This window comes from Amphiura filiformis, chromosome 3 (genome assembly GCF_039555335.1).
Source record: "Amphiura filiformis chromosome 3, Afil_fr2py, whole genome shotgun sequence".
NCBI classification, from domain to species: Eukaryota; Metazoa; Echinodermata; class Ophiuroidea; order Amphilepidida; family Amphiuridae; genus Amphiura; species Amphiura filiformis.
Genome location: NC_092630.1, coordinates 39,505,985 through 39,566,932, shown reverse-complemented (window position 1 = coordinate 39,566,932; position 60,948 = coordinate 39,505,985). Strand labels below are relative to the sequence as shown.

General features: G+C 36.6%; 2 protein-coding genes across 3 annotated transcripts; one reads left to right on the top strand and one right to left on the bottom strand.

The window, feature by feature from the left end:
* Window positions 1-583: 583 nt before the first annotated feature.
* Window positions 584-20,489, bottom strand: LOC140148491 (uncharacterized). Its single transcript, XM_072170474.1, has 9 exons — window positions 20,410-20,489; window positions 14,181-14,266; window positions 12,280-12,823; window positions 11,270-11,698; window positions 9,896-10,149; window positions 8,440-8,638; window positions 7,525-7,824; window positions 4,137-4,479; window positions 584-2,417 (listed from the first exon to the last, which is right to left on the bottom strand). The coding sequence occupies exons 2-7, from the start codon at window positions 14,196-14,198 to the stop codon at window positions 7,601-7,603; spliced, it is 1,668 nt and encodes a 555-aa protein (XP_072026575.1). The 5' UTR covers window positions 14,199-14,266; window positions 20,410-20,489; the 3' UTR covers window positions 584-2,417; window positions 4,137-4,479; window positions 7,525-7,600.
* Window positions 20,490-20,545: 56 nt separating this feature from the next.
* LOC140148490 (uncharacterized) lies at window positions 20,546-35,378 on the top strand. 2 transcript variants are annotated; one of them, XM_072170471.1, is made up of 7 exons: window positions 20,546-20,632; window positions 26,652-26,813; window positions 27,284-27,385; window positions 28,543-28,746; window positions 30,346-30,707; window positions 31,776-31,866; window positions 32,869-35,378. In XM_072170471.1, the coding sequence occupies exons 1-7, from the start codon at window positions 20,630-20,632 to the stop codon at window positions 35,254-35,256; spliced, it is 3,312 nt and encodes a 1,103-aa protein (XP_072026572.1). In that variant the 5' UTR covers window positions 20,546-20,629; the 3' UTR covers window positions 35,257-35,378. The 2 variants fall into 2 exon arrangements, with proteins under 2 accessions (XP_072026572.1, XP_072026573.1); XM_072170472.1 differs by having other exon boundaries at window positions 20,569-20,672.
* Window positions 35,379-60,948: the final 25,570 nt, after the last annotated feature.

Sequence of the window (60,948 nt, the reverse complement as noted above, 5' to 3'; positions counted from 1 at the left end):
AAAGGATTAGGATTTAGCTATGTTTCATTTAGCAAAACGGGATTTTTTAAAATCCCATAAGTACTAATTTTTTTTAACAATCTGAGGTTCCTGAGAAACATTTATGACATGATCAATGGGAATGAGTTACACATCAACCCAGGTTCTAGGACATTCATTGAGAGCTTAAACTGAAAACCCCATGATGATATGACTTTTCTCGGTTGTGATGTTATGTCAATTTATCAATTGCTGAAAACAACATAAAATAAAAGAATTTTAACACTTCCTTTGCCAGTATCTCAAAATCAATTTTCTCGACATCCAACTCCTTTCCCTTGATTGTGTCACATTTATGTTCTTGCCTGTATCCATGTTATATCTTGAGAAATTGGTAACTAAACCTCTTCCAGCTAAAAATAATTGTTTGAAGCAACATCGGCTGAATGGAGCACAAAAAGGTCAACTGCACAGGCTGCCTGGTGCACATAAGGGTTAACAACAAAAGGTGCTCCAGGCAGCACATGCAGTTAGCTGGTTTGTGCTCCAAGTAGTTGAATTATAATAGTCTCACAAGCAAGAAAGAACAAATAGACAACTTGCCTTACTTTCTTTGTGTTATTCATTTAATTTTGATTAAATTACAAAAATGATGTAGCAAAAAGCCAGATAACTATAAATTCAAAAGTGTGCAACTGTTGCAACTTATAAGGTGCGATTGGAAAATGTTGGAAATTGTTCTTGTGAAAATAGTTGCGCTAGCTTGATTTTACCATGGACAAGGAACTACCAGCTTAATTGCCTCAGTTTAGCTGTACATTACTTAGGGCGCTGATCCTGGTTGCAATGGTTAGGGGCTGTGCCCTGGGGGGAGGGTTCATGGGGCGCCTTTTAAATAAAATGCTATAAAAAGGCTTTAATAGGAAAACAGTACAGAAACGGCTTAATATGCCAATTTCCCTGCTCGCTGCACTCACAACATATGTGACATGATCAAGGGGAATGAGTCGGATGTTGCTAATATTGTTTTTGAGATGTTGGCAAAAACAGTGTTCAAATTCTTTTGTTTTATATTGTTTTCATAAATTGCTCATAACTCGGTAAACAGATGTCCGATTTTGATGGGGTTTGCATCAAAATGTAGCATTTGTAAACTGCCAGAAAATGATGTACAAAACTTCTAATGGAAAATTGCCGACATGTGACTCATTCCCCTTGATCATGTCACATATATTTAGACCATTTAAGGTTTGCAAATTGGGATCCCATAAATTAAGTATGTGTAAAGTGTAAAGGTAAGTTAATCAGAATTAATGCTAAATTTATACTTTTCAATATCCATACAGGCAAAGATTTATATGTTATCACAATTATAAATGGTCAATTGATTGATTTCATAAATAATAAGGATCGACCAAGCATAGATGGTTGATTAAAAGTTGAGTTACTCCTTCATGTAATTATACACGAAATTAGGGTTAGGGTTAGTTTAGGGTTAGGATTAGGGTTAGCTTACACGAAATAATTACATGAAGGATCGACCAAAAGTTGGAACTAATTTGTTTCTATTGCCTAATTTTGCAACCAGGAATTATTATTATTACACCTCAGAAATATTCATGAAAAAATCGTGCCACTTTATTTATTGGTCAATCGCAAGCAATACAACCTACCATTAAGATTCGCCTAATGGTTCCGTCCTCTCTTGATACAGCTGGAATTTTAGGCACAAACTAAAAGTGTCTTCCTGTAAAAATCCCACCAGCAAAGAAGTGCAAAGACCCTTCATTAATTCTTGTTTGGATTGTCAGAGGAAGAGCTCTCTATTTGTACGTGAAATTTACCCAAAGGCAAAGTAGCCCATGTGCGCCATTAATCTGTGTTTTACCGTCCAATAGTTTTCCCTATCTACATGACAACCTCATCCCCATAGCAAAAGTTTATATTGGGAAAATAGGGCAACTATTTTCCATCGCAACTAATGGTGCCTTAAACTCTTTTGTGTGTCAGCTTTATTTGTTTCAATATTTGAGAGCAAGTACTGCTAGGTCATGCATCCCTCCAACCCGCATTAAAAGAACCTTTCTGACAGCTAAGTACTCACATTTCTTTATCTCTTATATAACAATGTTCCTTCAAGATACAAACAAAGGTCATAGATCACACTATGCTTTTGTGCGCACACAAGTCTTGTGGAATAAGGTCAATAATTCCAGTTACCATATGTTGCACATTCATTTGGAGTACTTTTAAAACCTTCTTACACAGGTATTAGTTCATTGGATAGTTGCAGTAGTCTGTAATGAGTCTATTGGCTCAATTATTAAACTGCCATCTTCTGTCTGAAGAACTCTACTGCCTTCTGACGTCTGTAAAACAAACTCTGCAACTGACAACACATCTTGACCAAGCTCTTCTTGTGACCTAATTGGTACATGCTGTTGTGAGAAAAACAAAAGAAATATGAACTTAGCAATGTTGTAAATGTTTCATCACAGGCAATATTTGCTTCATACCCTTTTGTTGAATGTAGGGCATACACTGTAAAAACAGAAGCAGGGTCCTGACCGACTCATCGAATCGCATAAAATACCAGCACTTTCTATGAACACACGGCATAGCATCGTGTGACCCTGGCATGACTTTCTTATTTTCATGCAATAAACAGCAGGGCTGTCAACTTTTTGGTACAGCTTGGTGTGAGACACAGTCGAACCGAGGCGTACCGGGACAGAATTATTATTTGCCGACTACAATGTTCATTTTGAACAGTTCGCCACAGCGCTCGAGAATCTAAAAAGTGAGGGGGGAGGGACAACAAATTGTTTTTATGATGCGTGAGATTTTACTCATTTGACATCTTTATGCATGAGATTTACTACCTAGGCGTGTGATTATACTACCGTGGCGTGATACTGTGAGAAAGTGAGCCAATGCATAAGACTTGCGCCCAATGCGTGAGAGTTGACAGCTCTGTTTGCAAGTACAAATGAACAAAAATGCTGTCTTTTCCCTGCACGTACGGAACATGTGTACTGTGTCTGAAAACAGAAAGAAACCACAGAATCGGAGGTACAACACGGAAAATTAAATTTTTGTGTGTAACGTGACAAAAATTGTTAAAAGATAAGAGAAACAGATGTTAAAAACAATCTTGAGTTGTGTATGTCAATTTTTATGATACAGAAATACTGTTTAAATTGCGAATTAAAGGTATATTACCAAGGCATGAACCCCCTATCCATCCTAACATCGTAACAATCTGCCTATTGTCGTGAGAATATTCCAATCAGAGCATATTGATACCAATATTGAACACTTTATTGTGACATTAATAATTGTTTATACATTTTAAGCTTTATTCATAAAGCATGGATTTACAAATTTTACAACACGGATTACAACACGGAAAATGCATTTTAGAAAACGGTAAACTTCGGACTCTAGTCTAACCAAGGTACAGCTTGTAACATATTATGCGGCATAAGCATTTTTGGGATGGTAAAAGCTATCAAACGGCAGTGGTTGATGGTAATCCATCATGAACTGTCTAAACTATATGTGACCATCCATCTCAAACCGCTCGTAAAGCCGGCAAATTGCATTTCGAGTTACAGTGCAAAATATGCTTAGAGGTTGTACTCATATGTCACTAATATTTGTCCGACATGTTTCTCATTTTAGTCCAGTCAAACACCAATCTTTAATCCTATTGTTGGAGAGGATAATAAGCTTATACTTTTGTATAGCATTAGTAAAATGCTTAAGTCTTTGTTTGCTTTAATTGGCTACATCCTGTTCACGTGGTGGGTTAACCAACAATTAACAATGAGAGGGCATTCCTGAACCTTGTTCAGTTGGGGGTGATTTGAAGTGACCGCCAATTATGACCATTTGATATTTTTAAATATCAAATGGTCATAATTGGCCAGCAATGTGGACAAATACCAGCAATGTGGACAAAAAGAAATAATGTCGTGCCAAAATAATGTACCCTTTTACTGAAGGAGCAAAGTTTAACAACGTTTGAAGTCAAATGATATATCATTGTAAAGCTTATGATATATATTTTCTAAACACGGAAGAAAACAAATTTGACCAGGGGCCGACTTTACGAGCGTTTCGACCTGGACGGTCACATATAATAATTAACATACCTGTACAACAACATTTGGTGGTAGCTGAATAATGTTTCCATACTGCTCCAGGCCAGTTGTAAACTCATGAACTTCTCCTGCGTCAATTTGGATTTGCGTAACAGGTTGCTCACTTTCCAGCTGCTGCTGCCGTTCTGCTTGTTTTTGGGCAAGGCTGATTTCAAGTTGGTGCTGTATCGCAGCTAGTTCTTCTGCAGTTAAAACACGCTCCAGCTGATGTGGTTGGTATTTACTGATAGTTCGGATTAGTTCATGTCTTTTTTGTTGTGCAGATCTACTGTTGGTGCGTCCACCACAAGGTCCCTTCTTGTGTGCTTTATTCAGATGCCACCTCAAATTGGACCTGTTAATTAATACAAAAGTGTGACATGTGGTTTATTAGGCCTTTTATTTTATTTGACATTTATTAGGCCTTAAATAGCCTCCTCATTTGGCATCCTTGTTTGGATAACTTTATCCTTTAGCCTAATTTGCATGTCAATGTACTTCTGCTTTGTGTTCCTTCAACCCTGGACAGTAACCATCTCACCTCAGAGGAGTCAAGAAGTGAATAATTTTGTAATCGAAAGTATCTGGCCAGGGGTTTTGTTGTCGCATGTATAAAATAAAGAACACAAACCGATGTTAACATAGAATGCTGGGTGCTGTTTTCATCCGTTTCAAAAAAAAAGGAAAATAATGTTAAATTTCTTTAACAATTTTTTACAAAAAAATAAAAATAAACTTCACAGCAGCACCAGAAAGTGTCGATGTCTGCCAATGGAAGGGCATAGGGTATTTCTCTCAAGGTTTTCAACCTTTGCCCACCCATCAATCAGCTCATGTATAAATTTTTATTTGTTGCAGAAAACTTTGATCAAGTTCATCTAGAATGTTAGTTGCAAGTGAGATTTCTGTACAATTCCAAGAAAAAGGTTTATCTTGCTCATTTCACCACTATACTAGTTACTTCTTTTAGAAGCCATATGGATCTGCAGAAAGGGAAACAAAACAACATTCTAAACAAAGACGAGGATGCCTAAACTTGACAAAATATTTGACCAACTCGGCCTGCCCTCTCTACAGCAGTTCCACATAAAAGATGTGATGGATTGTCAGTCTGAAGAAGTCTAGTGTAGCAGTAAAACATCACTAAAATGAGAGTAAAGATCAAAATTTTTCTTGAAATTATCCAAAAAGAAAGAAAAATCTAAGTTGTTGCACAAGTAAATGATATTTCTCCTTTTCATACTTCCCTTGGGATGGATTTTTTGCCCCCTCCCCAACCATCAAAGCTCAAGAGCTTCACTCCCTGGACCCCTTATTGCTAATAAGGTCCCTGGACTCATTTTTAATGAGTGCAATGTGCATTGCCAAAAGTTTACTTTTCTCAATGATTTGCTTATATCCCACTTGCTCTCTAATTTATCCGGTTAGTTACCACTGCAGGAGAGGTGTGAAGTACAGCTTGTAATTCACATGCTGGATGCTCCAGTCCAGACAGGGTTCGGTTTTTGCCGTTACCTGTGGCAAAAACTGGTAAAAACCTGTTTTTGCCTGGTTTAAACTGGCAAAAAAACTGGCAAAAACTCACATATAGTCACTCAAATATTACAAAGTAACACAGAAAGCTCATTTAGCACACAACTTATAATGAATCATTCAACATATTTGTTGTCTCATTAAGGGCTGGGGTATGAACGTTTGGACAGTATTTATTTTGGGACATTAGAGCACATCAGACATATCGAATTGCATTCTGAATACGAAGAATATCATTCTGATATCAAATAATTTTGATTTTTGAAATTAGCAATTTAATACACATTTTATGGCAAATCATTAAAATTTATATTTTGATATTTAACAGTACTTGAAGTAAACTTTATAAATCTGATGATTTATACTTAAAGTGTATGTAGGTGGGATGAAAAGCCGACGATCAATTGAAAATTTTGACCTTTACGTATTGAAGATATGGATTTTTTCCCAAAACACCAAAAAAAATTAGGTCTTTTTGGGAAAAAAATCCATATCTTCAATATGAAAGGTCAAAATTTTCAATTGACCGTCGACTTTTCCTCCCTGCTACATACACTTTAAGAATATATCATTAGATTTATATAATTTACCGAGGACTGTTATATATCAAAAATTTGAAAAATATCAAATTTTATAATTTGTCATAAAATTTGTATTATATTGTGATTTTCAAAAATGAAAATTATTTGATATCAGAAAGACATGCTTCAGTATTCAGAATGCAATTCGATAGGTCTGAGGTGCTCTCATGTCCCACAAAAAATACTGTCGAAAAGCAATAAGCGCTCATTTTAGATCCCTTAAGTCCTTAAAATGAAAAAGTTTTGAATTTGATATATGCCACATTTCGGTTAAATGCACTCATGCCTTTAATTTCTTAAAATGTTACTTATAATTACAAAATCTGACCTTGTTACACTCAGGAAATTGTTTTTGTAACTTAATAATTTTTTTTGAGATGAAAAAAATGAACTATGAATCACTTTTTTAGTTTTTGCCATTTTTGCTGGCAGAAATGGTTTTTGCCATGTGGTTAAAACCGTGGTTAAAACCGTGTTTTTCCCACCTGCAGCAAAAACCTGCGAACCCCCACGTCCAGACACACCAATGACAACACAGGCATACAGCCAGCACAATAAATAAGGCTGCAGTTCATGAATCATGGCCTTACAGCCAAAATTAATTTAAAAAATAAAGATAAACCATAATGATTGCAAGGATGTTTTAATTTGAGCCCTCGTTCTTTGAAAATGGTTCAAAATTGTGACGAAAACACCAAAATTGACTCACAATCTGACTGTTGCATTTTCAAGTCCACATCAATTCAATGGTAAGCAATGTGTAAGGTGTTATTACTGATTTCCATATTGCTTACTTGTTTGTGAAGCAAATCAATAGGCCCTGCTAGGTTTAACATTTGTGTCCACTGAAGCGAAAATTGCAATTTTTGAATCTGTCCCACCTATCGGTTTTTGTTTCATAACTTGGTGATATCTGCATCATTCGCCATCACTGATATCTCCAATTAAAGAAAACATCCTTGCAGTCATTAGGCCAAAAAAAAGTTTGTTTGTCCATAGAGGCTTCTGAAACAGTTGGGTCGGTAGGTCGGATTTTCACTTGAAACTGACAATTTAAAGACTGGTAAATAAATCAAAACACACAGCACTTAACTGGTTTAACTCTTAAGATGGTTCTGCATGTTATACTGTTCATTTTCATTACATTTTCTTTCTTTAAATTTATACTAACCACTGTTTTACTAGCACATTACAAATAAAAAAAAAAAAAAAAAAAAAAAAAAAGAACACGGTCGGGACCAGGATACCTTGATTTTTGAAATTGACCCTCAGCTCCCTCTACTTACGGATATTTATATTTGGTGCCACAATACTGACAAGAAAAACGTTTCTCTCCCGTATGCATCACTCTATGCTCTTGCATTAGTATCCTGCTCCCAAATCTCTTGCCACAAAGATCACACAGTATGGCGCCTCTACTTCATGCAGCTTTTTATGACATGCAAGCGCAGATCTGAAGCTGAAGGTTTTCCCGCATGTGTCACACATGTAAGGACGATCACCTGTATGGATGTTCTGGTGCTCTGCTAACTCTGGTTTGCGAGCGTAAGCACGTAGACATATTTCACATCTGTATGGCTTCAGGGCTGCAAAACAAATTTTATTACAAACAAATATAAGGAACCATGAGAAAAATAGGACATAAAGCCAGGGCATTTTTCTACATACTCTGAAAATTTCAGAAAAATAGCATCGATCATTAATAAAAAAAATTGCATTTTTGTTACTAAAATGGAGGTTAAAGCACCCTCAATGGGCCCTATAATCAGCCAATTCTTTTTTCCCAATATTTTGCATATGATGAAGATTTAACATCTGGAATGTAGTGCAAGTGGTGTTGTTGCTGCCCTTCTATATCTGCCCCAGGCCAAGGTGAATTGTACATGGCGTGTGCTGTCAGGATGGCTGTGTTTATTATTGATGGGATTGCAAACATACCACACTGGCCATTTCATATAGCTGCACCTTCTGGCACCTAGGGAGTGGGTAGGGCCTATATAAAAAACTTGTATATGAATTACACAGAGGTAAACCAGGAACAGTCCAAATGTCCTCCAACAAATTTTATTATAGTCTTGTCTGATATCATCTCAAAAATCTACTAGCCCACCAGGCCAACGTTGTTGAATATTTACTGACCCAATACAAAATCCACTGGAGCAGGACCACTGCTTAAATCTGACCCTGCTACTATTACTCACTTGTCTTTTTGCTGTCACTGTGCATACGCATCATATGTCTTCTTAGATTACCTCTACCAGGGAATTGTGCATCACACTGAGTACATGGCACTGATGGCTGTTGAGTATGGGTCATCTTGTGTTTATGTAGTTCCCACTGACGTTTAAATGAGCGCCCACATATGGTACATGTGTACGGACGTACTGTTGTATGTGTAAACTGTTCATGGGATAAAACACAGTACAGAAAATTTAGAATTATTTTAACAAATAAAAACACAATGTTAAAACTTGACAATTAATCACATTAAATTTCAACAAGTAGATCAGTAAATTACTGCAATTTTCTTCCTCATTGACACTTATTCTGGCAAAAAAACCACTAATATGAGACTTCGATAGACTTATCCTTCGCTAAGGCTCTCATTTTCGGGAAATTTGGCTCCCGGGTACCGAACTTTTTCTCGGCGGGTACCGGGTACCAAATTGCACCCGGTACCGAAATTGCAAAAAAAAAAAAAAATTTTAAATTTTTTTTCAAAGTTTTTTCGGTTTTATAGTGTCTCTGGACCTAGACCTAAATGCTAGGATCATGATTGACCTAAAAAAAAAATTGAATTTTGCACATTGTTTTGTGTTTTTAATCTGAAAATTGATACATAGATTTCATGTCATACTCTATTAATGATATCAAAATGCATTGAATTTGCAAAATTCAATTTTTTTTAGGTCAACCATGATCCTAGCATTTAGGTCTAGGTCCAGAGACACTACAAAACCGGGAAAAACTTTGAAAAAATAAATAAATAAATAAATTAAAAAAAATAGGATTATTGGGCGGGACTCTAATTCCCGGGACTCACTCAGAGCCTTATCCTTCGCTAAGTTATAAGGCAGCATTTATAATTTTCAATTTTCTTTTCATGATATCGCAGGGATATCTATTTCAGAAAATACAGCACTAATTTTTTGGATTAAACAGATGAAACATATTTAAATCCTAACAATTTAGTTCTAACTGGCAATAAATGCAAATTTGATTAATTTCGCAATTTGAGGGAAAATGAGTCCAAAACATGCAATATTGGGCATGTTTTCTTACAATTGCAGTAACAAAATTCAAAGACTTGGAACAAGTCTAAGTACTCAAAATCTTGAGTATTAGTTTGCTCATAATTTTAATATGGTATGTTAATTTTAATAATTGATTAAAAAAGAGATTGGAAAATGTGTGTTTTCCAAAGCTTTGAATGTACAACATGAAATTGGCCTTTGTACAAATCTCTGGGCTTGATTGTCACAGCTTACGAAAAATGCCCTAATAATGCATGTTTCTGGCCCTTACTAAATATGGAAATGTTAAATGACACTATTATTGGGAGTAATGTAGAGATTACACCATGCTATTTCCACTCCTTCTTTGCAAGAGAAACAAGGAGAGGGATTTATAAGACGAAAATATCAAATTGGTTCTGACCCTGTGATTTATTAGTGCTTTTCGAGAGTTAAATTGTTTCTGACATCGTTGACAAGCGTATTTCTGTTCACCATCTCTGCACTTCACTAACAAGTTTTTCCTCTTCACATCACTATTGTGTGTTCGTCTTTTGTGTTGCTCCAGGCCTTGTGTAGTTTTAAATGATCGATCACACTGTCTGCACTTGAAATCACCCTCAGGCTCAGGTGGAGTAGATTCCTTAGGTACAATCTGGTCAACCTTATCCGCTATTTCTGAAACACAAACATGTAATATTTTAAGTTTTTAATTTTTCCTACTTACATACTTTTGTATGACAATCAGACACAACTCCTTTCAGCTGCACCAACCCAGATAAGTAATTATCACAATACAATCTGTCAGTCTCTTTACTCGTAATTACATGTAGAACGGGTGGCCGAGCGGAACGGGCTAGGACTCATAATCAGAAGGTTGCGGGTTCGAGCCCCGGCGACGCCATCGTGTTGTGCCCTTGAGTAAGGCACTCTATCTCGATTACTCCTCTCCACCCAGGTGTGAAATGGGGAGCTGTTATGAATACTGTCCATTGAGCGCCGCCCAAAGGTATGAGCATGCCTTGGGCATTGTATGGCAGCTGACATATTCTAATGACGGCGGAATAAATGTAAAGCGCTTTGGTACATGTTCACATGTGAAAGGCGCTGTATAAATACCAACATTTATTTATTATTATTATTTATTTCCCCTACAAAACTGTTTCCATAGGAAAATTAAGTAACAAGTCAACTGATTTAAACATATGATTGTTTGGTCAATCAATGTTAGGGATATTACATAACACATTAGCTGCTGAATGCTGAGGAGAGATGTTGCACAAGGGTCACAACCAACAGAAAGAACTGAAAGAAGGAAAATTATTTCAATAAAAGTGTTAAGTGGCATAATAATTGGTAAAAACATGTTTTTATTATCTCTTTATCAACTGAAAATGGGGGACATGTTACAATATCAGACCTGTCAACCTACCAAAGCAAGCCAAGTACTGACAAATTCAAAGACTTGAGGTGTGCAATCATTTCAGAATCCAGGGAAAGTTTTGCAGGTCTAAATTTATCATGATAGACTAAAGAGAATGCTACAGCAAAATTTTAAAGTGAAATTAGCATCATTTTCCGCTGTTCTTACATTTAAATTTACCATCACTGAAATGTTCAGAAAGCAGGACTGTCCCTCTTTTTCACTTTGGAAAACCCCAAATGAGGGACAGTCCCTCAAAATGAGGTACAGTTGGCAGGTCTGCAATATAGTTTATACTACAGGAAAATATCAAAGCTAAAATCTCTTTCTTATTCAACTGTCATACTCTGCTCTTAACAAAAATATTACCCTTACCACTGTGATAGAATTTGATGTGCTGGCGTAGGTCCATAGCCCTTTTAAAATTATTTGTACAAAAACCACACTGATGAGGCCGCTCCTCTTTATGAGTCTGCATGTGGCGGTCAAGTTGGTGTGGCTGCTCAAATTCCATCTTGCAAACGTCACAAGAAACTGCTCCTGTATGTCCACGGTGTGTTTTCTTATGGCATGATAAACCCGTGTGATGACGAAAGCCTTTATTGCAAACATCGCAAACAAATGGTCTTTTTCCAGTGTGTGTATTCATGTGGTAATCTAATTGTTGTTGACGCACCGTTACATAGTCGCAATCAAGACAATGCAATTTCTTGCCAGTGTGATATCGCATGTGGTCTCTTAGATGCCTTTTCGATTGGAATGTTTTGTCACACAAGGTGCATGGAATATTCTTATCTTGTTGCCCTAAGAAAGCAAAATAGAAAGTATGAAAAATAATTATAGAACTTGCAATTTATTTCAACTGCAAATACCAATGCACACACACCCCATCTTGTATGAGACCTAAGTATGGAGTTTTCAAGTGAGAAGTTTATTTACGCACATTCTAACTGTGGACTTTAACACAAGCAAATACATAATTGACTTACTGTGGAGGTCTTTGTATCACAAAATGAGGGGTGCTATACCCACCTCTATGGCTAAAAGCCACTGTTTTTGAAGCTAACACAATCGTGGAGCTCCACAGTGTGGTCAGGCTCGACAGTTGGCATGTGTGTAAATATTTAAAACTCCAGTTTGAATGCGGATACGAATGCCCTCACACGTACGCAAACACAGACAACACACTCCTCAAGTTTTATTTGCCTTACCATGGACGCATGCTCGAGTCTTATTGCTACAGATAATTGCTCAAAATGCCTAATTGGATGTGATTCATTGATCCATTTTATGACCCACTGATATGCATGTGTGATAACCACAATTCCTTCAGTCCACTGCACACCCTCTCACACTGACACTCTTTTAAATGCACTGTTCCTAACCTGATTTTTTTTCCGTCTTTGATTTCTTTGACTTCTTTTTCTTCTTTGGTTTTTTGCCACTTTTTCCTTCAGCTTTTCCAGATGTCATCCCATCCAAGTTAACACCATGTTTCTTACACACTTCCTGTATTATATTCTTATCTAGGTGCAAGACTTTGGACCAGTCTGGGGCTCCATTCTTGTCAACCATTACATACTTAAAGTTTGCATTGGTATCACTTTCTACTGATGATGAAGTTCTTTCTATGTCCGACTTGTTTCCTGCTAACAAACTGTCTTGGTTCTCCACTTGTCCATCTGCACTGGATTCATCCAAGTCTTTGATATTATTTCCAAAGCTAGTCTTTTCTACATGTACTTCATGCCTTGATTGCGATACTTTGTCGTCTTTTTCTTCAAGATATTTTTCCAGGATGCTGATAACATTTTGAACAGGAGATGGCTGAATAATGGGTTGCTGAGCAAAATTGAATTCGAGAGATGTTGGGTGTATCCCTGGTTGAAATGAAGACATTTCTTCACCTGATGGGCCTTCAACAACAAACTGATGCATGGAAAATAAAGTCAAACAAATAATTAATAGAAAGACAGAAGCTTCATCAAAGTGTTGAAAAATATCATCAGTAGTTACACAACACTTATCATCTGAAAATAAATCGTAGAATTCGAAGGCGCGACATTGAGCCATAAAGCTAGTTACATGGTCTGTAGCACAGAGACCATGTGTCAGCAGGATTAAGCTTGTTTAGATCAGAATGCAAGGTATCATATTCATTTCCTACACTATTAGCCAAACTGTATTTTCCGGCCCCATATTGTTTCAAAGCTTCAGTCTTTATTTTTTTTGCACTGTGTTAGTGTCTGTTTTAAAAATTGAATAACTATGGTAGAAGTACAAGCCACAACACAGCTTTGTTTTAATTTTTTCAAATCAACACCCTGGGGATGTCACATTTTCCAAAAGAGGTGTTTATGGAAGGCAATTTGTACAATTATAATTTCCAGTGCAAAAACATTGTTACTACCAAAGACTACCATCCGGGAGTACAGTGCTCCACACATAAAGAGGATGGGCAATGCAAAAACAATGTCAAATATCAAGGGTAATCGGTGCACACACTGAGAAAATGCATTTTGATATAAGCTGTTGATTTTTTTCATGCATCAAAAGTATAGCAGTTTCCTTTTACTAGATGAGTTGTGAATATAATTGTGACCATCCAGCACAACTGAGCCCTGAAGTCGCCAATCATCATTTTTGAGATATTCAACCAAAATATTCTGCTTGAAATTAGCTTTAAAATGATGTATACCACGTCTATAGTACTTGACATTTAAGTAGTGAAAAATCAATAAATCAGTCAATAAATCCTTTGTTTCCTATTGTTTATTGTTAAGTTCAATGGAGCATATCTCAATAGTGGCACTGGCGACATCCGGGCTCAGTTGTGCTGGATGGTCACAATTGTGAGTTTTAAGCAGTCAATGTGGTAATGGTATGTCTGCAGTCTAGTGCCTTCATGGAATTATCAGTATTTAATTACGTATGTGGGACTTTATGTTTTTAGTGGAAAGCTTTAATAGAGAGAGAATATGGTATTTACTAGTTTAAATATGTGCACAATTAGCTCAATAGAAGAAAAATGCCAATTCTAGAAATGGATATCTGTAGTACACTTGTGTTGGAAGTTGTTTTTGCTACCTATAACATGGAAGTATGAGACTTGTAGTTTCCATGTTGCTACCAATTCCAAACTGTTTCTTTGACAAAAATCAAACAACATCCTAATCCAACCAGTCTAATATTGACTTTTATGAAATTGGTGTACATGCAAAAGACAGAAGGTAAAAACAATAGAAACCTCATAATTTGAAACCTCATAAATCTGTGTTGCACTCACTTGCTTCACTGGTTCCATAGTGGATTATCAGGTATTTGTCTAAAACACTGATCTCCAGAGCTGATGAATGTGTTGAGTTCATTGACCTGCAAATTGATGAAAAATACAAGATGGAATTTGTTAAACATGTGAGTTGTTTTACAATCAGGGTCCCAGGGGTCAGGTCATTGACGTGTCACCAGTGGCAGTTGGTATAATCCATGAAAAAAGACTCACATACCTACATAATAAAAAGGGTCATTTCAAGGTCAAAGCATTGTACGTACATCAGGGCTCCCACTGGACTTGAATGGCTCTGCGTTACCGTACAATCAGATGCACAACTGGGAGTTTTTGTGCATCCCAATAATGTTAATGTTTTGGGCAACAAAGTGATTTAAACACACGCGAATATAGCGCCGTTTAGAGCGGTAAAGAAGAAAGCATACACGCGCCTTACATTGCGTACCGGTCAAGGGTTTAGGCAGCCAGCCATGTAGGGAGTGTTTTACACACCCAAATTTGTTTATACACACCCAGTTTTTGCCCACATGGCCTATACTTTGTACACAAATCTTAAATTTACACACCCAGTTTTTTGAATTTACACACCCAAACCTTCAAGTCCTGCCTAAGACCATGGTACCGGTACACGCTTAGTACGCTGCATGGACGCAACGCGCATGTTCCAGCTTGGCCAAGAAATACTTAAGCCATATAAATGTGTGATTTGCATAAAGAACAGATTCCTATTTAAATGCTAGTTTTCACTGATCACATTATCCCCTTCAAATTTCGAGCCAAACAAATGAGGGGAAACAAAGAAAATTGCAATTTCATTCCAGTGCCTAGTACAATGCGTGCATCGCTCGTCGATCGTATTACATGTTATACTCATACTGCACGGAGCATCGCGCTCGACGTGTGTACACATGAGCTGACATCCATGGGACATGTTAGCAAGCATTCGATCGGTGAACTCTGAATAAAACCAGGTTTTTTTACTGTAGTACCGGGGTAAATGATGAGCATGATGAGTTCATTCATCTTTTCCAAGGTTCCTTTGACAGCTTAAGCTGAATTTATACTCGATCGCCGAGTGATTGCGATTAAACGCTTTTGAAAAGCAATGGGCAATCGCCGAATTTTGTGATGCATCGCCCGTCGCTTTTGCATGTATCCTTATCACATAGGTATGCCAGGTGAATTCAAATTTGCCATCAAACTGCACCATTTTATATATCAAATTAAAGCCCTTGAGTAAAGAAAGACAAAACTGAAAACCTTTTTGTCATAACACTTTCCGTATCTTGTCAAAGATTGACTTTCATCAAAAAGATTCTACTGGCAAAATTCCCCAAAACGGCATTTCGGGGGTGTTTCTAGATCTTAGTCTCATTATGATGGCAGCTTTTTTTAATGGAACTGCTATCAAAATCCCTCTAAAATCCCATGTGCGATTGTCTCATCACCATAAAAAATCATATATTTGGGTCAAGGGCCATCAAGTGAAGTATAGAAAACATATTTATGCAGGTTTCCTTGACCTACCTGTTCTTTTAAATTTCTATGTAAAATATGTATTGTGTTCTAGGTGAATTTGGTCAATTAACAAATGTGTTAATTAAGGTTTGCCTGGCATACCTATATCACGGCGATAGCGATTGCAGACGAGGACGACAATAAAAATATTCTAAATACCACAAAATACATTTTTAAAACATCAGTTGCTGTCAATAATTATTGCTTTAATTCATCACCAAAATTTAATAATCAAAAAAGGTAAATTGCAAAATAATAGATCCAGATGGCTGTATATGATTGGTTGACGCATTCATGTGTCAAGCGATATCGCAGGGAAGTTGAGATTTCTTCAACTTGCAAAAGCGACGTCTTCTTTGCCTCAGCGATTTGAATCGATTGATCGGCTTGACGCTCTGGAAATGTAAGTAAACATTGAGCATGCGTAAAAATCGCTTTTCTGCAAAAGCGATCGAGTATAAATTCAGCTTTAACCATCGCGTATGATACGTGATTGGACCTTGTGCAAAATAATACGCGCTGGACGGCTAGCAGCAGGTGGTGGCCGCATTGCATTCTCTAAATTCAGTAAATTTTCATCGTCAACCGTGTAATTGAATGGGATTATTTTGAAATTTTAAAACGCTTGATGAAATATCACAAACAAATAGGCCTATTCACTCGGTCGGACATCCGGGAACATTGTCCCCTTCGTCCCCTTTGCCCAAGCGCGCGCATAGCAACCACCTCGACAAAGGGGAACTGCACATGCGCTGCACATGCGCACACTGGTTTTACAAGGCTATTTCCCCTTTGTGACGTCAGCCCGACCAAGAGAATGTTGATAAATAATATAAATACAAGCTAAAACCGTTGGGATTCGATAATGAACCCCACAAAACTAACCGAATATATTGGAAAATGCCACAGACTGCCTTACTAGCCTGTATCACGTTTCAGCGAAAGAACATCTGTAGTACATACCTGTTTTTAATGACGTTGCAACAATGTTTCTATTGTCAGCAATAACACCTTGCATTCATACTTTTGAGTTTGTATGGAGCACGTCCGTACACATAAATAAATAAGTGAAATCAGAATATCCTGAAAGGAATTTAGGTAATGAATTGAACGACACTGACCTCGCAGCAGCTAATGTTTTCATGTAAACATGGCGAATGAATGACGTCATTAGACATTTTTAGCCTACCTTTCGTATCCTACTATCGGATCGTTGAAACAAGAAAATCTCATTCCCCGGCCTCATTCACGAATTCACTCACCTTCCTACACCACCAGTTGAAATAAAACTCAAAACATCCCGTGTTATACACATGTCAGTTGTATGACCCACCCTATGACCCCCGGGAGTGGTGAGTCACTTTACATAGGTGCGTCGGATTTAACTATACCGTGACCCACATGTGCGTCTAAACAATGACTGACATTTGCCGACAATGACTGAGCCCCTGGTCAAAATTGTGACGCACATGTTAAGGATTATGACTGTCCTCATGACGCAAATTTCACTCACCATTTTAGGCATTTAGGTATTTTGACTGACACTGATGCGCCTAACCATTGACGCACCTAGGTAAAGTGACTGACACTGACGCACCCCTCGGGGTATGTTGTCCGCACATATTGAGTAAATGACCGTACCCTGCGTCACTAATTGGTTGGTAAATGACCCAACCATGACGCACATCCCCCGGGGGTCCTAGGGTGGGTCATACAAGTGACATGTGTATTATTCCTCAAAACTACATGCACCTAAAAATTTATTTATTAATAAAAAATTGAAATCCTAGTAGAAATCCGTTATCGAAAATTGTTTGATATAAAACGTCAACAAAAGTAATTTTTCTGAAGAGTAGATACCGGTACCACGTGTCAAAATGGCGGCTCGCAGTCGCATATCCCCTGCTTTGTACGTGTACCAGGTCACGGTCTGTCTATGTGACGAACAGTCAAGGTCAGACCTGTCTGCTGCCATGCCGTAATATAGCGTGACGTGTGCACTAATAACAGCCTAATATGGGCATAATGGCTCCGCCCAATGAACCATATACGGCGCTGTCAATCATCCTGATTCACAATCACCGTTGTCGAACAGACTTTTACGCAGGTAAGAGCTCATGCTGATCGACGAGCGTCAGGCCGACACAATCTGGTTGTGTAGGAGACTATCATTGTGATGCCCACGTTGGATCCATTGGATTACATGTACGGAAGACATATTCATTACCAGGACTGAATCAAAGTGGCCATTTCTATGACTATGTTTGTACCGGGCAAGTACCGGACATTTTTCAACGCGGAGCTAGCGGAAATTACAACAAATTTGTCCAAAGGTAAGCAAAGCCTTATATCTGGTTCCATACAGCAATACGAAGTATTGCTGTCTGGTAAGCAGGTACGACTTGAGACGTCGTGAATTGAGACGTCGGAGCCGGTCAAACACAGAGGACTAGCCTACATCCCGTATCCTACTATCACTCAAACAAGCAAATCTCTTCACGAATTCACTCACCTTGCGATCCTACATCATCAGTTGAAACAAACATCTAAGTTTCCAAAAACAACTTTGTCATTCCTCAAAACTACAAGGAACTTCATTAATAAAAAATCGAAATCCTACTATTACCCGTTATTGAAAATTTTGTTCGATTTATGTGAACCAAAAGAACACACAAGTCGAGTTCAGTTTACCAAAATGGTAGCTCCTGCCTCCTGGTCAACTTCGGATATGGCGTCAGTATCAAGCTGCTTATTAAGCGGTGGATCGGATTGGTTGAAATCAACGCCACGTTTTTGACCTTACAGGGTCAGAGATATGCATATATTCATGTATGAAAACAGCGATGCGGATATAGTATCATCACGGAACTGAGAATTGCGACATTTTCGATGTTTGTACCGGGGAATTTCAGACACGGCCTCGGAGACTCCGCGGAGATCTCTACAAATTCGTCCAAAGGTAACCAACGGGTTGGGGATCGCATTTTTAACTATCACTAAATGTTTCGGAATTGAGGTCGGCTAAAAAGTAGACAGTTTCGAGGACTGTAATTGGTGTAGATGTCACATTTTGAACAGTGAGCGATAAGTGACCAATTTGATGCTCAGCACAAGTGACTATCTTTACTCAGGGTAGCAAAGCCTTGGGGATCGCATTTTTAACTTTGACTAAACTGTTTCGGAGTTAAGGCACGCTAAAAGTAGACCATTTCGGGGGCTGTATTTGGTGGATATGTGACATTTTGAACAGAGTAAAAAACAACCATTTATTCGCTATTGCTGATATCATGGATATATACTCGCCAAATCATGCTACATGAGATCAGGTATAAAAATGCCATACGGCCAGGCGGTTTCACAAGTTGCCGGCTCGATCATGTCATCCGCCGCCTGGCTAGCTGTACGCTTAATTTATTTGTAAAAGGAAATCTGAATATATTACTTTTTTTAGTGCTGCCATGGTACTGATCAGTGATCATGGCTGCTGAAAAACATGAAAAGACAAGTAAAGTGTAAGCTTAAATTTTTAATTTAATTTATACCTGGTCTCATGTACCCATACCTAGTGTATGGGTACATGGTATTACCAGGCATTCAAACAGGCACGGAGAGAGCTGTCAAACAGTGTATATTTCAAAACATGATAACTACACCAGTTATAAAAATTCCTGTATACCTACCACTTTCAACTTGCATTAAAAGTCCTTATTCCATGTCTGAAAAATATGATCCCCAATTTGTACTCACTTTGTTCAAGAAAGTTTAAATATCCACAGTCAAATTTCAGCTGTATATGTTCAATGTATATACTCCAAAACATAACCCCAAATCATGATTTCCAATTATTACACCTCAATACAGCCCAAGGCAGTGCAAGCAATAAAAAAGTCACTGTGTTTCCACAGAGCATTTAATCCATAGCACCCCAATGTGTGCAGAAAGGCATGAAATGGCAACCCTTTCTAAATTGCCAACATGTTAACTCCTCATTGGTTAATGCTTGCATGCTTGAGTGGAGGGTATTTCAAGACATAGCATGCCATGCATGTGCAATGATGTGTGCAATATTGCATCATTATCTGGAACATGTGTGCATATTATCATCATATTGAGGCATAGTTCTTATTCTCTGCACTAGATGGTATTGAAGAATAGGTCAGCCAGTGCAAGGAATGAGATGGAAAAAAACATCCTATCCTGCATTTGGGAAGAAGCCATCTCCCAATGAGTGTGGTTGGGAGTTGATATGGCAATTGGGAGGCTTGGCCAAGCACATTGTCATAAAGGTCAGAACATGCTATGATAACATCTCTGATCAATTCATGAAAGTTGGACATTTAGGAAGCTGCTGCTGGGAATATTGACATGAAATTGTCATTTTGAGGAACATACATGTTGAAAATGGATTCTATAAATTCTTCACCATGTGCTGGTCAAGCTTGAGCAAACATGAAATGGTAAGTGAAACATATTTGGGAGAAATTTACAGCTGTACATTGAAGGTGGCATGTTTTGGTAGTCCATTGGGAAAGTGAATTCATGAATTAGTATGATGTTCTGAACATAAATTTAATTCTTACCCTGTACAGACCAGAAAATAAACTTGACAATGACCTTAAGTTCACATTAATCTCTGTTTTGTTATTTCGTTTGCTGTTTCACTATTTTAAAAGACTTATTTATTGAATAATATGACTGAAAAACTTACGTTATAAGTTACAAAACATTGCCTTTTCGGTTCTCCCGTGCAGTGATATAGTATTTATCAAAGGCTGACATTCCTAGTACCGAAATATAATGAATAATGCTATAGTAATGTTAACCTTCTGTTAATGATAGGAACTGTAAATTTACACGGGGAGTAGATTCCTGTAATTGCGCTAAATTTGGAACAATTTCTACGTTCATCTTGGCCTGTTTTACAGCGAATGGTGAGAGCAGACTAATCAGTTATAGGCTTAAAGTACTAAAGTATAATTTAAGTTTATTAAATTCTGTATGAATGAATATTTTGAAGCATAATCGAGTTTTTCAAACATTGCAAAGTATTCGGTAAGCTTACATTCATGCATTACAAATTCACATTATTGCCTTGCTTGTTGGTAAACACTCTTCAGTCTTCCTTCCTTCCTTCCATATTCGTGCTTACCTCAACAGTTTGAGTATCAACGCAAGGGCTTTACGTGCACAGGTTTTTTTTACCTATGCACGATCCTGGAACCTAGGGATAGATGGGTGTATTTTTGAAGTACAGTCAACAGTACCGGGATGATCCCCTGCTCTTTGCGAATAGCCTGCTGTGACGTTCTTTAACGTGCACACTACGGGGAGGGCGAGATGGCCGAGCGGTCGAGATGGCCGAGCGGTCTAAGGCGCTGAGCCGTCGGCCGGGATAATACGATCTGCGTGGGTTCGAGCTAGACTAGCTTGCCAGTCTCGTGTACATGTACGCCGTTTGTACACTGAGAGTGAGACTAGACTGCGGAACTCAGTCCTCAATGATAGTCAGTCATTTATCTTTTGGTCGTTATATGACTATCATTTGAGGACTGAGTTGTTATAATATATTTTCCGAGGAGCAATTTCAGACAATAGCTGGGGATTAGTGGGGCAGAGGTTATCTATTGAATCCTTTCATGACCACACTGAAGCATAGTCAAGTCTGCCAACATGCCAAGGACACTCGGCACAAATTGAAAGACCATGTCAACTCTCGACAAAAGAATGCATGCATGTCAGGTCATACACACCAATTTGGTGTTTGTTATGACACCAATTTGGTGTTTGTTATGCTCCTCGAAATTAGTACCTTACAGTCTATGTCTGCACTGAGACTGGCTTATGCCATTTTGTGTGTCAATGGGATTTACACACTTAACGTTTTGCGCAGCTCAAACATTTCAACATTTTTTTTTGCAATTCAGTCAACTTATATGAAATTGGTACTCACATATCTGATCTCCAAATCATAGTTATCTTATTCAATGTATCCAAGTAAATTAAACTTGGAATTTCTGATACTTTAAAGATAATTTCCAAGCCGTCGACCCCCTACGTCCGGACCAGCGTGATCGGTGGTGAAACAATGCAAGTCACGAGATGACCCACCTCATCTACAGCCGGTTTCTGTCGTCAAGTTGTGTTCGCGATACAGCCACGTGCACAAACAAGGTCGAGACTAATTGGTGATGTCGATAACAACGAGTAAACAATATGGCTGGGAGAACTGAGAAAGTCGTTTTTTTTTTTAATGTTTCATCGTGACGATCAGAAACATCAAAAACTTTTTTGACTGCGCTTGATATGCTAACGATATACAGGTACATTGAAGGATATAAATTGGATGGTAAATAAGCCAAATATTGCAAGAAATCTACTCGCTAGAATCCTAGCGAGCCCGCAAAAAAATGTCAGTCCATGCGAAAGTAATATTGACAACGTAAAATCGTGACTAGTTCGAGCCTTGGGCTTGCCTTTGCTTTGGTGAGAATTCATTAAGGGATCTAAAATGGCGTTTATTGCGTTTCGACAGTATTTTTTGTGGGACATGAGAGCACCTCAGACCTATCGAATTGCATTCTGAATCTGAAGCATGTCTTTCTGATATCAAATAATTTTCATTTTTTGAAAATCACAATATAATACAAATTTTATGACAAATTATAAAAATTTGATATTTTTCAAATTTTGATATATATAACAGTCCTCGAAGTAAATTATATAAATCTAATGATATATTCTTAAAGTGTATGTAGCAGGGAAGAAAAGCAGACGGTCAATTGAAAATTTTGACCTTTCATATTGAAGATATGGATTTTTTTCCCAAAAAGACCTAATTTTTTTTGGTGTTTTGGGAAAAAAATCCATATCTTCAATCTAAAGGTCAAAATTTTCAATTGATCGTCAGGTTTTTCATCCCACCTGCATACACTTTAAGTATAAATCATCAGATTTATAAAGTTTACTTCAAGTACTGTTAAATATCAAAAATATCAATTTTTAATGATTTGCCATAAAATGTGTATTAAATTGCGAATTTCAAAAATCAAAATTATTTGATATCAGAATGACATTCTTCGTATTCAAAATGCAATTCGATATGTCTGCTGTGCTCTAATGTCCCAAAATAAATACTGTCCAAACGTTCATACCCCAGCCCTTAACCTATCCTAAAATGTATAAGGCCAAAAAAAAAAGGTTTGTCTCAAAGCTCACGAGAAATTTAAAAACAAATGCAAAATGCAATTTTTTTTTTTTTTATTCCCGACTTTTTTCATGGTATTTTGAGAAAAAAGTCTGATTTTCGCCGAATTTTTCTGAAAAAACTATAAAATTTTTTTTGAAATAAAAAAATTTCGCATTTGTTTTTTGTCAAATCGTGGGATTTTACAAACACGCGCGCAAGCTTTGAGACGAACCTTTTTTTTTTTTTCCTAAGGTCGGGAATCCTGCAATTATGTTCAGTTACTGCGAGGTTAGTGTATCAGAAATATTTTCTCTGAAAGTGTGAAGCAGTCTCTGCTTAGAAGCAGTATAGATATAGAATATAATTGTAGAATTCCTTCTTGCCCCCATACACTACGTAGCACATGCAGATGTAGTGTATGAACGGTGTCTCGTGGTTCGGAAAGTCACATAAAGCTGGTGGTCCGTGTACAGGAAGAGTCATATCCTGTGCACGTTAAGTGTCAGAGCTATTCGAAAAGAGAAGGGGGACCATTTTCCGGTTCTGATATCTGTATAATCACCCCCTCTAAGTTCCAGAGGACTTCCAGTTTAGCTCAAATGAGCTGCTATAGGAAGTACTAGAAAGGAAAGGAAAGGAAGGAAAGGACTACATTAATGTGAGAAAATATGCATGTACACGGGACCAACAGCTTAAAGTGCCCTCCGAAGCACTAAGCAAGTAGAGTGAAGTGCCTTGCGCAAGGACACAAAGAGGCGGACCGGGGATTTGAACCCTTGACCCTTGGATTCACAGTCCTATGCCTTAACCGCTAGGCCACGCTCTCCTCTCTTCAGTGGGTGGCTTCCTATAACAGCTCGCTGAGCTAAACTGGAAGTGGGTTGTTTGGACCTCACAGTCGGTGCGGTGCTAAAAACATAAATTTGGTGCTGTACACCCGGGCTGTACATCAGAAGGTGTATACAGGTTAATGTCAGCAAGTGAATTTTGTATTGGGGACTGATTATTCGGTCTACAGAAGGTGCAAGTAAAAAGTGGGCTGGCTGGTTTAAAGTGTCTTCAGGCTGGCCGGTGGCGACACAGCACTGATTGAACTCAGTGCTATGGGCTTGAAAGCACAGATGGAGGGCGCACACACAGCTGATTCAGGGAGATTGTTCCACACACGAATTGTCCTTGGAAAGAATGAATAGTTGTAGACATCTATAGTTGCACTTTTTTTTCTTTCTTTTTTTCTTTTTTCTTTTAGTTTTTATTTCAATCAAATTAGTATAATTACCTAATATTTACCGCCCGCCACTGGCTGCCCAATAATACTTTTTATACTGCCCTCTATTTTCTGTAGTTACCAGTAAACATACAATGGGGGATGCATCACATACTGGTCTATCTCGAAAAACACACATTTCAAGAAAATCGCAACTGAAAATCTTCATATTAAGTTCACCTTTCTATAATTTAAGTTTGGATTTTCATGAAAGTGGTTTCAAATTAAAGCATATACTTAACAGATTTATTTAAATGGAATCCTGAATTATATTTACGTATGCAATATTGCTAAAAACTACACTAAAGTTGTAGTTCTGTATGTGAAATAGTTAATTTCCTGATGTCGCATTTGAAGTGCATCTTGGGGGCTATCTGAGGGGCGAACGGTGATGTGACTTTGGACGCATCACATACTGGTCTATTATAATGTAAAAATCAATTTAACATTTTATAACTAATTATTTAGGAAAAATTGAAGTCTGTAATTTCCTGAATTAGAAGAGCTCCATAAAAAGAACTGAAATACCAATTTTCTCGGAAAAGTAAAAAATTCAAGATAGACCAGTATGTGATGCACCCGACGAAATGTTCTACCACGAAAATGAAAATGTGACTGTGATTGCATAAAAATGGAATGTAGTTTTTTCAGATGTTATACATGTAGTCCAGTGTCAAGTGGCTAGACAGGCTCTGTGTCCATGTGTTGTTATGAGAGAAAACATTGGAACACTTCAATACAACATGACTAATAGTTTCACTAAATACAAATTCAGCTTTATTAAGAAGCTAATTTTCATCAGGAAAGGTATATTCAACAAAACAGTACTGTGTTCAATTATTCTATGTAGCTCTTAATATGAAAAGAATTGAATTTTTAGTATTAAATTAAATTGAGCTCTTTTATAATTTACTTCAGGTTGGTCTGAACCATGGAATTATGAAAAACGTTTTGGTCTTGTAACTTCTAAATTGTTGATCTACAGTGTATAAAAGTACATATTTAGAATGGAAATATCCTGACAAATCCAATGGTGACGTCAGATTTATGTAAAAATTATTTCTTTTGGAGAAAATCATCAAAAAGCGTGATTTTGACCCAAAAATTTACATACACCGTAACTAATTATTTTGTCAGTAAATTTTTTTTTCTTATTGATTTTCAAAAACTAGGTATGAAAATCTAGGATACGATTTTTTATTTTTGTGAATTTTGACCATTTTTTAGAAATATTCGATAAAAATGGTTGAAATTTGACAGTGTCAGCCTAATTTAGGCAATACTGGTGTATATTTTTGTTTTTGGATGGAAATTTAAAAAAAATGAAAAAACAGCCCACTAGAGGAAAAGGAGCTGTACACGATAAGACCAAAATCTTACCTTTATTTTCTATAATGAATCTGTTAGCTTGCACGAAAAATTGAAACCATGCACGAAAATGAACACGTTTTAAATCGCTGTTTTGTATCAAAAGTGGCAGTAGACAGCAATCAAGCAACCCTTGTTTTCAAATGTGATAATCTTGATTCCTGTAATTCACGCAGCTCGTAGTCGTAATTAAGATACAACTTCCGCGCACATTTGACGAAATTCCAAGCAATATTTTCCATAAAAAAGAGGAATAATTGTTCATCAAGCCCTATGAATTTCCCGGCCGGCCATGTCTTCGGTCAAAGAAGTTGTTTTTAAGTCTCGCGTGAGATACAGGGGAGGGTGAATCACACGCGTGTTATTAGTAGCGCACAGGGAAATACGGTCAGGCTTGTTGCGTTTTGCGTCGGGCGCAAGCCGCAAGGCAAACATACGCGCCCGTTTAGCAACGCGATTGGCAAGATTTCCTGCCATTGACCATGTGGACGATTTCAGATGGAAAAGGGTGAAATACCATATTTAAAAATGATAGAAATTTGGTAAAAAAATTTGGTAAAAAAATTAAAAACCTACAATTTTTCAGTTCAAACTTTAAGTACACAGACTTATGAATATAGAATTCAAGAAAAGTGGAATTCTGCATTTTTAAAACATGCCTTGGTTCAGACCAACCTTAATTTACTTATTTTACCATTTTTTACCGGTAATTTACCACCATTTTTAATTTACAGGTAAATTAACAACACTGGCCTACACCAAACAAATTACCACCTAAACAAGACTAACTCAAATTTGGATAGACCCCAAGTACCCTTAAAATGCTACCCCTGATACCAACATGTCCAATAATTTCCTTTAACTCCAATCATGGTTTTGTGAAAATGAACATTTGCAATACAAACTACTGCACAAAAAATTAATGTACCATACTTAAATGTGTTGCAAAAACTACATCTCAATCCGAAGCAATTTATTACTGCAATGCAGTGGCAAAGGTAGTGGTCGAGGAATTCCATCTCTGTGAACCAAAACTTGTTGTAAATGTAATGCACTTGTTAAATGTTTGACTAAATGTAAATACTGTGCAAAGTAGCTAATTTCATCTTGATTGTGTATATTTTTTCAGATGGAAGGGGACAGTTCTGGACAGTCCCACGTTGCCTTAAATGTAGAGCCTGATGGAGTACAGCATGGCAATAGTGTGCTGACAGTGAGAGAGACTGATGATCAAGAAATGGGCCTAGCAGTAGCCATCTTGGAGTTGATTGGAAGTCAACCTCATGTACAGGTATGTTGCTTGCTGACCACACTCTTCCTACCCAAAGGCTGGACTGCAGGTTACAGGTGCTTGCTGACCATTGTGAGGTCACTATTAGTATGAGGTCAGTTAAAATTAAGATCCATATTTTTAAGTTTGTTTGGTTATCGTTCATTGAGGTGTAATTATAAAATCAGTGTTGCAATTTTGTTGCATTATGTATGAATCAAAATTGATTTGTGCAAACCCATCTTGCGAGAATCAAGATAATCAAGTCAACTAACTGTATGTGAAATGGGCATAAATTTCGGAGAACAAATTTTGTTCACAAAACTCCTAAATAAGTTTAGGGGAATCATTGTGAAGATCGATTCTTTAATTCTTGCTGAATTTGCAGCCCTGAAAATAATTGGAAAAATGAAACTTTTCTTCAGGACGGACCTTTATTGGAGTGGACAATAAAATGTAACTTTCATTATTTGCTTTTGTCCCGCGTACAGGTGGCTGAGAGCCATGGAAGTGAGAATCAAGAAGATGGTATTCAACAGGTGCAAGTCTTAGAGATATCACAGACAGAGACACAAGATCACATTCACGCACAGGTAATTGATGATAAATTGATAATACAGCACTGATTTTTTTGGATTCAAGAAATATTACCTTGTTTTGCCAAAATGAAACATCTAGCTAAATCCTAATCCTTTAGTTTGTTCTAACTGGCCGTGAAAGTCAAATTTTAATATTTGGTCAATTTTTGGAAATCATAAGGTCCAAAACATGCATTTTTTAGAGTATTTTTCATATGCTGTGACAAGTTATGCATTATAATTCTTGGAAAATACACTGTCTAATCTTTTTCATAAGCAATTATCAATAACGTAAAATATTAAAATTATGCGCCAACTCTTAGCCCATACTTAAGATTTTGAATGCTCAGACTTGTGCCAAATCTTAGAATCTTGGGACTACAAAATTTGTAAGAAAACATCAAAATTGTATGGTTTTGGTCTATTTTCCCTTAATTTGCAAACATAATACAATTTGACTTGTATTGCTACTTAGATCTCATTAAAGTATTAGAAAAAAATAATGCTGTATGTAGAATTTCAATAGAATTTAATAGTTTTATGTAAAAACAATTACACCCAGATTGGTTGACAAACTTGTATACAATTAGTATCACATAACAGCACACTAACAAAAAGAAAATTTAGTTGCCTGTAATAAGTTTTCACATTTCTTCTTGAAGAATTAGTTTATAAGGCCATGAAAAGTTGAAGATTTGTCTCTCAAACTAACATGCATAGGTATAATGAAATCAGTTTTGCTTTGTGTTAAGTCCATTTTTTAGTTGCCAGAAAAAAATGACAAATGAAAAGACACTATGATGAAAGAAATCCCATGTTTTGCATGGCCCTAAAAAAAAGGGGGAAAATGGCAGATTAGCACATAGCTTTCATGCTTAATGTTTAAGAGACAAACCATTAACTTCTCTTGGCCTTACCCCTCCACAATTGCCTAAAGAGGAACCAACACCTCTGAATTTATTGATAAAGTGTTACAACAAGCTAATCATTTGATGGCAAATCATATAATCATGACTAAAATCAGTTGGCATTGAAGACTAGTGGATGCTGGTCGCAGGCCACCAACAGTTGGCCTGGTCAACTATTCTTCCTCTTTTAAAGGAATTAAAATACTTCCAGCTTTTATTTTGAAATAAGCCAGTAATATAATTTTTCTTTTGTTTTTCATGTAGGAAGGAAATGTTGTGTCTATAACAGAAATAAGTGAATCCCAGAAAGATGCCATACATGCTTTGGAAACATTGGTACAGATTGGTCACACTGGACATCATGAAGACATTGGACATCATCTTGAACATTCTCAAGAAGAACATGTTGTCATACAGTTTGAAACAGCAGGGGTGGATCAGGAGGTCAGCCAGTTCAAAGTGGCAAAGGTTGGTTCAGTATAGTTTGTTTTCTGAATAAAATAAGTCTGTGTACTCAAAAACTTCTGGTCAACTTCATTTAGGGATCACAACTACACTTTGTTCACCTTAAGGGGTACTACACCCTGGCCAATTTTTCTCAAAAATTATAGCGCATTGGTGACAAGTAAGATATGTATATTATAGGGGCAAGGACTACAACTACTGTACTGAAATTTCAGCAACTCAAAGCAAGTAGTTATTGATTTATTGATCAAATAATGGTTTCCCTCATTTTTGACTGTAACTCCACAACTGTTGTCTGTGCTGAAATAAAATTTCCAGTGCAGTAGTTGTAGTCCTTGCCCCTATAATATACATATCTTACTTGCCCCCAATGCACTATAATTTTTGAGAAAAATGCAAAAATAGGCACAAAATTGGGCAGGGGTGTAGTACCTCCTTAAGTTTGGTACTTACATGTACATACTGAAAAAAAATCACATGCATGGGCTCCTTTGCCTTAGGGTATATTTTGAGCTCCCTCCTTAAAATCTTGATGTCATGTCCTTATTTGCTTTTGGGATTTTTACTGAAAAGGACACTCTGTTTAAATTATTTTCTGGCTTTTATTATAGCAGCCCAGATAGCATGGCAATGGTGGCCCAATGAAGGGCCAATGTTTGAGTTCAGTTGGCCCAACATTGGCTGACAGTATTGGGCCAATCATGTTTTGCTCATGGGCCCAAGGTTGGCTCAATATTGGGCTTGGGCCAATGTTGGCCCCAGCTTGGCCCAAACCTTGTCACAGTTATTGAACCAACATTGGGCCTGTACCTATTTCTCATTGGCAAACAATTGGCTGCCAATGTTTTAACAATATGTAATTTTAGTATTGGGCCAATATTGATGCAATGGATTACTTTAATTATTGGACGTTATTGGCTCGGGAAAAAGCGATATGTATCATCTCTTGCCGCTTAGCCATGTAAGAGAGGAACACTACGACTCATCAATAGCCATCAAGAGTATTTGATAGCATGGTGACACATACTTTAGAAATTATCTTTAAAAGTATGGTCTTAGAATTGAAATCGCCGAAAATTCTTGTGTATTTTCTTTAAAATAAATAATCCGTGGTGTTAAATAGCGTTTGCCCTGCGTTTTATCATCCGTGGTTTTGTTTCCTATTATTTCAACTTAGTATAATATTTAGGATTTAAATAAGGTCTTCCAAACACTAGTACTCATCACAATAATTATTTGTTACCATATTGTTACCCAATTTGTTACCGAAATTGGTGTGATAACCTATATTGGCTGCCAACATGATGCCAATGTAAAAATTGCCAATTGAAAGCTAAGATTGGCCCAATATTATATACTGATGTAATGCCAATCAAGCGATATATAAAAGGCCAACATTAAACCAATGATTGGTTTATTATTGGCCGAGATCAGCTGCCAATGAATGGTGAGCCAATATTGGCCCAATATTATATACTGATGTAATGCCAATGCAACTTTTTGCCAATATTGGCCCAATAAGTATATGTTATCTGGGAGGTGAACTTAGATGTGTTAACAATATTCTAATCTATGATAATTCAAAATTGTTTTATATATTAGAATGCTAATGAAGAAGGAAATGATTCTGAACACCAATCCAATTTGAATGGTTCATTGTGTATACCAGTATCTAACTCCTCCAACATTATCAATGACTCGGAACCAACACCAAAAAGAATAGCAGTACCTCCAGTGACACACACTACAACATCACCCAGGACAAGATCAAAGGTCAGAAAGGAGCTGGAAGAGAGTAGCAACACAAATCGGAAGAGTTCATCAAAGCAGTTGTCAGAGCCTGAAATGGTTCAGGATGGAGTGGCAGCAGAAATCAGTTCACCAAGAACCAGGCAAGCAGAGAAAGTCAAGAAGATGGAACAGAAGGTAGATGACCAAAATGATGACAAATCTGGAACCAAAAAGTAAGTCATTAGACATTTCTATCTTGTGATTGATGGTCCATTTACGTGGTTGCTAAGCTTTCCACACAGGAGGAGTTTTTTACTTAGCAGGCCATACTCTGATTGTCTCAATAAGAGTAAGAAAGTGCCATACTACTCTAGAAGCTAGTGTACATGTATGTAGTGGTTTTTTTAAAGTTGGCAACTCTGTATTTGTAGTAGACGAGGTGAAGGCAGAATTATTTTGAGGAGGCCCAAAAGGGGAAGTTTTAATGGCAGATCTGTATGTAAAAAAGATGTTTTCCATAACACATTATAGCTCCATATTTGCAATTACAATGTTCTTTGCTCAAAAGCCTCTGAGGAAATGTGATGGGTGGAGACTTTAAGGAGAGGTGAGCAAACTAGGATCAATTGAGTGAGGTCATTTTGTTTCACCAATGTGCACACACACACCCCTACACACCCCCATACACCCACCTCCTCTTGTATGAGTCCCAAGTGTTCGACCATGGAGTTTAACACAAACAACTGCATAATTGACTTACTGTGGAGGTGTTCATATCACAAAATGAGGGGTGTTATACTCCCCTGCAAAACTCCAAAGTTTAAATGTGGATACGAACGTACACCCCCCCCCCACATGTAATTGCCTCCGAAAAGCGGAAGCCTGTTAGGAAAATGCAATAGCGGATTACTGAATTTGTATCTACATATGGACGTTCTCTGCCATTTTTTGTGGTACATGTGTATAATAAATATGAAATTTTATCTGGCAACTGCAGATGTTATATCTCACTTATCATATAGGACATACCTCGCAAATGCATTATACATGCAACTGCGGATATTTGCAGACATCATTGAAACGAGGACTTGAAGTGAGGAGTGAAGTGAAACTTTGTGGCTTTGTGTTGATTTCTGTTTGTACAATCCAACTAAGACCTCCTTCCCTATAGAGCAGGTGTCCTCACCTCAGTTGTTTGAGGTGTTTCCTAAAATGCCAACAAATGTCACCCTCACATGCATGCACACACCTACAGTGCACATAATACTTAGATTATTTTCTCTTTACAATTATAATTTCAGAACTCCAAAGAAGAGAGCTGTTACAAAGAGGTCACCTGGAGTGAGAAATAAAAGACCGAGAAACCAACTATCAGAACAGAGTGAAAATGAAGTAAGTATTTACCTCAAGCACTTCCAACTGCATCCAAAAGTACCATAGCAAATGGTTGTTTTTTCTTTTCTTTTTTTTCCCTTCTATTTTTTTACATTTTGTTCCAATTTAATGGTCTTGATTGTTCTATAGTGGTTTGAAAAGCCAAAGGATAAAGGTGGTGTCCAAAAGAGTTTTTGGAAGTTGATATCTAGAATGTGGACTGTAGGATGTGTTTAAATGTATTTTGTATGTTGCAAAAGTAATAATTTATGCATTATAGTTGCATTTTGAGCATCTTAGAATCTTAAATAATTTCTGAATTTTTGTGCAATACTGAAATTTATGGATAGCAAATGCTTTCAAATTGAAGCCTAACAATTTAAATTTACAGAATCTGGTATCACAATAATATTGTAAACACTTTTTTTTTGGTCAGATGTTACCTGGTACATATATATTTATTGAGGTATGCAATCAAGTCTCAAAACAAAAGCTCACACAGTCCACTTCAGTGTGCAAGTTGAGCAACTCCCAATCATATGCATTGCATCAAACAAATTCCCAGTGAGCATCTATTAAACAACTGTTCATTTTTATTTTTTGTGGGCAAAATTCAATAAATATTTACTCCTGAATCTGAGTTTTACCATCTTGTCCGATGACTTGATCATAAAATTACCAGGTCCACTGCTTCTCCCGTGAAACTTAGCTGTTGGGTCATCTCTTTACCCCTTAACCAATGGTTTTAGCAGTGGGTCATATATGGTTGAAAACAAAATGACCTGATAAAAGCAGCTATTTATTTTAGGTTTGCACAAACAGAATTTTGACACAAATGTGCACAAAAGTTTATATCCAAAATCAAATTGGGTAATGTTAATAAGCTTGCAGTAGCAGAAAATATCATGGTAAATAGCGCAACATTTAAACTATGTGGTATATAGTTGAAAGTTTTATATTATATAATAATCAACAAAATCGTGGTAACTTATGATTGTTGTATATGTTTACCTTTTTCAGAATTCCGGCAACAGATCCGTTGATTCACCTTTAGAAGATAAGACCGCTCATCTTTGTCCCACGTGTGCACAACCTTTCACTCGCAAAGACAACCTCAAAGTTCACATGCGAAAGAAACACGAAGAGGAGTTAGTGGAACCCAAATCTGCTCCCAAATTGACCTGTTTCCATCCAGAGTGTGGAGTTACTATTTATCACACATCTAGAATGATTGAGCATATGGAGAAGGACCACGGGTTAGTCTACCAGAAACAACACCTAGAGTTTGACTCGTTTGAGGAGTTTCAAAGATGGAAAGATGAAGAGGAAGCTGCAAAGTTTGTTCAGTTTACTTCAAGTAGTAAAGAGAAGTTAACAAGTCAAGGGGTTAAAAGCTTGTATTTCAAGTGCCAGAAGGATGGGAATGATCAACCTCATCGGAAGAAAGGACAACCTGGGAGGTTAACAGATAGGAAGGCACATAAAGGAAGCGTGAAGTCTAACATGTGGTGTCCGGCAAGGATAAACGCTAAGTTGAATACAAAGACTGGACATGTGTCTGTGTTTTACATTCAATCTCACTCCCATCCCATCTCGTACGAAGATACCAAACACCATCGCTTGCCGGAATTACTCAGGAAAGAAATCATGGCTAAGTTTGCTAGAGGGATCTCCATCGATGAGATCTACAATGATCTACACAAACCTAGGGATATGGAGAATAATGCATCTCCTCTGCTGAACAAGCAACACTATGTGTCGAAGAGATTTCTGTATATGCTCAGGACTAAAGTGACTTCATCTAAGAAGCTCCATGAAGATGAGAAAACCTCTGTGAGGTTGCTTGTAGAGAAGCTGAAGTCAGAGAGTTTTGACCCAGTACTAATGTTCAAAGCAGCTAATGAGAATACCATAGAAGGAGATGGATTGGCATCATACGCAGAACATATACAACACATAGGAGAAGGTACTTATGTTGTTGCGTTACAAGCGAAAGAGCAGCTGACGCTACTTGAGCGTTCTGGAAATAAAGCAATCTGTATCGATGCCACTCATACTGTCAATAGATGGGGCATTCAGTTGGTGACATTATTTGTTGGCGACGACTATCAGAATAGCTATCCTGTTGCATACCTTCTGAGCAACCAAGTAGACGGTAATATTTTGAAAGCTTTCATACTGTCTATCAAAGCCAGGTGTCCAACTTTTGCACCTTTGATCCTCATAACAGATGAAGACAACACTGGACTGGCACAGTTTGAAGAAATCTTTGGCCAAGGGTGTTTCAGCCATTTCCTGAGCAAGTGGCATATCCATCAAGCATGGCTAAAGCAATTGAAACACCTTGTACCAATCATATCTATGAGGCAAGAGATGTATCATTGTCTTGTCATACTCTTAGAAGAGAAGAATGTCCGGATATTTGACTACTTAGTTAATGCTTTCCTCTCCCACTATGCAGATAAGTGTCAAGTCTTCACAGATTACTTTCAAGTAACTTACGCTTCTAGACCCATGAAATGGGCAATGTGCTTTCTTACGGCAGACAATGTGGCTTGTAAGTATATGTTTCAAGACAGTTTTCATGACCAAGTCAAGAACTTCTACACACAGAAGAGAAAATCAAACAAGCGTGTTGATTTTCTTACCAACATCCTTTTGGAGATTGCAAAGAATGACAGTTGGTGTAGGAATACGCAACAGTTCCAACAACCATGCATGAAAGCTTCCGGAAACAAAGTCTTGTCAAATCATGAGAGAGGTACAGCAATTCCCTCAGGAAATGTCAAGGAAGAAGGTCCACCAGACCAGCTTTGGAAAGTATCTATAGATTCCTCAGGAGATCCTCCGAAAATTGAGTGTCATGAGGTCAGAAAACTCAAAGAATTTTGTGATGAAGAATTCTGCTACCATAAGTGTCTTGAGCTGCCTTGTTTCAATCTATGTCGGCATCTATACCGCTGCAGTTGTGTTGAAGAGACTCAGATCTGTCAGCACATCCACAAAGTCCACATGCTTCGAGTTGCACAGATCTACCGTGTTCCCCAGCACATGCAAAGTGACCATGTAGATTTGGCCGCAAATGTAGTAGAGCTTAGTTGTTCACAGGAACCTGTTGATGATGACCATGATGATGGTGATCCGGAAGAAACTAAGCAGATTACAAATCTCAAGCAGCAGTGTCAAGATATGTTCTCTCTGCTTAAGGATGGCCGTGTGAGGCAGCTGTTATTACAGCATGTGTGTAGCACAGTGAGTGATTTAGTGGCAACTTGTGAAGCTGTTCAGCAAGGGGCAGTAACAGTAACATATGAACAACAGCCTGTGGAACCGGAGGGGGAACAAACTGCTGTTGCTGAACAAATTATTGCTATTCCAATTGTGGAAACTCAACCACAAAACCAATAATGATGTTGGTGTATAAGCACACTTGGGACATAGAATCAAGATTTTCCGTATATCCCATCATTAACACTGCTTTCCACAGGGCCCTCTGTACATATTAAAATATACAGAAATGGTAAGTTAGAAAATATACAATCATTGAATTATGTCAAATGGCCTTAATCTTAGATAACGCTGGACCCACAATATTGCACGAACAAGTTAAGTTTGTTTAAATTCAAATTGCACAGTAGTGATTCTTGAAGAGGTTTGTGAATGAGACTCTCAAGACAAGGTTAACTAATAATTATATAGAAGCAAAGCTAAAAGTATATTATTATGAATTCATAACCTCATGATGTGATACATGAGATCCAATCAATTACATCTATTTATCCAAATTTTCACCCTCATTGGTGGTCAAGGGGCTCCCTATGGAGTATCATGAATCCAATCATAGTATCTAATTAACATATCAAGGATTTAAAAAAAAGGTATGTTGAAGTAACAGTCAATTTCAACAAGAAGAAATCTGGCAAAACAATTATGAGCGTTTACTTAGAAAAAACAGAATAGTGGGTCCATGGGGAATCCCCTTGGCCAATTAAGTGTTAAAGATGTCACAGATATTGACAAACGTACTATTTATAATAGGAAATACCTGTTAGTTAATGGAACAAAATATTTTTTTCTCGTAATAATTTAAGATGCTGAAATCACATTGAAATTGATTGTGTGGTTTGTGAGTATTTTCCAAAGAGATTAGACTCAAAGGGCCAGTTTCTCAAAGCATGGGTGGTGATCCTTCCTTAGCCATCAGACTTAAGCTCAATTCTATGTACCAGAGTTTACAATTTCACATCGTACATCGTACATCACCTAGAAAGATGCAATCAATAAAAATGGATCCACTTGGTAGGGCTAGCCTGCTGGCTTACAAAGCCTGATCACTAGCCATGCTTCAAGAATCCGGCCCATAGAGTACTGACTCAAAATTGTGCGGCATGTAATGCTATGGTTAATCAAAGATGCCTGGTGCATAGTGAAATAACCAGGAGGTATACACTATTTTGGGCTATGTTTTACAACAAGGTATGTCACCCACAAGCTGCGGTTTATTCCTTGAGTATGTCCCATTTAATAAATAACCACAGGGCGTCTGACAGGAGTGACATTCCAGATTTTAAAGTTGTGTCCGATTTTGCCCTTCATGAGCATCACACAAACATGGTGAGGTTAGTACTCTTTAGTTCCACCCCGGGTTCTATACATGCATAGTATTGAACAATGTACCCTATTTGACCTGGTAAATAAATAGATAGGAAAATAAATAAATAATTTTATTATTTGTTAAGTAATCAATTATTAAAAATATAATTAATGAAATAATTGATGTGTAAACATCAATTTTGTCTTTTGAACAAGAAAAATCGGATGACAAATAAAATGTGTAGAGCCTATGATATGGGCATAATTTATACATGCATAGCATTAAACAATGTACCCTATTTGACCTGGTAAAATATGAAATATGATCTTCATGTGTATGATGTTGTCTTTTTTAAAGACAGTTCTTGTTTAGACATGTCAAAAGCAACTCTAGCCATGTGACTCATTGTGTTTGATCATGCAAGATATTTTCTGCAATGTTTAATTTGAATCAAAAGATATATCTGCTCACTTTTTGTCCCTCGCTGCCTTTTTTTCTTCTTCTTTTTGTCTTATATGTCTGACCTATTGATCTTACCAAAATGATTTGAATTAGTACTCTTGATAAAATTGTATCATTTGATTGAAAAATGTTAAAATGTGTTCCACAACCCTACGTACCTACCTCAGTGTGTGAATTTATGTAGGAACACAGTAGAGACTTCTTACCCTTCTCAGAATCTTTTGTAACATCAAATGACACTCCTATTACTTTGTACATGTACTACTTGTTTTTATGTTGAGAATAGACTGGCTATTAAAACATAGGTTAAACATGGGCCAATAGTCATGAAATAAACATAATTTTATTTTAAAAGATCTGGATGTGTTCTGTTCATTGAGGTACCTTTTGTCACCATTGACATGTTGCACTGGATAGCAAATCCGTACAGATCTTTGAAATTGAAGAAATGCAATGTGGGAAGTGTACGATATCTTTTCTGGGGTCTACTACATACGAGGGGGTATCCAAAAGTTTTTGACATCACCCAGAAGGAAAAGAGCTATATTGATGAAATTTTGTCAGTGTAATCACTGGTCCTTATGTACATTATGGTCCAAAAATGGTCTCATAAGTATGTTTAATTTTTTAAAGGTAGGCGCTATGATGGGCAATAGGCGCATAACCTTTTCATAAGATCCTCCACTTTTTTGAGTTTCTTCACTGTTTTTTTGGAAATTCCTTTTTCAAAAAGCAACAGTGCCATATGATGGGCAATCATCACCACAGATAGCTTTCATTTCATCATAGATTTTCTAAGCATTGTAGGCCTAACCCTTCAAATGCAGGAACTTAATCAATCTGCATGCCTCAATTTTCACCATCTTACAGGTTATGCGCCTACTGCCCATCTAGCGCCACCTGTAAAGAAAGTAAACAATACTTAGGAGACCATTTTGGACCATAATGTACATAAGGACCAGTGATTACACTGACAAAAGTTCATCAATATAGCTCTTTTCCTTCAGGGTGATGTCAAAAACGTTTGGATACCCCCTCGTAATTGACAGTGTGTAATGTTTGTAATGCATGTGATTTTTTCTGCTGTTAAAGTGCCTTAAATCTAATGTTTTTTAAGTTTTCATCAAATCAAATGAAAGCAGGTACCCAGCAAACACAATACGTCTGCAGAAAACATTTAAATATTGGGTTATATAATGGTATATAAAAGGTAGAAAAAGTTTGAAGTAACTTTCAAAAATATTTTTGAAAAAGGTTATTTGTTTCGCCCACGTGTTGACAAAATCTTTTGCAAAAACATTTTACAATAGCATTTGACAACATGTTTAAAATGTTGTAGTGTTTTTTCATAATTATGAAACGTTTTAAAAATATTTTCGTGCACCTTTATATATCCTGCCGTTTCAATGTTATTAAAATTCAAAAACAATTTTGAAAACTTGCAAAACATTTGTACCTTATGTTATTTGTTTAGCCCTAGTGTTGACAAAATATTTTGCAAAAACATTTCACAATAGCATTTTGACAACATCTTTAAAATGTTGTTGTAGTGTTTCTTCTAAAAACATTTTCATGCACCTTTGTATATCCTGATGTTTCAATGTTAGTAAAACATTCAAAAACATTTTGGAAAACTTGCTGCCAAACATTCTTACCTAATGTTATTCATTAAACCCAAGTGTTAACAAAATATTTTGCGAAAACATTTCACATATAAATATAATGTTTTGAAAAACATCAGATTATGAATAAAGATAATAATGCATTGTATAGAAAAAAATGACATTGAAATAATTTGTTTCATGAGGGTTTACTGGTTTTGAAAGACCATCCGAATATACCTTTTTGCAATTTGCATGTGATGCATTGTGCCAATTACATGGGTATTAAAGTGAGATATGTACATATTTGTAAAGCCACGATTTTTCCGCGATACGGAAAAACAGAAAAATTCACGGAATTCGGGTTTGCTCACAGAAATTTGAAAATGCTACAAAATAGTGAAAAACTGTAAAACTTTTGTGTTGATTTGCAAAATATAACAAAGAAAAGTAATTGTTTAGCAGTAATCAACCATTAAACAATCCATTCTAGCATTAATTCTAGGCCTACGATGCAAGATTCTGGCCATACTTCAATAAAAGGCAAGACAAAATACACTTTTAAAACATGTTTGTTTTAACTTTTCAGTGAAAATCGCGGAAATCGTCCAATTTGTAACACGGAGAAATCGTGGCTTTACATATTTGTAACACATTACCTATAAGGTGCTAATTATCATTTGAACTCAGAATCTTGTCCAAAACAAAGACGGCTGGAAATGCAGCACTTTGTGTATTGGTGCCCAGGTGTGGCAATCCAATAAAGATCATCTCATCGTGTTGAGCATGGGTCTCTATGCAGTCAGGCTCTTGTAGTATAATAAAAATAGGCTAACCTCTTTAGAATGAAAGTATGAGGAGCAATCAGTAAGTTCACAGAACAAGTCAAAAGCCTGTGGTACTGCACTGGTGCTGCACTAATACTCTCTTGGTACCTCACTAGGGTACTTGGTGGTGGTGTACCTGTCCAGGCGGTCCCAATAGGAATCCTGTAGTGTAATTACCCTTAAATCAATCCTTTTACTTCATCTCTCTAATTAAGGTTCACCAATATTGATAACCAGCTAACCTTTTACTATGATGAACTGAGAAAGATGTATAGGTGCCAAAGATCTTTTAGTATTAGAATTCTATGATAGGTGCCTAAATGGAGGTTGGCTTAATCTACCTACTGGGTCTCCTGTTCGTATGATGGACTGCAGAAATCCAATATTTAAAGAACACATTTTCTAATGAGCCCAAATTCAAAAACCCTGTGACAGAGTAAACTGCCTTGTCTACAGACTTATTGACTGCATCTCGTATAAATACGTACAAGTATGCTCTTTTTAAATTATAAAACTGTTGTTCTGTGAGAACCTTAAATAGAGTATATTATTTATCACTGGAAACACTAATTTATATATTAAAAAGACTTTTGGATCAAATAAACAAAACTTGGAGTTGAACGGGTGAATGTCTCTGGGTGAATTAATATGTAGAAGTCAGCATGGTTTTAATTAAATGATGTGAAAATGTGTCCCAATTGGAATGAAACTTTCAGCCTAGCTTTCAAAGGAATAGCTTGATGATACCAAAGTATTTAATTGATCTAAAAACTGCCAGAAGAGTTTGTTCCTTTTGTTTTGTTTTTCTATTTTGCCATAAATCCAGATTATTGACGAACTCGTGAAAAGAACTAGAAGGTCACATGCTGCACAGTAGCAAGAATTGATTACGTGTTGACTTTAAATACTGAACTTAAGTTCCAGTTCCAATTCTGTTATATTTTCACACTTTGAGTAGTTACCCCAAAAATATCAATGGGCAAAAAATTAATCATACAAAACTTTCAATCGCACATCTCTTATTCATCCAGATTAAGGCAAAACTACACTAGAATCCAATGCACATCTCTTATTCATCCAGATTAAGGCAAAACTACACTAGAATCCAATGCACATCTCTTATTCATCCAGATTAAGGCAAAACTACACTAGAATCCAATGCACGTCTCTTAGTCATCCAGATTAAGACAAAACTACACTAGAATCCAATGCACATCTCTTAGTCATCCAGATTAAGGCAAAACTACACTAGAATCCAATGCACATCTCTTAGTTACCCAGGTTCAGGAAAAACTACACTAGAATCCAATGCACATATCTTAGTCATCCAGGTACAGGAAAAACTACACTAGAATCCAATGCACATCTCTTAGCCATCCAGGTTCAGGAAAAAACTACACTATAATCCAATGCACATCTCTTAGTCTTCCAGGTTCAGGAAAAACTACACTAGAATCCAATGCACATCTCTTAGCCATCCAGGTTCAGGAAAAACTACACTAGAATCCAATGCACATCTCTTAGTCTTCCAGGTACAGGAAAAACTACACTAGAATCCAATGCACATCTCTTAGCCATCCAGGTTCAGGAAAAAACTACACTTTAATCCAATGCACATCTCTTAGTCATCCAGGTTCAGGAAAAAACACACTAGAATCCAATGCACATCTCTTAGTCTTCCAGGTTCAGGAAAAAACACACTAGAATCCAATGCACATCTCTTAGTTACCCAGGTTCAGGAAAAAACTACACTTTAATCCAATGCACATCTCTTAGTCATCCAGGTTCAGGAAAAACCACACTAGAATCCAATGCACATCTCTTAGTCATCCAGGTTCAGGAAAAACTACACAAGAATCCAATGCACATCTCTTAGTCATCCAGGTTCAGGAAAAACTACACTAGAATCCAACGCACATCTCTTCGTCATCCAGGTTCAGGAAAAACTACACAAGAATCCAACGCACGTCTCTTAGACATCCAGGTTCAGGAAAAACCACACTAGAATCCAATGCTCTTAGTCATCCAGGTTCAGGAAAAATCACACTGGAATCCAATGCACATCTCTTAGTTATCCAGGTTCAGGAAAAACTACACTAGAATCCAACGCACATCTCTTAGTCATCCAGGTTCAGGAAAAACTACACAAGAATCCAACGCACATCTCTTAGTCATCCAGGTTCAGGAAAAACTACACAAGAATCCAACGCACATCTCTTAGTCATCCAGGTTCAGGAAAAACTACACAAGAATCCAACGCACATCTCTTAGTCATCCAGGTTCAGGAAAAACCACACTAGAATCCAATGCACATCTCTTAGTCATCCAGGTTCAGGAAAAACTACACAAGAATCCAACGCACATCTCTTAGTCATCCAGGTTCAGGAAAAACTACACAAGAATCCAACGCACATCTCTTGGTCATCCAGGTTCAGGAAAAACTACACAAGAATCCAACGCACATCTCTTAGTCATCCAGGTTCAGGAAAAACCACACTAGAATCCAATGCACATCTCTTAGTCATCCAGGTTCAGGAAAAAATCACACTGGAATCAATGCACATCTCTTAGTTATCCAGGTTCAGGAAAAACTACACTAGAATCCAATGAACATCTCTTGAGTCATCCAGGTTCAGGAAAAAATACACTTGAAACCAATGCAAATATCTGAGTCATCCAGGTTCAGGAAAAATTACAATACAATCCAATGCACATCTCTTGAGTCATCCAGGTTCAGAAAAAACTACACAAGAATCCAATGCACATCTCTTAATCATCCAGGTTCAGGAAGAACTACACTAGAAACCAATGCAAATATCTGAGTCATCCAGGTTCAGGAAAACGTACACTGGAATCCAATGCACATCTCTTAATTATCCAGGTTCAGGAAAACTACACTAGAAACCAATGTAAATCTCTTAATCATCCAGGTTCAGGAAAAAATACACTTGAAACCAATGCAAATATCTGAGTCATCCAGGTTCAGGAAAAACTACACTATAATCCAATGAACATCTCTTGAGTCATCCAGGTTCAGGAAAAAAAAAAAACTACACTAGAATCTAATGCAAATCTGAGTCATCCAGGTTCAGGAAAAATTACAATGCAATCCAATGCACATCTCTTGAGTCATCCAGGTTCAGAAAAAACTACACAAGAATCCAATGCACATCTCTTAATCATCCAGGTTCAGGAAGAACTACACCAGAAACCAATGCAAATATCTGAGTCATCCAGGTTCAGGAAAACTACATTAGAAACTAATGTAAATCTCTTAGTCATCCAGGTTCAGGAAAAACTACACAAGAATCCAATGCACATCTCTTAGTCATCCAGGTTCAGGAAAAATTACAATACAATCCAATGCACATCTCTTAGTCATCCAGGTTCAGGAAAAAAACTACACTAGGATCTAATGCAAATCTGAGTCATCCAGGTTCAGGAAAAATTACAATACAATCCAATGCACATCTCTTGAGTCATCCAGGTTCAGGAAAAACCACACTAGAATCCAGTGCACATCTCTTAGTCATCCAGGTTCAGGAAAAATTACAATACAATCCAATGCACATCTCTTGAGTCATCCAGGTTCAGAAAAAACTACACGAATCCAATGCACATCTCTTAGTCATCCAGGTTCAGGAAAAACCACACTAGAATCCAATGCACATCTCTTAGTCATCCAGGTTCAGGAAAAACTACACTAGAATCCAATGCACATCTCTTAGTCATCCAGGTTCAGGAAAAACCACACTAGAATCCAATGCACATCTCTTAGTCATCCAGGTTCAGAAAAAACTACACAAGAATCCAATGCACATCTCTTTATCATCCAGGTTCAGGAAGAACTACACCAGAAACCAATGCAAATATCTGAGTCATCCAGGTTCAGGAAAAACCACACTAGAATCCAATGCACATCTCTTAGTCATCCAGGTTCAGGAAAAACTACACTAGAATCCAATGCAAATCTCTTAGTCATCCAGGTTTAGGAAAAACTACACTAGAAACCAATGCAAATATCTGAGTCATCCAGGTTCAGGAAAAACTACACTAGAATCAAATGCACATTACAAATCTAGGTACAGGAAACACTACACTAGAATCCAATGCACATCGATCCCTTAGTCATCCAGGTACGGAAAAACTACACTAGAATCCAATGCAAATCTCCGAGTTATCCAGGTTCAGGAAAAACTAAATTAGAATCCAGTGCACATTTTCTTAGTCATCCAAGGTCAGGAAAAAACTACACTAGACTCCAATACACATATCTTTGCCATCCAGGTTCAGGAAAAAATACATTAGAATCCAATGCACATCTCTGATTCATTGAGGTTAAAAAAAAACTACACTAGAATCCAATGCCAACCAATCTTTTACAATAACATTCACATGAAACCTTTTTTTGTAATTAACCGCCATTTTAAACAAATGTTTATAATGTTTTAAAAACTACACTAGTATCAAATGCACATCTCTTAGTCGCCTATGTTGAGGAAAAACAACACTAGAATCCAATGCACATCACTTGCTTATCCAGGTACAGGAAAAACTACACTAGAATTCAATGCACATCTCTGAGTCATCCAGGTTCAGGAAAAACTACACTAGAATCAAATGCACATCACTTAGTCATCCATATTCAGGAAAAACTACACTAGAATCCATTGCACATCATTTTCTCATCCAGGTTCAGGAAAAACTACACTAGAATCAAATGCACATCACTTAGTCATCCATATTCAGGAAAAACTACACTATAATCCATTGCACATCACTTTCTTATCCAGGTACGGGAAAAACTACACTAGAATCCAATGCACATTGATCGCTTAGTCATCCAGGTACGGAAAAACTACACTAGACTCCAATGCAAATCATCCAGGTTCAGGAAAAACTACATTAGAATCTACATGTAGTGCACATTTTCTTAGTCATCCAAGGTCAGGAAAAAACTACACTAGACTCCAATACATATCTCTTTGACATCCAGGTTCAGGAAAAAATACATTAGAATCCATGCAATGCACATCTCTGATTCATTGAGGTTCAGAAACAACTAGGCTACACTAGAATCCAATGCACATCTCTGAGTCATCCAGGTTCAGGAAAAACGACACTGGAAACCAATGTACATCTCTGATTAATCCAGGCTCAGGAAAAGGTACACTGGAATCCTATATAATACATCTCTGAGTCATCCAGGTTCAGGAAAGACTACACTAGAATCCAATGAACATCTCGTTCATCTAAATTAAAAAAACAAAACAAACTAGAATCCAATGCACATTTCTGATTCATCCAGGTTCAGAAAAAAAACCTACAATAGAATTCAATGCACAAAATGTTCAAAATGCCAAATCCGCGTCGCACGCAGTCTCAAGTCGTATTCAGACTTGTTTCGTCCAATGACTTTTATGAATATAACTTATACTTAGGAGTTAGTTTCTAACGTACATGATGTATGTATGTTGTAGATATCCAGGCTTGTGCATTTTTATTGTATGAGCTTGGCACTGTCCATGGATTTCCCATAGATTATCATGTGTCCCTCACGGACCAACCTGGTGTTGTAACTTGAAACTTACCTGAGATCCATCAATTATTTATTCTGGTGAAGGATAGATTTCACACCATAATAGATGACCGATGGATCTCAAAGTTTCGCGGGGAAAGACTCGCTGAATACACAAAGAGAAAAAGCTGGATAACAAAATATAACTTCACAAAATCTTTAATTCCGCATCATCAAATATCAACAAAGTATCCCAACATAGATTATGGATTGAGTACGCTTGCGGTATGCTCTCCTTCTAGAGCTGGCTATCGACTACCAAGGATCGTAGGCGAGCGTGATAGATGAGAGAAACACCGCGGAGCGATATACCGTAAAACCCCGTCTACAAGCATATATAGTGGGTTTTTTTATAAAAGCTTAATTAATTCGAAGCAAGCGTTAATATACCAATACAAATGCTTGGATCCGTAACTTATTTGCTCAAACTCCATAATGGCGACTGGATTAATGTAGCTTTCATCAGAAGCACACTATATGCTTGTAGACGGGGTTTTACGATATTTGAATAATTGATAAATAGAAAGAAAATAGCGCCATAACACTGGGTAAATTGGGTAAACAAACAAACATGCCTAGAGAAAGGATAAAACAATAGTAAAGCTGATACATATCCATTGTTTTCCTCCATGCCGTTAGCCAATACAAGGTGCGTTCCGTATTATAATGGTGTCCCTGCTCGTTACACATGCGCGCATATCATGGATACTTTTCATTAAGCTTCATTAACTGGTATCATGCCCTAATTATAAAGTAAACATCTCAAAAAAGTAACTAACCACCCTCAAATAACGGCCATTAACCTTTTTGGAATAACTGTCATTCACTAAGGGCAGCGCTGTCAACCTTTTGGAACTGTTTGGCGTGAGACAGAGGCGTACCAGGATTTGCCGACTCCAATGTTCATTTTGACCCATGATTATTTGAGCCATGGCGTTCGAGAATGTGAAAAGACGATGACGATGCGTGAGATTTTACTCATTTTCAGCGTTTAATGCCGATTTTTCTCTGAGCGCGCAACCCCGTTCAGTGCCGATTTGCCATTTCGCACCGTACTGAATCATCATCTACAACGCGTGCTAGGCAATGGTGTTTTTTTTTTTTGAATATTATTATTTATTCATTATTATTCATTTTTATTTTATTTTTTGCTTGCTATCTTCCGAAGATAGCAATTTTGGTCAGCTTCGTCATTTTAACATTTCTTTATAGCTTCGCATTCGGCCTAGTGCCGATTTTTATACCAAAAGAAAATGTGTCGAGACATGCCGTAATTTGCTCGATTCTGGTGCCGGTGTCTATAGAGCTCCTGCATTGATTTACATGGGTAATATTGCATTTGAAATATCTCAAGAACCAAGTACCGTATGACACAGAATCAAACTTTGAAATAAAGCTTTGACATTTCTCTATCTGTTTTATGTTTTAAATACAATTGATAATCTGCTTGCATACAACAGCCGTGATCATTACTTTTACAAGTACATTTTTTGAGTGTAGCACTTCATAGTTAATACTTCATATGTTTAATGCGTTGCTCACACCTAATACATGCGTTATAAACGCCTGCTCATTAATTATTCGCATTCTTACTTAAACTATTATATGCAATTGTATACTGTTTAAGATCGATTTGGTTCCTGTTACATGCAGTGCAGGTTTGACCACTTTCTATGATTTAATTGATTTTATCAAGTTTATTTATCTCATTGAAATAGTGAAGACAGTTTATCTCCCGGGTTTATCTTCAAATTTAAGATTTTTTTTCTGCTATATAGGCCCTATACGTAGTTGGAAATTTACATTTTATCAATTTTTGTGTTGTTCTTTGTTTCTTTTTATGTTGGGTAAAGATGTATGTGTAAAGTGCTCAAAAACTGTAAACCAATGTCACAAGAGTATATCATGTAAAGTATGTAACGGATATGTTCATAAAAAGTGTACCTTATTAAAACCAAAACAACTGAAAATTTTAAATCCCAAAGAATGGATTTGTCAGAAGTGCAGTAGACCTTTTGAAAGTTGCAACAGCTCAAATTCTGATATTGAAAATGAAGTATACGATTTAAACCAGTCCCCGCACGTTAAAAATATATCAGATGTAGACCTAGAAAAATACGATAATATGATTTTTAATCCCTTAACTTTGGATTGCAATTTGAATAATAAAAACTATAATGATTTTGTAGATAGTGTAAACTGCTATACGCATGAATGCTAGTCATATGTTACCCCTGCACAGTTCTGTTCAGACCCTGATGCAAGTCGTGGAAAATTTAATATACTAAATGCCAATATCAGAAGCTTGTCTAAAAATTTTGAAAAACTCAAAAACTGTTTAAATACATTGAACCAAAATTTCAGTGTAATTGGTATCTCCGAGACTCATTTGAACGATAAACCACACGACTATTTTAATATTCCTGGATATAATTTGGAGTATATGAACAGGACTGGTCGGGAAAAAGGTGGTGTCTGCATGTATATTTCTGATAAAGTAAGGTATAAACTCAGGAAAGATCTTTGTCATGCTAATTCAAATTTTGAATCTTGTTTTATTGAAATTGAATGTAAATCTAATCAGAATGTGTTAGTGGGAGTATTATACAGAGCACACACTTCAATCAATTATTTCATTACAGACATTGACCCTATTTTTAAGAAGTTAACTTCGGATAAAAAAGATATTTATATTATGGGCGATTTCAACATCGATTTGCTTAAAGTAGACATCGACAGACCTACCCATGATTACCTTGAACTTCTTTACTCCTATTCATTAATGCCTACTATTTATAAACCAACTAGAATCACAGAATCAACTGCTACAATTATTGATAATATCCTTACAAATAATGACAATATTATCAAATCAACAATTATGGTTACTAACATAAGCGACCACTTTCCAACTACTTTATCGACCAACCTCGAGGTAGAAAATCGAACGTGTAAAGGGAAAGACGTAATTTACAAAAGAAATCACAATAGTAAGAATATTGCTCAATTTAAAACAAGACTATCCAACGTTAAATGGGGTGAAATTCTTGATAATATTGATGCAAATGATGACTATAATAAATTCATTGACACCTTTAATACGATTTACGATGAATGTATTCCGTTAAAGAAATGTACTGGTAATAGAAGAAAAGAACCAATATCGCCATGGATTACGAAGGGATTGTTAAAAAGTATTAATAAAAAGAATATGCTATATAAACAATACATTCAATCTCCAAACGACAAAAAATTTCAAATATTCAAAACATATAAAAATAAGTTGCAAATGCTTATTCGAAAATCAAAACGCAAATACTTCTTTTCCAAATTTGAGCATGCTAAAAATAATATGAAGCAAACATGGAAAACAATTAATAATATTATTGGACGAGGAAAGAAACAATCTGCACAGAGCAAATTTAAAGCTGAAGATGGCAGTTCTATTACCAATCCTAAAGAAATATCAAATCAGTTCAATGACTTTTTCGTAAACGTAGGCCCTAAGCTTCCATCAAGTATCCAAAACACAGGAAAGCAATATTTCGCTTATCTCAGTGAGAACAAGACCAGTAGTATGTATATGAAGCCTATTGTTGAATCCGATATTGTAAAAATAATTGATAAATTCGACATAAACAAAGGTGGAGGCCATGACAATATTGGCAATCTAATCATTAAAAAGTGTGTAAAGAAATTGCTAAACCTCTTAATATGATATTTAATTTGTCTATATCTACTGGGATTGTTCCTGATAAATTAAAAATAGCAAAAGTCATACCATTATACAAAAAAGATGATGCTGAGGCATTCTCAAACTATCGTCCAGTTTCTCTCCTACCGTGTTTTTCAAAAATTCTTGAAAGGTTGGTTTTTAACAGATGTACGGATTACATTGACAATAAGCGAATCCTTAACCCCAAACAATTTGGCTTTCGGTCAAAACATTCCACATTTATGGCTATAGAGCAAATGGTAGACAAAGTTACTGCAGCAGTTGAAAGAAACGAAACGACTATTGGAATATTTTTGGACTTATCAAAAGCCTTTGATACAATCGATCATAACATACTCTTACATAAATTAGAACACTATGGCTTTCGTGGTATTGTGTTAGAATGGTTCAGAAATTATCTAAGTAACAGAAAACAATACGTTTATTATAATTTTATGAATCAGAATCACATGATATTATATGCGGTGTTCCGCAAGGATCCATACTGGGGCCACTTCTATTTATACTCTATGTCAATGATATAACTAATGCATCTAAAGTACTCGAATTCGTCCTTTTTGCAGACGATACCACCATTTTATACTCCCATAAAAACGTAGACCGCCAGACAAACCTTGTTAATGAAGAGTTAAATGAAGTAAGCAATTGGTTTAAAGCTAATAAATTGTCGATTAATGCTACCAAAACAAATTACATGATACTTGGCACACCCAAAATGACATCGATGAATCAAGACCTGCAAATCACACTAGATCACACGACTTTAGAAAGAGTGCATCAAACTAAATTCCTTGGTGTACTAATAGATGAATGTCTCACTTGGAAATGTCACATAGATTGCGTATCTAGAACAATTTCAAGAAATATTGGTGTCATGAATAAATTGAAACATTTTGTTCCAAGTCGTATTTTATTTACACTTTATTGTACGTTAATATTGCCTTATTTAAATTATGGAGTACTTTTATGGGGAAATACATGTAACACTTACTTAAATAAAATTGTAAAAATTCAAAAATGGGCTATTAGAACGGTGGCAAACGTTCACTATAGAGACCACACAGCGCCATTGTTTGCTAATTATAACATATTAAAAGTTGAAGATATGTATGCACTGGAATTAGGTACATTCATGTAGGCCCCTACAGGCACTCTATAAATGAGCTGCCCTGTTCATTTGATAATTATTTTACCAAACGTTCTGACATACATAACTACAAGACACGATATGTAAATGACCTAAATCTAACCAAAAATAAGAAAGTCTTTTCTGATCATGCCATACGTACAAGAGGTCCCATTCTTTGGAATTCTTTAGATAAACATCTGAAAGCTTCAAAATCTGTTAAACATTTCCGCAATCAATTCAAAACAAAACTGATCTCTATATATAATTAATCTTTTCCGTGAGCACCCCCCCTTCCCTTGTCTTTTGGTTATGTTATGTGATGTTGATTTATTTTGTTAATTTCATTTGATTTCAGGGAAAGGCTAACTTTCAGACCTTTTTGGTCTTCCAGCCTTTTCCTCCATATGTACCGTGTTTATAAATTATTTTTTATGTAATGTCTTTGATTTTATGGAAATAAAATATGAATAAAATATGAATGAATGTCATTTTGGTGTTTGTCGGATTCGTGTGATTTTGCTATCAACCAGAGGCTATTTTAACGTGCCTCACTGTCACGTACGTGTCGAGAGTATTCGTACAGTGACAATTAACAATCCGTGTAGATATGCTTTAATAGTAGACAATGGTAGAGCCTTTCTTACGGTCATTTTCAGGTAAAATGTCAATTTTTTATTTTTGAAACGCACGCTACTTCATCAACACTTTTATCTCATTGCACGAACGTGACAGTGAGGCACGTTAAAATAGCCCCTGCTATCAACTGCAGATAGCTCAAATTTAATTGCCCGTTGGTTGTCGTTTTTTCTGCTGAACGAGATAAAGGGTACATACCACAAAAAAGCTTTACAGAGACTTTACGGGCTAAATAGGGGTCGCGTTTTGGCCATAAATCGAGTTACGTCCAACTTTGAAATATATATTTGATATCATCTTAACTAAAACAAAATTCTGCATAACATTTCTGAAAATGACTACACTTTTTTGATGATAAACGTTTACCGGAAACCGCTTCACAGGCGGATTTAGTGGTATATGAACCCTAAAGCGATATTTTATAGAATCATGTTTAAAAAATACTGGTGTGCTATCTTCTGAAGATCAAATTAAAATGTCAAATGTTGCTACATTTTGTTTTGGTTTATAACTTTAATTGCATGTGGTTTTTTGTTCTACCTAATGAATACTAGTATATAGCTGAAATAAAATGCAGGCCTATGATTTCATTGTCCCCTGCACGAGATATATATTTTCGAATCGAATTAGGCCTACTGGTGCTATATCTATTGAGAATCAAATTAAAATTTCAAATGTTGCGACATTTTGTTTTGGTTTAATTTGGGACTATAGGCGTTAATTTGGGACTATATGAGATTGTAAATGTTAGGCCTAATATAGCCAAAAATATCCTAAAACGTGCGCGGTTACTCTGCGCGAATAAAAAAAAATCGGCATTCGGCCTTTATGCCGGGCTAATAAAAAGAAAGGGGGGGGAGAGAGGTAAAAATAGAGAAACAGACAGATGCGGAAAGTGATGAGTCTGTAATATCACTTTAAACTTTCTGATCGGGACTGATGTATTAGAAAGAAAAAACTCGCCGCTACATGATGAAGAAGTAAAATTTAGAGAAAATAATGTAAAACATTACTCATTCTAGAGTAGAAAGATGCAATGAATCGGGATGAGATTCTAAATGCTATCTTCAGTAGATATAGCGAAAAAATCCTAAAACGCGCATGATTACTCTGCCCGAAATAAAAAAAAATCGGCATTCGGCCTATATGCTGCGCTATTAAAAAAAAGCGGGGAAAAGAGGTAAAAATAGAGAAACAGGCAGATGATAATCTGGGCTTTATAAGTGCCGTTTTAAATTTTGGTCAGCTTCGTCATTTTTACATTTCTTTATTGCTCTGCAGTCGGCCTAATGCCGATTTTTCTCTGAGCGCGCAACCCCGTTCAGTGCAGATTTGCCATTTCGCGCCGTACTGAATCATCATCTACAACGCGTGCTAGGCAATGTTTTTTTTTTTTTTTTTAATATTATCATTTTGTTTTGTTTTTAAGTTTTTTGCTTGCTATCTTCCGAAGATAGCAATTTTGGTCAGCTTCGTCATTTTAACATTTCTGTATAGCTTCGCATTCGGCCTAGTGCCGATTTTTATATCAAAAGAAAATGTGGATATATCCAAAAAAATCCTAAAACGCTATATCAATAGATATAGCCAAAAAATCCTAAAACGCGCACGGTTACTCTGCGCGAATAAAAAAAAATCGGCCATCGGCCTATATGCCGCGCTATTAAAAAAAAAAAAAGGGGGGGAAGAGGTAAAAATAGAGAAACAGACAGATGCGGAAAGTGATGAGTCTGTAATATCACTTTAAACTTTCTGATCGGGACTGATGTATTGGAAAGAAAAAACTCGCCGCTACATGATGAAGTAAAAATTTAGAGAAAATAATGTAAATCATTACTTCTAGAGTAGAAAGATGCAATGAATCGGGATGAGATTCTAAATGCTATCTTCAGTAGATATAGCGAAAAAATCCTAAAACGCGCACGGTTACTCTGCCCGAATTTTTAAAAAAAATCGGCACTTTCGGCCTATATGCCGCGCTATTTAAAAAAAAAAAAAAGCGGGGAAAAGAGGTAAAAATAGAGAAACAGGCAGATGATCATCTGGGTTTTATAAGTGCCGTTTTAAATTTTGGTCAGCTTCGTCATTTTTACATTTCTTTATAGCTCTGCAGTCGGCCTAATGCCGATTTTTCTCTGAGCTCGCAACCCCGTTCAGTGCAGATTTGCCATTTCGCGCCGTACTGAATCATACGAAGATAGCAATTTTGGTCAGCTTCATCATTTTAACATTTCTTTATCGGCCTAGTGCCGATTTTTATACCAAAAGAAAATGTGGTGAGACATGCCGTAATTTGCTCGATTCTGGTGCCGGTGTCTATAGAGCTCCTGCATTGATTTACATGGGTAATATTAAAATTGAAATATCTCAAGAACCGAATACCGCATGACGCTGAAACAAACTTTGAAATAAAGCTTTTACATTTCTCTATCTGTTTTATGTCATTTTGGTGTTTGTCGGATTCGTGTGATTTTGCTATCAACTGCAGATAGCTCAAATTTAATTGCCCGTTGGTTGTCGTTTTTTTCTGCTGAACGAGATAAAGGGTACATACCACAAAAAAGCTTTCCAGAGACTTTACGGGCTAAATAGGGGTCGCGTTTTGGCCATAAGTCGAGTTACGTCCAACTTTGAAATATATATTTGATATCATCTTTACTAGAACAAAATTCTGCATAACATTTCTGAAAATGACTACACATTTTAGGTCCGACTAATTTTTGAGAAAATTAGTGCTATATAAAAAGGCCACATTTTACCGTGTTTACATCCGACTGCTAACCGCGTTCTGACCTCGTTTGTTCATGCGCACATAATCGTAAGTATCACTCAAATTTTCGCATTTTCTTTTCAAATTTGTAGAGATCACATTCACAAGTTCTAGTAAAACACGATTTTCAACACTAAAATTGTTAATATTGTACCGATTTTCTACAATTTTTATGCAAAGTTTGGGACTATTAGGCATGATAAACTTTTACCGGAAACCGCTTCACAGGCGGATTTAGTGGTATATGAACCCTAAAGCGATATTTTATAGAATCATGTTACTGGTGTGCTATCTTCTGAAGATGAAATTAAAATGTCAAATGTTGCTACATTTTGTTTTGGTTTATAACTTTAATTGCATGTGGTTTTTTTTGTTCTACCTAATGAATACTAGTATATAGCTGAAATAAAATGCAGGCCTATGATTTCATTGTCCCCTGCACGAGATATATATTTTCGAATCGAATTAATTAGGCCTACCAGTAACTGGTGCTATATCTATTGAGAATCAAATTAAAATTTCAAATGTTGCGACATTTTGTTTTGGTTTAATTTGGGACTATAGGCGTTAATTTGGGACTATATGAGATTGTAAATGTTAGGCCTAACTTCAATAGATATAGCCAAAAAAATCCTAAAACGCGCACGGTTACTCTGCGCGAATAAAAAAATAGGCATTCGGCCTATATGCCGCGCTATTAAAAAAAAAGGGGGGGGAAGAGGTAAAATAGAGAAACAGACAGATGCGGAAAGTGATGAGTCTGTAATATCACTTTAAACTTTCTGATCGGGACTGATGTATTGGAAAGAAAAAACTCGCCGCCCATGATGAAGTAAAATTTAGAGAAAATAATGTAAATCATTACTTCTAGAGTAGAAAGATGCAATGAATCGGGATGAGATTCTAAATGTTATCTTCAGTAGATATATGGAAAAAATCCTAAAACGCGCACGGTTACTCTGCCCGAATTTTTAAAAAAATCGGCACTTTCGGCCTATATGCCGCGCTATTTAAAAAAAAAAGCGGGGAAAAGAGGTAAAAATAGAGAAACAGGCAGATGATCATCTGGGTTTTATAAGTGCCGTTTTAAATGTTGGTCAGCTTCGTCATTTTTACATTTCTTTATAGCTCTGCAGTCGGCCTAATGCCGATTTTTCTCTGAGCGCGCAACCCCGTTCAGTGCAGATTTGCCATTTCGCGCCGTACTGAATCATCATCTACAACGCGTGCTAGGCTATGTTTTTTTTTTTGAATATTATTATTTTGTATCTTTTTATCTTTTGCTTGCTATCTTCCGAAGATAGCAATTTTGGTCAGCTTCATCATTTTAACATTTCTTTATCGGCCTAGTGCCGATTTTTATACCAAAAGAAAATGTGGCGAGACATGCCGTAATTTGCTCGATTCTGGTGCCGGTGTCTATAGAGCTCCTGCATTGATTTACATGGGTAATATTAAAATTGAAATATCTCAAGAACTGAATACCGCATGACGCTGAAACAAACTTTGAAACAAAGCTTTTACATTTCTCTATCTGTTTTATGTCATTTTGGTGTTTGTCGGATTCGTGTGATTTTGCTATCAACTGCAGATAGCTCAAATTTAATTGCCCGTTGGTTGTCGTTTTTTCTGCTGAACGAGATAAAGGGTACATACCACAAAAAAGCTTTCCAGAGACTTTACGGGCTAAATAGGGGTCGCGTTTTGGCCATAAATCGAGTTACGTCCAACTTTGAAATATATATTTGATATCATCTTTACTAGAACAAAATTCTGCATAACATTTCTGAAAATGACTACACATTTTAGGTCCGTCTAATTTTTGAGAAAATTAGTGCTATATAAAAAGGCCACATTTTACCGTGTTTACATCCGACTGCTAACCGCGTTCTGACCTCGTTTGTTCATGCGCACATAATCGTAAGTATCACTCAAATTTTCGCATTTTCTTTTCAAATTTGTAGAGATCACATTCACAAGTTCTAGTAAAACACGATTTTCAACACTAAAATTGTTAATATTGTACCGATTTTCTACAATTTTTATGCAAAGTTTGGGACTATTAGGCATGATAAACTTTTACCGGAAACCGCTTCACAGGCGGATTTAGTGGTATATGAACCCTAAAGCGATATTTTATAGAATCATGTTACTGGTGTGCTATCTTCTGAAGATGAAATTAAAATGTCAAATGTTGCTACATTTTGTTTTGGTTTATAACTTTAATTGCATGTGGTTTTTTTGTTCTACCTAATGAATACTAGTATATAGCTGAAATAAAATGCAGGCCTATGATTTCATTGTCCCCTGCACGAGATATATATTTTCGAATCGAATTAATTAGGCCTACCAGTAACTGGTGCTATATCTATTGAGAATCAAATTAAAATTTCAAATGTTGCGACATTTTGTTTTGGTTTAATTTGGGACTATAGGCGTTAATTTGGGACTATATGAGATTGTAAATGTTAGGCCTAACTTCAATAGATATAGCCAAAAAAATCCTAAAACGCGCACGGTTACTCTGCGCGAATAAAAAAAATCGGCCTTCGGCCTATATGCCGCGCTATTAAAAAAAAAAAAGGGGGGGGTAAGAGGTAAAAATAGAGAAACAGACAGATGCGGAAAGTGATGAGTCTGTAATATCACTTTAAACTTTCTGATCGGGACTGATGTATTGGAAAGAAAAAACTCGCCGCCCATGATGAAGTAAAATTTAGAGAAAATAATGTAAATCATTACTTCTAGAGTAGAAAGATGCAATGAATCGGGATGAGATTCTAAATGCTATCTTCAGTAGATATATGGAAAAAAAATCCTAAAACGCGCACGGTTACTCTGCCCGAATTTTTAAAAAAATCGGCACTTTCGGCCTATATGCCGCGCTATTTAAAAAAAAAGCGGGGAAAAGAGGTAAAAATAGAGAAACAGGCAGATGATCATCTGGGTTTTATAAGTGCCGTTTTAAATTTTGGTCAGCTTCGTCATTTTTACATTTCTTTATAGCTCTGCAGTCGGCCTAATGCCGATTTTTCTCTGAGCGCGCAACCCCGTTCAGTGCAGATTTGCCATTTCGCGCCGTACTGAATCATCATCTACAACGCGTGCTAGGCTATGTTTGTTTTTTTGAATATTATTATTTTGTATCTTTTTATCTTTTGCTTGCTATCTTCCGAAGATAGCAATTTTGGTCAGCTTCATCATTTTAACATTTCTTTATCGGCCTAGTGCCGATTTTTATACCAAAAGAAAATGTGGCGAGACATGCCGTAATTTGCTCGATTCTGGTGCCGGTGTCTATAGAGCTCCTGCATTGATTTACATGGGTAATATTAAAATTGAAATATCTCAAGAACTGAATACCGCATGACGCTGAAACAAACTTTGAAATAAAGCTTTTACATTTCTCTATCTGTTTTATGTCATTTTGGTGTTTGTCGGATTCGTGTGATTTTGCTATCAACTGCAGATAGCTCAAATTTAATTGCCCGTTGGTTGTCGTTTTTTCTGCTGAACGAGATAAAGGGTACATACCACAAAAAAGCTTTCCAGAGACTTTACGGGCTAAATAGGGGTCGCGTTTTGGCCATAAATCGAGTTACGTCCAACTTTGAAATATATATTTGATATCATCTTTACTAGAACAAAATTCTGCATAACATTTCTGAAAATGACTACACATTTTAGGTCCGACTAATTTTTGAGAAAATTAGTGCTATATAAAAAGGCCACATTTTACCGTGTTTACATCCGACTGCTAACCGCGTTCTGACCTCGTTTGTTCATGCGCACATAATCGTAAGTATCACTCAAATTTTCGCATTTTCTTTTCAAATTTGTAGAGATCACATTCACAAGTTCTAGTAAAACACGATTTTCAACACTAAAATTGTTAATATTGTACCGATTTTCTACAATTTTTATGCAAAGTTTGGGACTATTAGGCATGATAAACTTTTACCGGAAACCGCTTCACAGGCGGATTTAGTGGTATATGAACCCTAAAGCGATATTTTATAGAATCATGTTACTGGTGTGCTATCTTCTGAAGATGAAATTAAAATGTCAAATGTTGCTACATTTTGTTTTGGTTTATAACTTTAATTGCATGTGGTTTTTTTGTTCTACCTAATGAATACTAGTATATAGCTGAAATAAAATGCAGGCCTATGATTTCATTGTCCCCTGCACGAGATATATATTTTCGAATCGAATTAATTAGGCCTACCAGTAACTGGTGCTATATCTATTGAGAATCAAATTAAAATTTCAAATGTTGCGACATTTTGTTTTGGTTTAATTTGGGACTATAGGCGTTAATTTGGGACTATATGAGATTGTAAATGTTAGGCCTAACTTCAATAGATATAGCCAAAAAATCCTAAAACGCGCACGGTTACTCTGCGCGAATAAAAAAAACGGGAATTGGGCCTATATGCGCCGCGCTATTAAAAAAAAAAAAAAAGGGGGGGGGGAAGAGGTAAAAATAGAGAAACAGACAGATGCGGAAAGTGATGAGTCTGTAATATCACTTTAAACTTTCTGATCGGGACTGAGGTATTGGAAAGAAAAAACTCGCCGCCCATGATGAAGTAAAATTTAGAGAAAATAATGTAAATCATTACTTCTAGAGTAGAAAGATGCAATGAATCGGGATGAGATTCTAAATGCTATCTTCAGTAGATATATGGAAAAAATCCTAAAACGCGCACGGTTACTCTGCCCGAATTTTTAAAAAATCGGCACTTTCGGCCTATATGCCGCGCTATTTAAAAAAAGCGGGGAAAAGAGGTAAAAATAGAGAAACAGGCAGATGATCATCTGGGTTTTATAAGTGCCGTTTTAAATTTTGGTCAGCTTCGTCATTTTTACATTTCTTTATAGCTCTGCAGTCGGCCTAATGCCGATTTTTCTCTGAGCGCGCAACCCCGTTCAGTGCAGATTTGCCATTTCGCGCCGTACTGAATCATCATCTACAACGCGTGCTAGGCTATGTTTTTTTTTTGAATATTATTATTTTGTATCTTTTTATCTTTTGCTTGCTATCTTCCGAAGATAGCAATTTTGGTCAGCTTCATCATTTTAACATTTCTTTATCGGCCTAGTGCCGATTTTTATACCAAAAGAAAATGTGGCGAGACATGCCGTAATTTGCTCGATTCTGGTGCCGGTGTCTATAGAGCTCCTGCATTGATTTACATGGGTAATATTAAAATTGAAATATCTCAAGAACTGAATACCGCATGACGCTGAAACAAACTTTGAAATAAAGCTTTTACATTTCTCTATCTGTTTTATGTCATTTTGGTGTTTGTCGGATTCGTGTGATTTTGCTATCAACTGCAGATAGCTCAAATTTAATTGCCCGTTGGTTGTCGTTTTTTTCTGCTGAACGAGATAAAGGGTACATACCACAAAAAAGCTTTCCAGAGACTTTACGGGCTAAATAGGGGTCGCGTTTTGGCCATAAATCGAGTTACGTCCAACTTTGAAATATATATTTGATATCATCTTTACTAGAACAAAATTCTGCATAACATTTCTGAAAATGACTACACATTTTAGGTCCGACTAATTTTTGAGAAAATTAGTGCTATATAAAAAGGCCACATTTTACCGTGTTTACATCCGACTGCTAACCGCGTTCTGACCTCGTTTGTTCATGCGCACATAATCGTAAGTATCACTCAAATTTTCGCATTTTCTTTTCAAATTTGTAGAGATCACATTCACAAGTTCTAGTAAAACACGATTTTCAACACTAAAATTGTTAATATTGTACCGATTTTCTACAATTTTTATGCAAAGTTTGGGACTATTAGGCATGATAAACTTTTACCGGAAACCGCTTCACAGGCGGATTTAGTGGTATATGAACCCTAAAGCGATATTTTATAGAATCATGTTACTGGTGTGCTATCTTCTGAAGATGAAATTAAAATGTCAAATGTTGCTACATTTTGTTTTGGTTTATAACTTTAATTGCATGTGGTTTTTTTTGTTCTACCTAATGAATACTAGTATATAGCTGAAATAAAATGCAGGCCTATGATTTCATTGTCCCCTGCACGAGATATATATTTTCGAATCGAATTAATTAGGCCTACCAGTAACTGGTGCTATATCTATTGAGAATCAAATTAAAATTTCAAATGTTGCGACATTTTGTTTTGGTTTAATTTGGGACTATAGGCGTTAATTTGGGACTATATGAGATTGTAAATGTTAGGCCTAACTTCAATAGATATAGCCAAAAAAATCCTAAAACGCGCACGGTTACTCTGCGCGAATAAAAAAAATCGGCCTTCGGCCTATATGCCGCGCTATTAAAAAAAAAAAAAAAAAAAGGGGGGGGGTAAGAGGTAAAAATAGAGAAACAGACAGATGCGGAAAGTGATGAGTCTGTAATATCACTTTAAACTTTCTGATCGGGACTGATGTATTGGAAAGAAAAAACTCGCCGCCCATGATGAAGTAAAAATTTAGAGAAAATAATGTAAATCATTACTTCTAGAGTAGAAAGATGCAATGAATCGGGATGAGATTCTAAATGCTATCTTCAGTAGATATATGGAAAAAATCCTAAAACGCGCACGGTTACTCTGCCCGAATTTTTAAAAAAATCGGCACTTTCGGCCTATATGCCGCGCTATTTAAAAAAAAAAGCGGGGAAAAGAGGTAAAAATAGAGAAACAGGCAGATGATCATCTGGGTTTTATAAGTGCCGTTTTAAATTTTGGTCAGCTTCGTCATTTTTACATTTCTTTATAGCTCTGCAGTCGGCCTAATGCCGATTTTTCTCTGAGCGCGCAACCCCGTTCAGTGCAGATTTGCCATTTCGCGCCGTACTGAATCATCATCTACAACGCGTGCTAGGCTATGTTTTTTTTTTGAATATTATTATTTTGTATCTTTTATCTTTTGCTTGCTATCTTCCGAAGATAGCAATTTTGGTCCGCTTCATCATTTTAACATTTCTTTATCGGCCTAGTGCCGATTTTTATACCAAAAGAAAATGTGGCGAGACATGCCGTAATTTGCTCGATTCTGGTGCCGGTGTCTATAGAGCTCCTGCATTGATTTACATGGGTAATATTAAAATTGAAATATCTCAAGAACTGAATACCGCATGACGCTGAAACAAACTTTGAAATAAAGCTTTTACATTTCTCTATCTGTTTTATGTCATTTTGGTGTTTGTCGGATTCGTGTGATTTTGCTATCAACTGCAGATAGCTCAAATTTAATTGCCCGTTGGTTGTCGTTTTTTTCTGCTGAACGAGATAAAGGGTACATACCACAAAAAAGCTTTCCAGAGACTTTACGGGCTAAATAGGGGTCGCGTTTTGGCCATAAATCGAGTTACGTCCAACTTTGAAATATATATTTGATATCATCTTTACTAGAACAAAATTCTGCATAACATTTCTGAAAATGACTACACATTTTAGGTCCGTCTAATTTTTGTGAAAATTAGTGCTATATAAAAAGGCCACATTTTACCGTGTTTACATCCGACTGCTAACCGCGTTCTGACCTCGTTTGTTCATGCGCACATAATCGTAAGTATCACTCAAATTTTCGCATTTTCTTTTCAAATTTGTAGAGATCACATTCACGAGTTCTAGTAAAACACGATTTTCAACACTAAAATTGTTAATATTGTACCGATTTTCTACAATTTTTATGCAAAGTTTGGGACTATTAGGCATGATAAACTTTTACCGGAAACCGCTTCACAGGCGGATTTAGTGGTATATGAACCCT

Excerpts from the sequence above, each read along its gene's own strand:
- LOC140148491 (XM_072170474.1), bottom strand. Across the intron at positions 8,639-9,895 it reads AAGCACTAATAAATCACAGG|TTTACACATACAACAGTACG; the intron begins GTCAGAACCAAT and ends TCCCATGAACAG. Across the intron at positions 7,825-8,439 it reads CAGTGACAGCAAAAAGACAA|CCCTGAAGCCATACAGATGT; the intron begins GTGAGTAATAGT and ends TTTGTTTTGCAG.
- LOC140148490 (XM_072170471.1), top strand. Across the intron at positions 28,747-30,345 it reads GCCAGTTCAAAGTGGCAAAG|AATGCTAATGAAGAAGGAAA; the intron begins GTTGGTTCAGTA and ends TTTATATATTAG. Across the intron at positions 30,708-31,775 it reads GACAAATCTGGAACCAAAAA|AACTCCAAAGAAGAGAGCTG; the intron begins GTAAGTCATTAG and ends TTATAATTTCAG.